Source organism: Python bivittatus, unplaced genomic scaffold (genome assembly GCF_059951505.1).
Source record: "Python bivittatus isolate LINGU-HERP-01145 unplaced genomic scaffold, Pbiv_v1 ctg000060_np1212, whole genome shotgun sequence".
Taxonomy (NCBI): domain Eukaryota; kingdom Metazoa; phylum Chordata; class Lepidosauria; order Squamata; family Pythonidae; genus Python; species Python bivittatus.
In genome coordinates, this window is record NW_028277044.1 from 12,236,667 (window position 1) to 12,308,755 (window position 72,089).

A 72,089-nucleotide genomic window follows, 5' to 3' on the forward strand; every position below is an offset into this window, starting at 1 on the left:
AGAGTTGCAAAAATCCAGAGAGCTGCTAAATAGCAGCAAGAATATACACAAGATTCTCTCTTTGCTACTATGTAGTGGTTGCTTTGATTTTTGCAAGCAAAATTTGGTAGTTCTGCTTACATATAATGCATAGCCATCATGCTCTTTCCTTTCAGAGTAACCAACATTATGTAAAGAGGCAGAAAGGAATAGCAAGCCAAAGAAATGAAAGATGTGGCATAAAGAAAGGAAATATAGATGTATCTAATTTCTACCAACATCATTCACTATACAGTGCCTGTGGATACCCTACTGTCTTTGCAAACTATCCTTATTTCTACCATATCCATACACAACTTCATATATTGCCTTTACATGCCTCTTTACATGCCTCTAATAAACTTCTTACATGATCACCGATTTCTGTTTTCTTCTTCTTGACCCATTCACTCTTTAAATAGTTCTTTTGCAGTTTGATCCTCACTCATCAAGTCACTTCAATATTCACTCAATAAGGGGACTTCTGGGTGAGGAATGGCGAGCTACCATGTTTCTGAAAGAGCGGAGATGATGTCATGGCCACAACCAAAGGACTGGCAAGTAGACCAGTGCCATGGAACCTCTCCAGATAAGGAGAGAATGGGAGAATGCCCACTTGTGCTCCAGACAGCTGCTCCTTTTCAGGAGACTGCAAGATCGTGATTTCCATGGTTTGAGCATTGGGAGACAAAGGGAAGCCATCACGCTGTCAACTGTGGCAGAGCCTTGTATACTGGTCTCACTAACATCTCTTTCTAAGCACTTTTGGAAATTACCTATTTAACTATTTTAAGGCTAATAGAGATCTTCAAAACAATAAGTTTGAAAAGTCACCTGGTGAGTTTACCTTCATTCTAGAATAAAAGAAAAAATAACTGCAGTATAAGCTTAAGAATTTAAAGAATTTGAAATGAACAGCAAAAAGCTAATTAAGTTTTTAAATCAAGAAAGTTATAAATGAATGAAGGGATCAGATGAATATTAGGACTTTTCCTATAAGATTTGCGAAATAAAGTCTTGTAGATCAAAATTTTGGAGATCAAATCATACAACAACATCTGAATGAATTAAAGATCAAGATTCCTAGAAGCAAAAGGAAGGAGTACAAAGTTGGTTTGTTGGCTTGCTGGTTTGGATTGGATAGGAAAGAGAATGGGGGGGGGGGGGGGCTTGACTTTTGTGTTTGGTCAACATTGGGACAAAATGACCGAAAATGGTATGACATTTGAAATACTCCAGGAGATACTTGAAGAATGGGGACAGAAACAAGCAGCTACAATATCAGCAATGATCTCTGCTTCTATGGATAGACTATGTTCAAAAGATATTTTTAAAAAATGATAGATGTGAAAAAAATACCTTGAAAGATCTACAGGATAAAATGCTAAAACAAGCCTCATCTGATGCAGAAAAATTAGAATATAAAGAAATTGTTGAAATACTGGAAAATGAAAAAAATTGTGGATTATAAGACAGAGATGACAGTTAAAGTGGAAATACAAATGATAAGCCAAGAGAATGACCTGGACAATAAGACCTTGCTAGATTTACAGAAGAGGTTTGTTAAAGCCTTGAAGAAGCCTTTGAGATGGGAAAAAGAAAATCTGAAGAGAGATCAAATCATACAACAACATCTGAATGAATTAAAGATCAAGATTCTTAGAAGCAAAAGGAAGGAGTACAAAGCTGGTTTGTTTGACCAAGGTTAAAATAAGACATGTTTCTATTAAAAGTCTAGGAACCCTTTATGGACTTTTGCTGACACCAGAACTGAAATATTAATGATTTATGGATTTGTGTATAGATACGGAACGGGCTATGGGAAGAAGAGATACTTGCATGCAACCTTATAGGAGAGGAAGAATTATAATTTTTTTTTTATTTGTGATGATCGGAAGTCACTTCTTTAAATATTTCTTTTCTTTTTTTCTTATTTTTTCCTCTTTTCTTTTCTTTTCTTTTCTTTTCTTTTCTTTTCTTTTCTTTTTTCTTTTCTTTTCTTTTCTTTTCTTGCACTTTCTATTCTCTTTTTATTTATTTTTCTTTTCCATCTTGAGTTTAGTTTGTATTGTCTTTTATTATTGTTTTTAAAAAAACTTTCAGTAAAAATTATTTAAAAAATACTCATTAGGCACTCAGTACACATTTCCTGTTTCCCAGTCAACAGTTGACCTTGTGTTTTTTTTTATCTACACACACATCTTAAGTATCCCCTCTGGTGTTTCTGTGACTCTCAGTCCTTTGTGCCCCGAACATGTCATTAGCTTGACTTTTGGACTGACTTTTGTGGATTTCTCTAGTTCTTGACCCACAGACTATTCTTGGTTAACCCAACTTTTCTGCCTCCAATTTCTTTGAGCAAGCAACCTTATACTACTGACATAATTTACCTGGCAAGATCTTTGTCTTTTCTATTTTCAAACCTTTGTTGTTCTCTATTGAATAGTCAGCCCCTATCTCTGCCTTGGGTCCTTTTGACCCAGGCTGATTAAAGTTCGTACACTTGTAACTGCCTTGCTTTCTGTTGGTCTGTCTCAAGCTTTATAAGATATATATTTTGTGATCTTCCACTTCGCTCCATGTCAAACACAACTATGATGATTTTTGATATATTTATTTTCATATAGCTACTCTTTGCATCATACAGTCAATCTCACATTTACTGAAAACGATTTGTTTTCTCAGCCAAACAACCAAATAGCCACATAGCATCTTCTACATACAAAAGTACAGCTATAACCACATCACCAGCCCATATCTCTACCATTCACTATAAGGTTTTCCTGGTGTATTTACACATATGTACATTAAAAATAAAGGGGTCATCATACATCCTAGTCTTCATCCCTGTTTAATGCTGAACCATTCACTAAGCTTTCTACAGTATACCCATGTGTGCTTTATTCCCATCATATATGGTGGTCAGCAACCAATTGTGCAACTCCATACTTGCACAATCTTTCCTCAGTACAAGACTATTGCATTTATCATATGCTTTCTCTAAATCAGCTACCATAAAATAACCTTTCTTTCTTAAAAAAAAATCTGATCTGCTCACTCCCTACCTGGCACAAAGCCAAAGTAGGCTTCCTAAATTTTGATAGCTGCTTCTTGTCCCCTATCAGTCAAAATTTTAACAGTTTCCCTGACATGCTTAACAAAGTAAGTTTGTGAACTTTTGCATTCAATCTTTCTGCTCTTCCCTTTGTATTTATTCGAAATCCTTCTAGCATTCCCTCACTTCAGTTTCATCCCAAATAACTTTATCACTTTTATTTTTAATTCCATCTTCTTTAGCTACTTCCAAAATGTTCTGTATTTTCTCTGCCTCTTTTAATCTCCATCATTCCTCACTTTCTTTGACTACATTTTTTGCATTTATCTTCTCTCTATACACTTATCGTTCTTTGATCATTTTTTGCAGGAATCATTTTCTTATATACATTTTTCTCATCTGCATCCTCTTTCATTTCATCTTTTCCCAATTATCTTCTTTCATGCTTCCTATTAGCATAACTCTACTCACTACTGTGACACTGTCTACCATCATTTTGTTCCAAAGTGCTACTGCCTAATCTTTCCTTCCATCCACTTTCCATTCATTCTAAGAGATTAACCAGAAGATTAATCCATCTTCTAATACTATTTCCATATAAAATCCATTCTTTTCCTCCTGCAAAAATACTTTTATTTTTCCTTCTCTTCCATGTCTGTTTTCCCCCAAGACCCACTCTTGTCACTATCCAAAAATGCTCTGTCTCACATTGAGAACCTCTCATCAGACTTGTATTCTTTATTAATTCTGTCAATCTTTTATCATAAACAGAACTTCTGGGGGAAGAAATGGCAGATTGAAGATAGCTCTGTGAAAAGTGGAACTGACAACTGTGGTGGAATGAAGAGCTGGTGAGTAGACTGGCTCTGTGATAATTCCTCTCCAGAGAAGGAGAGGACTTGAGATCACCCACAAGTGCTCCAGACAGTTGCTCCTCACAAGGAGACTTTAAGACAGTCACTGGTCTGGGATGCTGGTGCGTTTATTGCTGTGGGAGATGACAGAATAACCATCTTGCTCAAATCATCTTGTTGATGTCTTTGAAAGGATACTGGGTTTGCATACTTCCTTTTCTAATCACTTTTGGAAATTGCTTAACTACTTTTCAGCTATTGGGAACCTTTGGACTGACCATCGTCAGTACCAGCTGAGTATCCTTTAATCCTTGGTGAAAGAAGTTTTAAATACAAGTTTAAGGACTTAAAAATATTTTTTTTTGTGGGGGGAATAAACAGCAAAAGGGTGATTAAAACTTTGATTTTAGAAAGTTACAAATGTACTAAGGGTCCTGATAAATTTGAAATAAGATTTTGGGATTAATTATAAAGAATCCTTCCCATGGGAAAGTGCTTTTGTTTTGAATTCTTTTTTAAAAAAAAAATAAGAGAAAACTTTAAAAATTGAACACTAGAGTGAACTAGAAGGAACTAAAGATTACAATTAAAGGAGAAGAACACTCAGACTTGACTAACATTTACAGAATGAAGCAAAATATTTTAACATTGGGTATACTGAAGGATATTTTTGAACAATGGGCCTAGAAGTTCATTTTAAGAGTGTCTACCTCTGTAGATAAATTGTATTTACAAGATGTTATAGAAGAGAGCACGTTTCACCTGACAAGATTGAGAGTGATTTGAAAGTGGATTTAAAAATGACAGGCTACAAGAATGACATGGAAAAAGATGTTATGCAAATAGCAAGCCAAGAGAGTGGCCTGGACAATTTTCCTATATTAGATTTACAAAAGAGGCGTGTTAAGGTTTTGAAGAATTTTGTGAGAAGGGACAAAGAAAAAAATGAAAAGAATCAAGTTCTATCATGTTATTTGAAGGAACTAAAGATCAAGATTGTTAGAAGTAAAAGGAAGGAATGTAAAGTTGGTTTATTTGATCAAGGTTAAAATAGATATGTTGTTATCTCCGGTAACCCTTAATGGACTTTTGCTGACATCAAGACTGAAATGACGAGGCTTTAAGGATTTGTTTATAGATAAAAGATGGAACAGGGGGCAAAGAGATCATTTGTTGTATTTTAAGGAAGGTGATAAGTTACTAAAACTGTTTATACTTGTGATGAAGGTGGGAAGTAATTTCTTTATATATTTCTTTTCTTTTTATCATATTCTTATTTTTTCTTTCTTTTCTATTTTTTCTATTTTTCTATTCTTCACCTTCTATTTTTTCTTTTTATTCTTTTCTATTTTAGTTTGTATTAGTTTTTATTGTTGTAATTCTAACTTTTAATAAAATTACTATAAAAATATTTCATCATGAACATTCAGATCAGTCATGCGTTTAGACTGATATTCATTCTTTTGTCATGCACATATTAGCAGATCTATGCTTAAACCACATATCTGACAGACCTTTTTCTAAGCAGCTATTCATCAGTTATCATTCTAAGTTATATCCCAATAGCTCAATCACTTTTAAAAATTATCTCACCCCATTCCTGCCAATCCATTCATATCACCTGTATTTTATCCTGTATTTTATTCATCTTCCAGCTCTACACTGTTAAAATTTGGGAGAAGAAACATCAAGATATATTGCACATTCATTGACAAGATATTACTTTTGACATCACTCAGTCAATTATAATTTTGGTGTCTCAGTACTAATATATATAGTTTTTACTGTAAACCGCCCAGAGTCGCACTGCAGTGAGATGGGCAGTGAGAAATCTGAAAAATAAATAAATAAATAAATAAATAAATAAATAAAACAAAATATTTTAAAAAGGAACTATTAATCAAAGTTGATTCCACAAGATTCTCTCATCCCCATAATCTGTATTAACACTGAACTACAGTATGTATATCATTTTAAAAATCTTGCACTTCTGGTCATATACCTTCTTCCTTATATACAAGGATGGGTACAGAGCACAAAAGTTAATTTGTATGCAGATTTTGGATGGCCCAAATTTGCATTTGATAGAACTACTTGATCTGATCTGCAAAAATCTAGAAGACCACAAAATGATCATAGTTACAGGCATGTGGGAATGACCTTGGGAGACAGATGGAAGAGCTGCAGACTAGACAATGTTCAGACAAATGGCATCCCAGTCTACAGAAGCAGTAGGGGCATGGCAAACATCTCAGAAGGGACTCTCCCTAGTTTCTTGTACTGTAATGGCAAGTGGGGAGGGGAAGATGTACTATCAGACTTACAAGATTCTGTTAATGTAATCTTATAATAAAGTTAGAGCTAGTACTTCTGGGTGTGCTTCTTGTCTGAACTACCTCATAAGAGTGACAATCCCTTTACTGCCATCTACTGGCCATACTGAGTTTTGTAGCCCATATCTAGATATATCTTGTATCTGGTATGCTTTAGAGCAGTGTTTCTCAACCTTGGCAACTTTAAGACGGGTGGACTTCAACTCCCAGAATTCCCCAGCCAGCCTTGCTGGCTGGGGAATTCTGGGAGTTGAAGTCCACCCGTCTTAATGTTGCCAAGGTTGAGAAACACTGCTTTAGAGGTTTGTCTCTTCAATTTGGACATCTCACAAATCTGTTCAAATCAGCAAAATCAGCATTATGCCAAAAGGAAATCAACTATCAGGATGGTATTCGCAACATATTACCAAGGAACTAGAGAAGAACTTTCAAAACAAGAATGCTTTTTCTGTATTGAACCATTGATTTGTGGAATACATAGTCCCACTTCTGTACTCTATTTAGGGCATATCTATTTCTCCTCTAGCTGCTTGTTCCAGGCTAATGGGAAATGAACAAATTTATATTTTCCCTATTTATACCCATTGTTTAAGAGAGCCAGTTTGGTGTAGTGGTTAAGGCATCAGACTAGAAACCAGAAGACTGTGAGTTCTAGTCCTGCCTTAGGCGCAGAGCCAGCTGGTGGCCTTGGGCCAGTCACTCTCTCTCAGCCCTAGGAAGGTGGGAATGGCAAATCACTTCTGAAAAACCTTGCCAAGAAAACTGCAGGGGCTAGTCCAAGCAGTCACCAAGAGTCAAAAACTGACTTGAAGGCACCTTCCCCACAAAAAAACAAAGCCCACATTGTTTACTATCTGAAATAATTTCTGCACATATAAATATTGTCCAATCCATAAGAAATAGATGCAAAGGAATAGTGTCTAGTTCTCCTACTATGGAAAGGGCATCATACTGCAGTGCTATTTCATTTCTCTGGGGAAGCAGCAAAATCAATTTACAACCTCCATAGGAAAATAATTTTGTCTAGACATCTAGGCACACACCACTCAATAAACATAAAGTGATTGCTACTTCTGGTCAGTGTAGCCAAAAATGGCTGGCTGTTATCATTACTATATTTTTTTCTTTTTGCACTGTGTATATTCTTGCATTAAACTTGACAGATGTCAGGACAAGCAAATTGAGTTGCCACCCCCCACCCCCCCAACTCCCAAAAGCCTTATGAGACAGTGACAAGTGTAAGGGGGTGGCTATATTGATAACTGGCAAGTCTCTTTTCATTGGCTCTTAATTTTAGTTGTCAACACTTGAAGTGATATCTCTCTTTCAGGTTTCTGCATAAGGCTATTATTTATTTCCATATCATTGAATATGTCGCCTATTTTCTATTTTAATTGGTAGTTCATTTGCAGTGCGGTTTGAACTGACTGCTGTGTTTAAGCTGGATGAAGTTGGAAATAAAGTGAGCGTCCATGTTTTACACTATTCTCAATCTATTCTAAGAGGAAAAAAGAAATGGCAGTAAAGTGAGCAATCTTCCTGATCGGTGTTCACTTTTGTGCAAAGGGGGAGGTGGATTGTTGGAAGTCAGCCCTGCCCTAGAATTTTTTTAGAATAACTGGCTTAAGTTAGATTTCAAGTTGTTTTACAGGATATAATACATACAGCTAATAGAGATGCTGGCAAAGGTCATACCCTGGGGACAGAAAATAATGCTGTGCAAAGTGTTTGGTCCACTTTGAATATACTCCATTTGTGAAGGTGGGGAGACAGAGTGAATGGAAAAAAGGGTATTAATTCTGTCTCTAATTCATGTGGGAATGACCTTAATTGGTGATGGCAGATGACTCTTCTTGTTCCTTAAAAATAGAGTGCCTCTTCACTTATTCTCAACAAATAAGCATACAGTGTTTTATGGCTGGGAGATCAGTGTAAATCAGGGAAGCAGGAAGAAAATGGAGTGGCCTTGTGGTATTGCACATATGTGCAAGGTTTTTTGTTTTTTGTTTTCCCAAAGTGGAAAAAGAAGAATGAAAATCAAGACTCCTGCAAATGTTGGGCTGTGACTGGCCTGGCATTATTAGCAAGAAATGCCGGTATTTTGCTTGCCTTAAAAGAGCCTATCATTACTATGTTATTCTTTCCCAGTTTATGTTTTTCTCTTTACTGGTCTTTGACCAAAATACATTTTGAACTTGAGCAATTTAAATTTATGGTTTACCAAAATGGCTGTGGCAATTTCTACACTCTTCCCTTTCCTCCCAGTAACTGGGTTTATTTGGCTCTTTAAAATGCAATCAATCAATATTCAAGTGGAGAATGTAAGGTTGCATGGTTGTGCTTTCCCACCCTGTGTCACAACTGCTTTTGTATCAAACATTTTCTAACTGCCTGTCTCCATTTACTTGTTAAAGGATTAGAATTACCTCACTTCCAAGACATCCAGTCGTTGCCATGTATTTTCAACAGTAATGTGAACTATGATAATTCCCTGTATGTTGATATAAATCTCAGCTATGCATATTGCTTACTTCCAATCCAAAATGAATATTATAATACCCAAAATTCATATGTGGTTTACAATGTAAGCTAAGCTAGAGAACTCCCCTTTTCTACCCCTCCCTCATTGACCACCCCATCTCACCTCACTTACACATACATTCCTTCTTTTACCGGGGTTAAGCAAGGAATTAAGTAGGATCTGATCCTAAATGTCCTCCTGTTGGTATCATCAGAACCTTAATAAAACCATAATATGGCTAAAATTATTATTATTATTTTTTAAGGAAAGTGGTCAGTTAATGTAGCCCAGTTATTAATTGTGTTTTGGGGTGTGGCTTGCCTCTCATTGATTCTCAGTGCACAAATGCACTAAATCTAATGCAGGGTTGTTTCCTTGCATTTGTTAGAAGCTCTAGACAGCCTCACCTGTAACTGATTGTATCCAGGTTAAGCCAGTTGTACTGAAACCCTATTGAAACTATTGGGAGAAGGCAGGGCTTATGTCTTGCTGCTTTCAGTGCAAATTTAGTTCATCCAAATGAGCCTGGATTCAATGTTGTATTTTGCTACCTAATCAATTTATAGTTTCTTTAAAAGTATTTAATTGTGATTTCTCTAAAAATGTAGAGGTTTCTTAAAACAAGGGCATCATATAGGCATAATTATCAGGCAGATGATAAACCAAGGAGTGTTTCATTTATACACTTCTTTCATTTATATAAGCCTTGCTTACTTATTCCAACTTAATATAGGAAGGGATCTCATATTCTCTTGTTTTCCCCTTCCATCAAGAGTAACATCCATCTGCGATCCATTCTCTCCTATCTTGTCTAAGTTCTCTCTTAAATTCTTGTTGAAATAGCAGCAGGTTTCTGCCAGATCAAGAGGCTACATTAAAGGCATTCCTTATTGCCCAAAGTTGTTCTGGGTGTGTATACACTGTTTAGTTTTATTCATCAGCCATCAAAGAGCAGATCAGGATTGCTATTAGAGTGCCACACAGGCGAATGAGAAGTGACTTTGGGCAAAGTGAGTTTAAATATTAGTCCTGTCAAAGGTCAACTGCCAGTGGAGACTTAAAGCCAGATGATAGGCTGTGGATCAGGAGATTTTTTTTTTTTTTTTTTTAAAAACAAGCCTAAAGCATTCACTTTAGAACTGGATCCTGTTCAACAGACATAAATCCCTCAAATGTGAACTATTTGTTAGGGGTTTAGGTTGTTACTGAATTAATCCATGTTTTGGGCTTTGCGCAATACATTCAGCCATAAAGTAAGCAAATTGATTGGGTCCACACAATATGCTAAGCTATTTTTTTTTTTTAAAAAAGCCTCTAGCCAAGTTTAACTAAATTTTCATGTTTACAAATACATTTGCTAATTCTTTACAGACATGATTAACACAGCTAGAATGCGTTCATGTGTGAAAATGGGCACAAGCTAGTATACTTCCCGTTGCTGTCCTGCCACAGGAACTTTGACCTTGAACAAGCAATGTAGCATCCATGGGTGCTATAGTACCCATCTCATTCACATATGGTATTTTTATAACTCCCAAATTAGATATAAATTAAAACCAAACCATTTTTTAAATGGCCCCAAACTCCCAAGTTCACCAAATAATTTCATTAACAAATGGTTGGTGACAACACTGAAATCTTACAAAATTATACTGATTTGAATCATAGTCTGAAAATCATTTTTGGGCACTGATACATCATACAAGATGATGTAAATAGCATTTGAAATGGATGCTGACCCTTAGATGCACAAGTTATTTCGAATTTCTAGAATAGGTCGCTGCATAGTACAGAGGCTACTAATGCAGTTTTAAACATGTGGAGTTCAATTTGTTATAAGTTCCTCCATATTGTAGCCATGGTTTAGTCTAAGGAATCTGACGTCAAACAGTTTAGAAGAACCAGTGCTGAGAATATTTATGGCAAAATGGAACTATAGCAGCATTCAAATCACAATAGTAGGAAAGAAATACAGGTCTATACCACATTTTACCCATGAGACTAATTTATATTGAAATATAAGCCTTTTATCATATGCTAAACATTTCACAGATATATGAAAAGAATTATCTTTTCCGAAAGTTTATGTAAAGGCATAACATTCTTTCTGCAGCTGATCTATTTTATTGCTAGAGCTGTTGGTACTGTTACATGTACACTCAGGTTCATTTTATGGTTACTCACTCCACTCACGCAACCTGTCAAGACATGAGAATTCTGCACTTCTCTTACTCTCTACTTTGGTGATCTAGATAGGTGTGTCTAGAGCATATGGAACACACATCCCTTTGTGGCCACACATTAACAAGGGGGAAATATTTAGGAACACCCACAAATCACTTTCACCTGAACACTGAGCCTCTCAAGGGTCTAATTAAATACAGAGATCCACCAAATTTAAAGCCACAGCAAAGCTTTATTGATTGAAGTATGAATTTGTTCTGATACTCACACGCACACCCCCACTTACCCCAATTCTGTTCAGCTATGCTGTCCAGGCACTAGCTAGAGGAGCAGGGACTTAACAAAGAATAAGTGGGCTTCCTGGCCCCTATTTATCCCCGAAAGTCTTTGCTTTGTTGATTCGGTGAGCTTAGAGTGTTTTTTTATTATTATTTTTTATTTGCTCAGGGCCCAGCCTCTTTTGTCTTGTCTTCAATGACGTTCTCCTTTGATCCTTAATGGCTTCGTTCCTTTTTAATCTACTTCATGAAGGGATCATTTTGACAAGATTCCTGGCTTTTGTCCTGTCTGCCTACATGCTTGGTTCTTTTTTAGGCTATGGCCACAATTGTCACTTTTAGCCTAGTCTTATAGTAAATGCTAAAATTTGTTTTTGAGACCACAGCTTCAATGCTATCTCTTTTTGGTGGACATGTCTATCAATGTCAAGCATTGATGCTCATCTGATCTCCCCTATGAAAAGCATGAAGGATGGCAGCAGTGCCATGTAGGACAGTGAGCCCAAGCCTGTCCTTCTCTCCTTGCCTGCCCTCCTTCTTTGTGCTAATTGGAAAACTATAAAAGCTGTTGTAGACATTTTGTCTCAGAAGAACCTCAACAGGATTTCTAATGCCAGTGGCTACTTATTCCAGGAAAATCAGAGCAATATAATTTTCGAGAGTAAAATATGGACAGCATCCTTTCTTTTTTTCCTACTATGTATTTTAAAAAATGGAGTAGAAATTCATCCTGCAATTGCTGTTTATGAAGATATGATGATATTTGTTCCTGCAGGGATAATTTTAGATTCCTTTCCTGGCTTCAGTCAGTGATTAATCATTCTTTTGGACTGAAAATGTATTTTGCTACTTTCAGTAAGAGTATACAAGGAATAAAAGCATCCATCTAATGAAGCCTTATAAATCTCACAGCAAAACAGCAAGACTAGTCAAAATATTGCATAGCTCTGGAGTATGAGATTCTGTTCAGTGTACCTGGAACATGGCAATGGTTTCCTGCAATAGATGCAAAGGTGCCCAAACGGTGCAGTTCCTGCTATTCTGATCATACTTCTGAAATTTGGGGCATGTTTAAGCCTTTGGTACTTTGTTGTAGTTTTATTTTCTCTTAATCAGAATGAGTGCGTTCACACTTTTCTAACATCATAATTTAGAACAGAATTATAAAGATAATATGAAAGGTCAAAGCCCTAAGATTGGCTCCATTCTGAAGGATTCCAGTTCTATGGAACAAAAAGTATAAGATAGGGCCTAAACTATTATATTCAGACATGGATAGCCAGTCAAATAGGCCTGAAAAGTTTATCTTGGGAAATCATCATATCCATATATTTCCTGAATATGTTTTAGAAAATATCTGCTGGGGTGGATTTCTTCTTCTAGAGCAGTGTTTCCCAACCTCAGCAACTTGCAACTTTAAGAGGCAAGGACTTCAACTCCCAGAATTCCCCAGCCAGCATGGGAGGATACTGGGAGTTGAAGTCCACACCTCTTAAAGTTGCCGAGGTTGAGAAACACTGTTCTATTGTATATGTTAGGACTATGGAGTTATTCACATTATGACAAAAATTGAAACAGAACTATCCCTCGAACCTGCTTTGTGAAATAACATGGCCCTCTTGCTTTTAAAAACAATGGGGAGTGGCTGCATTGCTATTCATTCCTCTGAAGCATGCTGTAGCTTCCCCTTAGCCCAGTGTTGTCCAAACTTGGCCACTTTAAGATGAGTGGACTTCAACTCCCAGAATTCCCTAGCCAGCATGGCTGGCTGGGGAATTCTGGGAGTTGAAGTCCACTCATCTTAAAGTGGCCAAGTTTGGACAACACTGCCTTAGCCTCTCCAGAACTTGTAATCGCTGGAGAAGTTTTTGTGTCTCCACAGAAAACTGTTCAAGCTTTTGCAAGTGCTGAAGGAGATGAAGGGGAGACTGTGAGATGATGTGAAAGGCCTCTTCTGATAACTTCTTCACCCTGATGAGCTGAATCAGGTCACCTTCAAAGAATAAAACATTTGTTAAGGAGAATCAAAGCCACTTCACATAGGCCAAGTAGAAATTGATGCACTAAATTATCTTCTTGTACTATAAATTATTGTGGAATACCTACATACACCTACACACACCCAAGACTTAGGATATCCAAAATAACTTTTAAAAAATATGAATATTTCCATCTTTTTATAATCTCAGTAGGAAAACGTTGGATTTGTTTTGTTCTGGTCTATAAACAGATTGACAACAGGCCAATAATGGTTGAGGCAAAGTTGAATGAAATAGCAAAGTTGGACTGAGTAAGCAATTTAGTATTTGATATATACAACCTTTTATCTGCAGGTGGAACCAGGAGTAGTAGAGAGAAAGGAATCCCCCTTCTCTGAGAGCACAGTGGTGAGAAATAGTCTTTGCTAAATAATTTTTTTCTATTCCCAATACAGGCATATACTAGGGTTGGCATAGGCTAGAATGGCAAGTTTAAGGAATATCTTACTTGGCAGAGAAGGAACTAAACAAGAGCTCCACACGAATAATAGTCAGCCTGAACCTAGGGTGATTTACTTCCACCTCTTAGTATAGAGTTACAGCTTATATGTAATGAAAATAAAAATATTAGAAAGCTGAGAATTTTAATCAACAAAAGAACACAGGACTTGCTTCTGAAATGAATTTCCAAAACAAAACCTCTCTCTGTCCTAATAAATCCTTTATTTTTGTCACTTTACAATTTGATTGGGCTCCTGTTTTAACCTTCCGCATCATTGGTTTAAAATGTGGCCTGTTTTAGTTGTTGAGGAAAGAGATCAGCCTGTTGTGGTTATCGTGGTGGTTTTTATTTTTTAAAAAAGAGAAACTTGCTATTCTGTATTCCTCTTATATCACCTCCAGTCTAATTGATTTTTCAAGGAAATACAAGCATAGTGTACAGATAGGAGTGCAAGTCCTTTCCTCAGAACATGTATTATTCTGATTAAATATTTGGAATGAAGATTAAATGATTTTCTGTTTTAGTCTGATTATGCTTACTGAGTTAGCCAAAAAAAAAAAAAAAAAAAAGGAGGGGGAAAACCCTTCAAAACAAAACAAAAATCATCAGCCACTTGTGTTTCAAGAATCTGAAGTGATTCTTCAGATGACTTTGTGATTAAAATAGTTTGATTTGCATTTTCTGAAAGGAGGGAAATGAATATTAAGAAGACATCCAGCTTACAGAAAGATGCCTGAATATTCTTAAGAATGTATTTTGCCAAAGCTGTATATGTTTGGCTTGTTTGTATGCTTTTTAAGGAACTCATTTTTTGAAGGTCGCTACTGGCTCAGTTGTAAAAAAAAAGAGAGTTAATATGAAACATTACTTTCATGAAATATATCGCTTGCATTTACAAAGCGAGGTCTTTATCAGATCATGTACTATCAAGCGCACTGCAAAACTTGTGTGGCGGCAATCCACAATCGCCCTGAGAGTTTGGCTGCAGTAGGGAAATTTATCCCACTGCATTTCCTTTTCATATAAGTGTGATCAATGGTTTGTAATTCCTGGTCTGCCGATTGCTATGTCAATAAAGGGAATGTAAAATTAGGTGAGTTAGCTGCCCATGTATATCAAGGCTCTGAATGTGTTGTGTTAGAAAACATGAAATAACGAAATGCAAAAGACCCTGAGGATGCTACTACGAATGGTATCATCATCATTCATAATTTATGGCAGAGGACACACATCATTTTCTGTTAAGGGCTACATTCCTTTAGGATAATCAATTTGGCACTCATGCCAATTAGGCGTGGCTGAAGCAAGTGGTGGATAGGACCATATTCTTAATTTCTTTTTGACACTCCTTTTATCTTGTTGAGGTCACATCCCCTTTTCTTTCTTTCATTTTCTCTCCTTTTTCCTGTCTCTGTTCTACCAGGGAAGGCACAGAACACTATTGTCTAAGGCAGGGTTAAAGTTTTTGCTCTCAGGACCCCTTCCCACTCTTAAAAATTATGGAGGACCCCAAAAGAACTTTTGTTTGTATGGATTATATTTATCAATATTTACCATATTAAAAATTAAAATGAATTCATTCACTGCCACTACTACTTCTCATGATTGTTTGATGAGATCTTAATATTGTATCATTTTTCAACATAGGCGGGCAAATAATTTTGATTTTGCGGACCCCTGAGAAGGTCTTAAGCACACTTTGAGAAACACTGGTCTAAGGCTTTCAAGTCTAGGTTGCAGAAAACTAATGAATATTTTTTTTTTTTGTCTGCGCTCAGTCATTGCTGACCCTGCAGTGACTGCTTGGACGAGTCCTTGCAGTTTTCAAGGCAATTGTTTTTCGGAAGTGGTTTGCCAGAGCCTCCTTCCTAGAGCAGAGCCCAGCTGGTGAGCGCAGGAGGCGGGGTTTCCGTTGCTTCGCGCCCTTTCCGGGCGTGCGTGGTTTTTTGCGCTCGGCCAGAAATGGTCGACGCTTCAGCAGTTCAAGTCCAGCCTTCATGTTAAATAGGGTGAGCTCCTGTTTCCTCCCCAGTTCCTGCCAACCCAACAGGTTGAAAACTCACGTGAGTAGACAAATGGGTACTCTCACTCCGGTGGGAGGAAAAATGCTGGCGGTGCCTTGCAAAAAATGAATAATACGGGGCAGTAAAGAGGTAGATTTTTGGTCTTGTTTATGCTATCCAGTGACTGTGCAGATTTTTGCAGCCCAGAACCAGTAGCCTTAATCAGAAATGATAGTGGACATTCCAGTTCATACATTCTATGGTGGTGATATTTTTATTAATAACATTTACCATTCTTACGGTACAGTACTGCATACTGGTATGTAACCCCTCTGAAAAATCAAAAGGAGCTGCTCTTCATGGAGTCAGTGTGCAGCTGTTTGCTCAGCCACAAGGGAGAAGGGATTACTTCAAGCACAATAAGGGCAATTTTTGAGGTATGCAATGCATGTAATAAGAGAGTGAAATATTGCTGATAAAGTATATATTAATATTTATTAAAAGATTTTGCGTGGTTTGAGTAAGGCTGCTGAATGTGTCTGTAGAAATTCCTCCTCCTCTTCAAATCACCTTAAACATAAATCGGACCTCAGTCAGATGACAATATAATTTCTGTGATAAAGGAGCTGCACGTACGCTTCTACCTCTGCAAGTAAAGAAAGAGATGCCGTAACCATTCTTTTTATGGACCTTCTTAGGTAACCCTTCATTTTCAAACGCATTTGGAAATGACATTTTAGTAGTTGATTTCCGCAGTCAGCATCAGTTTAACTAGATGGTCTTTAAGATACCTCCAAAACCTTACATGGAATTTGCAGATTCATACAGCAGATCTTTTAGGTACCCTGATCTCATTCCATATGTCAAAATCAGCACCTTTAATTTTGGTGACTGGGGAGTCAGTGACTTTTTTTTTTTTTTTTAAAGAAGAATATTGGAAGGTGTCAAGTTCTGGTTTACAATCCCTCCCCTTCCCCAGTCCACGATGTTATATAGTAATCAAGTCTGGTCTTTATCAGGGGTTGGAAAAACAAGGCTATTTAGTCCAGAATGGGCAACTCTTCTAAATTGCACTGGTCTAAATGGCTTCATACGAATGAGAAAGAGATCAAACTGCATTCCACAGCTGCTCGTATAAGAAGGGCTGCAAAAAGGCTGAACCTTACCTCTGAGGCCCCTTGAATTATTTAATGATTGATTTAGCAAATTTATATGGCCCCTTCATCTGCGAAAGGCACTCTGATAGTGCCTTATTTTGTCTGCAATGGGGCCAAAATTTTTAGTGCCACCCAAGCCTTTATCAATGATAGATATCTGTTGAACTTGTATACCACTCCATGTAACTCATAGGAGGAAGAGTATTGATATTTCATTTGAAAGCTATCAGTCTCCAAATTACCAGTTGATATGGTGAGTGGGGAGTACTAAGAGTAAACAAGTTCACTCTTTTCCCTTTGTTATCTTGTATATTTGTGCAGTTGCTGAAGATTAATTTCATGGCAGCATTAGGCATTATCATGAGCTGGTTGTGATGAAATAGAAGACGGTCTGCTTTTAATTATGGCTATCATATTCCTCTTTGGTTATAATGTGAATTCTTATAAAAGAATGATCATACAACCATTCTAACATCAGTTTCAAATAGATTGTTTGACCCACAGAGTATAAGGTACTGAAGAGGGAGGAATAAAGCAAACAAATCAACAACAACACACTGCCCCCAGGATCTTAAAGGAAATTTCACATTTGTCCACATCTACCAATATTAACTGTTAATTCAGTAATCTTTCTTCACTTAGTCTGAAACCATGACATGGATGTTAATGATGAGGACAAGTAAACAAATTACGGGAATGAACCTGTGGCACTTTGCTCAATGGGATTTGAAAAATGTACATTATTTGTGTCAGAAATTAAAATAAATAGAAACAGAGGAAGGCAGGAAGGCAGGAAGGCAGGAAGGCAGGCAGGCAGGCAGGCAGGCAGGAAGGGAGGAAGGAAGGAAGGAAGGAAAGAGAGGGAGGGAAATAAAGAGAATTGGTTTGGCCGATGTAGAGCTGACTTAAAAGATGTAAGGATAAGAAATATAGAGGTTGTTTTAAACATGATTACATAGAAGAGATATCAAGCATCTGCAATATAATTATGAAATACCTTCTAAGACCAATAGCTGACCCACATTTTGAGACATTGCCAACATGTCTCATTCAATTAGACTTTCCTACAAACTGACAAAAACAAGACACCTTTAGAATAACATTTGAAAAAGAATTGTGCAGAATTTATCAGCATAAGAGATGATCAAGCATATAGCTTTCCAGAATATATGTTTAACTGAAAGTCTATCCCATTCTGCTATTGCTGTTGAGGTTTAATGGCATTTGCAATTCTAAATAGGCTCTATGGCTGCCACCCACTGGTCAAGAGATGAATCACAGCTGTAAGAATTCAGACACACATATTGCACATACATGAGCACACACATGAACCCACATATAGATCCCCCCATTCAGATGCAGAACCCAGTTTTTGTTAATCAAATCATCTTTTCTGCATAAGATTTCTCAACTGCCTATAATTATCCAGTCATTAGCTGTCATGAAATTAGCACTTCCCCAGGATGCATATCATGTATCCAATATACAGTCAAAGGCAATATTGTGGCTAGCAGTTCAGTAAATCATGATGCACGCCTCACTTTTGGAAATGGGAATCTAAGAGTCTGCATCTGCCTCCCTGGCTCACACATCCTTAGAGCCCTCTGCATATGTGCACTAGGAGAGACGCTTATTTCAAGGAAACTGTTTTAAATGCCATCTCTCTCTTGTTTTACATTGTCACCACAGTCAGTCATCTGCCAACGGTCTTAGCTAACCCAAACAGGACTTCTCATAAAATGGAAAATCTGAATTATATAGTCAGTTAGTGAGGTATCATGGAGTTAGGCTCAGTTTCTGTCAGTCCTTTGAAGTAGTCCAGACAAGAAGCATAAACCATGAGTACTAACGTTACCTTTATTGTAAGATTACAGTAACAGAATCTTGCAAGTCTGAAAGCACTTCTCCCCTCTTTTATTTTTGATTGATTATATGCCATCATGTTGTTTTCAATTCCTAGTGAACACAGATAGATTTTATCTATGACAATCTAACCCTAACCTGTTCTTTCAAATCTCCCAAAGGTGCACCCATCGCCACTATAACTGAGTCCGTCTACCTTGCTGCTGGTTGTCCTCCTCTTCTCTTTCCCAGCATCTCTTCACATAATGTGTTTGAAGTAGGATAATTTGAGCCTGGTCATTTGTGCCTTGAGGGAGAACTCTGGATTGATTTGTTTGATGATCCATCGATTTGTTTCCTTGGCTGTCCACGGTATTCTCAGGAGTCTTCTCCAACATCAAAATTCAAAGGCATCAATATTCTTCCTAGCCTGCTTCTTTAAAGTCTGACTTTTGCTTCCATAGAGTGTCACAGCTTTACTTTTACTTTCCAGAAAACTAGGGAGGGTCCCTTCTGAGACACTTCCCACTCCCTCCCTCCTTCTGTAGGCTGTAATACCTTTTGCATGATGGTTGTCTATGCTGCAGCTTTTCCTCCTGTCTCCCAAGGTCATTCCCACATACCATTACAATTTCTGGTGACCTCATGGACAAATACTTATCATCTCAACCTATTCCTAATAGTAACTTGTAACATTTCCAAGCACAGTTGTTAAATTTTTTTCATCCAATTTCTCCATTGAGTTCCTCCTCTTCTACTTCCCTCAACTTCACAAGCATAGTTGTCACTAGTCCAAAATTTGCTTTCACCACGCGTCCCAAGTATATGAATTTCTGCTAGTGCCACGAGCACTTCAAATGATTCAGTAGATATGGTTTGGACCTTACTGAAAGCAGGAGCAGAGCACCCCTTTGCTATTCATTACAGCAGCCAGGTATTTTTGGGGGGCTTCTGCGTTACCCCGAAGAGTTGCATTAACATTAATGAATGAGTTCCTCAAACTAGCTGCACCTTTTTTTCAGGCCCCCATGGGAATTTAAAATAAACAGCAAAAAGGTTAAATTTTAGTCTTTTTTTTTTTTTTGTATTTGGATGCTGGGATTACTTATATTTGTGAATAGTTTAGAGTTGAGATATGGACTGCTTATTTGAATGGGATAGGTTGTTATTTGGGGTGGTAAACTTTGGAATGGTTGGCATTTGGAATGGGTTGTGTATGTTGTTTTTTTAAAGGAGAAATTGTCTCTTTTTGCTATGAAATTTTAGGTTTGGTTTGCTTATACTTTTTTATACCTTTTAAATGGGGTTTTGTTTACAGTTAAAAGTGTGAAAAGTTGAGTTTTATATTTGTTAATTACTGTAGTTTTAATGTTTTAGAGCTCTGTTTGAACTTTTTGCTGCCAATTGAATAAGGAGAAGATATTACTTTTTTGATTTGTTTATTACTAAGAGATGGGTTATGGGAAGAAGAATTTTATGTTTCTTAATTAAGAGGGGTGAAGAAATTATAAAATTGATTATCACTTGTCATGATGAGGGTAGGAAGTCGCTTTCTTAAAATGGGGGATTTTTAAAATTCTTTTTTTTTGGTATTCTTTTTTCTTTTACTTAATATTAACTTTTATTGTTCTTTTTAAAATCTTAAAATTATTGAAAAAAGTCATATTAACTAGATTTATTGAAAGGAAAAAAGGGGTTACGTTGCAGAATCTTGGAAGCTGGATGTATATGATTTAGCACCCGATTTTCAGTAAGTTCACTAGAGCAGGGTTTCTTCAATCCTCTTGCTGACTGTCTCTTGAAGCAATGAAAAGTTTGCTTCTCTCTTGAAGACCATCTTTCACTTTCAGGCTCCAAGAATTTCTTTACATTTTATTTGACTAGAGTAGAGCTTAGTTATACTACCCTGCTCTCATTAATCCTGACAGTTCCTAGGTTAATATTTGTTTTATTTATTTGTTTTATGGATCTTATTGGTTATATCATAGGGCATTTCTTTAAATGGGAGAATTTATTTTATTTTGTAAGATTATTAGTTTTGATTTGTCTTAATTGTTAATATTTGTTTATTGATTTGGTTGTAAAAGTATGAATTAATTTTACTGGATGATACTTTGCAATTACTGTTTCTGATTTGTACTATGCTACATGTACAAGAATGATATGGAAAAAGATGTTTACATTGGATATACAAATGAAACCAGCTGATGTCTTAATACTTAAAAGGGCTATACAAATAACAAACCAGAAGAGTGACTTGGATAACTTTTTTATTTTGGAATTACAAAAGAGATGTGTTAAAGTTTTGAAGGACTATCTGAGAAGAGATAAAGAGAAAATGAAAAGAAATCAAGTTCTGTGACACTATTTAAAGAGATTAAAGATTAAGATTGTTAAAAGCAAAGGGAAGGAATATAAAGTTCGTTTATTTGATCAAGGTTAAAACATATACTGTATGTTGTTACTTCTGGTTAGTCTTAATGGATTTTTGCTAACCAGGTCCGAATGATGAGGCTCTATGGATTTGTTTAGAAATAAGAGATGAGATATGGGAAGAAGAGAACTTTTGTTGTAGTTTTAGAGAAGGTGATAAGTTACTGAAATTGTTTGTACTTGTTGTGATAAAAGGGGAAGTCACTTCTTTATATATTTTTTTTCCTTTACCATATATTATACTAATAATATTTCCCATTGACACCTCACTTTCTAATGAATTGGAGTTGGTTCCTAAACATATTATCTCACTGTGGAGGTTTCTATGAAGAAAAATCTAGGGACAATCACTGTCTTCCTGGACTAGTCTTTGTAGTTTTCTTGGCAAGATTTTCAGAAGTGTTTTGCCACTGCCTTCTTCTCAAGGCTGAGAGAAAGTGACTGGCCCAAAGTCACCCAGCTGGCTTCATGCCTAAGGTGGGAGTAGAACTCACAGTCTCCTGGTTTCTAACCTGGTGCTTTTACCACTACACCAAATTGGCTCTCTACATACCAACTAGTATTAAACAATAATGTACTTATTTGGTTGTATTAATATGTTTTCAGCATTGAGAAGATTATGGGATCAGACTAATCCAAGAGCAGAGTACTCTTCCACCCTTCTGGGTTGTTTTTCAATCATAGAGACTCTGAGATTTTCAATATCCTAAAATTGATGCTTCATCAAAGTAGAATGGAAAAAAAATCTTTTTCTTTCTTTCTTTCTTTCTTTCTTTCTTTCTTTCTTTCTTTCTTTCTTTCTTTCTCTCTCTCTCTCTCTCCCTCCCTCCCTCCCTCCCTCCCTCCCTCCCTCCCTCCCTTTCTTTCTTTCTTTCTTTCTTTCTTTCTTTCTTTCTTTCTTTCTTTCTTTCTTTCTTTTTCTTGCCTGCCTGCCTGCCTGCCTGCCTGCCTGCCTTTCCCTCTTCTCTGTGTTGCAGTTTCCATTGCCAGAAAAATGCCCTTGGAACTTGGCAAGCAGACTAGGAAAAGTTTTCTGACATTGAATCTCTGTACTGGATTCAGATTCTCTCTCGAACCTTAGAAGAACAAATTACTCTATGTGGTTGCTAAGAGTCAATAGCAACTTGATGGCACATAATCAATCCAAAGAAATCATCTAAAGATAATAAAAATTGCATTTAAGTTTACCAAATTTTCCAACATCTTGTTTCCTACCATGACCATCTAGAGGCCTTTGGGAAGCTCTCAAGAAGGACATAAAAACAAGATCACTTTTGGGTTCCTGGTATCCTTACTCCATGTAGTATTCAGATTTTTGCAGACAACTAACCTCTGCATTCAGAAGTTGTGTGTGGCCCATTATTTGTATCAAGAATACTTGTCTTTCAGTAGGATATAAAAGTGAGCCCATTAGAGTGCTAAATCTTGTGATCATGCTGTGGGTTATTGTTAAAAAAAGAAGAAATAAACATGAGAATATGAGAAATGAGAATCAAGAGTACTTTTCTCTTAGATTTATGCCCTTGACCAAAAGCTTTAGCATATGTGAACACATGACCTACTATGGTCAGCAACAAATTGACCTTACAAAATTCAGAGTTCAGATTTCAGGACAAAATATCAATCAAAGCCATATTCAAAGAGCTATGTAACACAAATTGCCAGCCCAGGACTTGAGGCAATTTAGGATTAATTGTCAAGTATAAAGGAAAATGGACTATTTTAATCTTATTCTCAGTATGTCATTTGTCACATTCAAGGCATTAATGCAGTACTATAGCTGTAAGAATATTTAAACAAAGCAAATCAACTGAACTCAGTTACAGATTGATATGTTGAGCATGAAAATAGATATATTTTCCTTCTGGTTTTAATTCTGCTGGTTCACCAGAACAATGGGTTCCTCCAATATAAAGAACTTAACCTCTCAAGGACGGGGAAAAAAAAAATCTAAGAACTTCATTAATGAACAGAAGATATATAGGTGGGTATCATGTGGCTTGCCAGTTGTTGATGGCTGATGGAGTTTCTTCTCCTTGCCAACTTTGGCAGATATAGTGAAATAACATTAAAATAATGAAATTGTAATTCCAGATATGCTTATAAATGAGCACATTCCATTGAATCCAAAAGTTCTTTCTTCTGAATGAGGCATGAGATTGCCCAGTTAAGAATATAAAATAAACATACCCAACTCACATGTAATACTCTGTATCAGTCTGTGACAAATGTTCCTACACCATAATTTACATCATCTCTTACTATTGCCTATGCTGATGGATTGCCTGTCATTGGAAATCCTCCACAGTGGTTAAAAAGGTATCTCTCTACCACCACACCATTGCTGATTGTTTTTGTCTGTTTTTTTTTTCCCAGCAGAATTATTAAAAATATGAACTGTACAGATTTTTAAGCTCCATCCGGATAGACTGCTGAGGTATTGAAAAGAGTCTGGTAGCTCTTAACTGTCCTTGATCAAAATCTGTAGAAGAAAACCATTTATTTAAATGAGTTACATCTGCATAAGGATGTATGCATGGTGATGGTGATTTTTTTTTTTAAAAAAAAAAAGGGTTAAAAGTGCCTGCAGTGAGGAAATTTATAGAATATAGAGTGACACCAGGAACATTTATATTAAAATATTTCTCAGGCAATTTATATCAAAACTGAACTACATATGTAAGGGAAAGTTGCATACGTAGCTGTTAGGAAAGTTGCAAACAAAAACAGATGTGGATTTATTTATGGATCTTAAAAAAATAAACAAATAACATCACCAACATACCAAAATTCATCCTTACTAACGTGAACTCTAAGATGGACCGGATTTATGCTGCTCCTTACATTCCTAGCCTCAGTGTGCACTAAGGATTTCTGGAATTACCAAGGCCTGAAGCAGCATTAAATGCACTCTGAACCTGGTTCCTAGTATTGCTCATGTTTTGAGGACCATTTCTTTTTTCAGATAAGGCACTATTTTCGTCTCAGGTTTCATCGTATATTCCAAATCCCTGCATACTAGGACTGTTTTTTTTCCCTTGTGTTGTGCCGTAGAAGATGAGCCTATTTATATTCCTGTGATTCTGAGGAGGGAAATTAGCCTGCTTCAGTGTACTGCACCAAGTATCTTAGGCAGCCACATATACATAAAATGTATAAATATAACATTATAGATTTTATAGGTATAAAATAAACAATGGCACATTTCCCTTTTTACTAGGAGTTCCAACTTCTAATGCAGTGTCTGGTTGCAATAAGATGAGTGCAGATGACTGCACAGAGGGTGCAACCAATGGGGAAAGAAGGAATGGAGTCATGCTTGCCACCTTCTTCTTGACCTCCAAGGATTGCTCAAGCTTTTCATAAGACATTATATGAATATAAACTGTAGCTAAGCGATCCTTCGCATAGTATAGATACTTGTAGAGGACAGGAAAAAGCCATATCACTATATTTCTCCTTCACTCTCTCTCTTATAGTGAGCCTTGATCATTCAGTCATATACAGTGAATGATACCAACAATGTTACTGACAGGAGAGTAGTGCTTCCTCCCTCCCCCACACACATGTCTTTGAAGGAATGTTTATTCCCACAATCAGTCTAACTTTTCCATTGGTTTTGCTTTCACAGTCTCTGCTTCAGAACTTTGATTGATGTTGGTCCGTAAGTTACTTTTGGCTTGTTTTCTTCTTAATTACCAGTTTGAGGATGAACTATCGGTTAGTGATCATATTTTCAGAGAAAGTGATGTGCCTTTTCCTGGCACTGAGGAAGGGTGGGAGGAAGAGAAAGGAACATAAGGAAAGGAGGTGCAGAGGAGTTCCCTGGGAGAGGGAAAAGAAGTAACTCCACTCTCTTTGGGCAGCGGCTGGGCCTACTTTTGATGGTGATCTCATGGAGAGTGTGTGGCCATAAACAGATACACATTAAGGGAATCAAAAAAGTAAAGCAGGAAAAAAAAGGAAGATGATCTCCCAGCCATGGTAAAGTTGTGTGTCTTCCACCATGAACATTACAGCATAAGGACAAAGATAATAATTCCCTCTGGAGCTCTCTCTCTCTTCTACTGTATCTGTCTGTCTATCTTCTTCCTTCAGTGGTTAAAATCTTCTGAAATTGCAGTTTCAGTAGTTTAGGTGTTCTCACGCAACATTTCACAAAAAGGGATGTGGCAATCCTATATGATTTGGGCCATTAAAAACAAAAACTAAAACAAAAACTGGGGCCCTGTACATGACTGAGGGTGAAGTGGTCCTCACAAGCATCACATGGCTGACATCTGGTAGTCCTGAGGATGGTGGTCCTCAGAAGTTTCAGTGATGATGGCCTGATCCACATAAAAGAAAAGTTTGGGAATCCTCTTCTAGGAGCATAACTACTGCCTCTCTTTTGGCATGTTTTATCAAAATAAGAATAAAAGAAGATACAATTTCTATAAAATCACAGTAGCCGTTTTTCTAAATATGCCTGTTACAAAAAAAAAAAGAAGAAATAGAAGAATTTATTGAGTTAGTAGCCTCATTTAGCTTTACAGCACCTTAAAATTTTTCTATTAAAAATGTGTCAACCAATTCACATGTATCATTATATGATATTTCTCACCCTTCCCCATCCCCAATTACCAGTTTGAGGATTCTCCCCTTTTATTTTTAAATTTCTGAACAATAGATTCAAGTTAGAGGAACATGAGCAGAGTCAGTAAAAGCCCTGAGTGTTCTTACTTTGCAGCCATATATTTCTTGAGGAAAACATATTTTCAAAGTAAATGATCTGTTGTTAAGTAATGGCTGAAATTAAGTCATATTCATATAACATTTGATGAAAAACGCAACTCTGAGAAAATAAAGCTCCCCCCCCTTCCTTTCTTTTACCTGTGCCTCCAATTCCAACTGTAAATTAGAGCAAACTGGGATTCAGGGAAACACACTGTGATTATTTTAGTGGTACTGGTATGAATGCATCAATTAAGCTACAGGAGTGGAATTCTTAATAAGATGCTAATAAGGGGGAAAAATCCCTCTGTACCTATTTGGCCCATTGCCTTCTTGTTTTACCTCCTATTTTCACAGCCCTGACATGTAGCAGTGCATATTTTAACATAAAATAGCACATCTGAAATCCTAACTTGTATATTTATTCGGGTGAAGAAAAAGGGCTTTTTTTTTTTGCAAGAAAAAGACTGTATAGATTTCTCTCTGCCTCTGCCTCTCTCTCTCTCCTTCTACACACACACACACACTTCTTTTTAAGTGTAAAGTTTATTTTCACATTTCTGATTGCCCCAGAAAGAAAATGTAGGGCCACTCATACGTCCAATACTCAAGCCTAAACATTGTATAATCACAATAACAAACATTAATACAAACTGACGGAGATTCCATTTTAAAAGCCTCAGCAATTCAGCAGTAAAATTACCATATCTTCTTTGTGAACAATGAATTTTAAGCTGTGTTTGAAATGTGCCTCTTTGGGATGTTGCAAGAAAAGATACTCCAGCTCCAAAGTTTCTTTGAGTTCAATGTGAGTAAATTTGAGATATGTTCAATCACTGTATAATAAAACTGTGAACTCAAGATGAGTTTGGCATTATGCACTGTTATTTAAGTTTGTTGTTGTGAAATACTTTTCATTCTAGGAACTTTTCGTAGAGGCCTTTCTTTACAGCTGTAACTTCTCTATACAAAGAGAATCTCACAGCGCACACTGTTACTTATATCTTCTGCATGGATTTTTCTACATGTTCATGATGGTCCCCACATATGAGGATGTTTCCTACAAATCCTGAAATCAACAAAAATTGAGAGGGCAAAATCTTTAATTCCACGCACACAAATATTCACAAAAGTGAAATGTGCTGGAATTATTCATTTTATCTGAAGCATCTGGAGGATCTGACGCTTTCATCAAACTGATGAAATGAGATTTGTGCCATTGCAATGCAAGTCCACCCCTTTCACACAGACATAGAAAAGGTGTGGAAGTTGACTCATGACAGCACTATGCTCATTTTATTATTGGCCCCTTCTTGGCACCTCTGAATTCCATGAGTATTCTTAGTGAACCCTTTTTAAAACCTCTCATAGATGAAGAACATGGGGTTTTTTGGAAGGAATCTTTCATTCTTTTACCCAACAGCCACAGGCATCCCCTACAAATTTTTAGCATTTGTCCTAATGTGTTTAATTAATCTCCTGAAAGAAAAAAAATTAAAAAAATAAAATCCTGATTATCATGCAGATATCCCTTTCAGTTACTCACAGCATGACCTACACTCAGAAGTAAGCCCGTTAAATTCAGCAAGTTTTCTCCCAGGTAAAGAGATATATAATAGTAGCCTTTTAAAAAAGTATAAAAATTGCATGGGGTGTAAATAGAAGAATGCACATTCATTTTCCATTCTCATGTAGGCAAAGTGTATGAGCTTGTGAGCTAAATTATTCCCAGATCACTGACCTCATCCTTTCTCCCACATCGAAATGTTAAGCAGCAGTATGATATCATATCTGAACCAATTCTTTGCTGAGTGTTTGTGCAAGCACTGGAGCTTAAGAAGCTTACGTCAGTGGGGGTGAAGAGACACCATGGATAAAGCCAAACTAAGGCTGTTTTACATTAGGCTTAATGATGATCTTTAAAGGAACCTTTGGAAAAAAAATAGCTTAGCATACATACATTCAAAAAGAAGCATCTTATTCTTTCATATATTTTGCAGAGTGCAACAGTACAGGTGCACCTGAATTATCTCAATTCAAGTGCAGGTGTGCACTTGAAATTATTCCTTTTCTCTTGCATAGTCTTCCCATACTAAGGAATTCATGCATATTTCTCCGCTAGCCACTTCTTATTCAATAGTGGATTGATCCCTGGATTCTGAACTGTATTAAACATGTGGGTAGGGCTGATTTTTATGTAAATCCACATCTATAATAGAATAGCCTGTACAAAAACAGGTGCCTAGCCTCTCCAATGTGTTTTCTTCCTTGTCCACTCTGGCATGCCATGGCTGATTTTTGGTGCATTTGATCTGCAAAGTATTTGCTCAGGTGTTTCCCATTTTTGAGGCAGCAGCAATTAAATCTCTTTAAATTCCTCCTTGTTGCTCTCAGATTGTCTCAGTAGTTGCTTTGAAGCAATTTTGACCATTATGTCCTAGTTTCCGCACCTGGAGTTGACCTTAGAATGAATGAGTAACAGCCCTCCTGTTTGTGGATGACTTTTCAGTTGAATAAGATAGATAGATAGATAGATAGATAGATAGATAGATAGATAGATAGATAGATAGATAGATAGATAGACAGACAGACAGACAGACAGACAGACAGACAGACAGATTTAATTGCTCTCATATGTACTTGCTATCATAATAAATTACATTTGAGAATTTCAACTGGAGTAAACTAGTCTGTCTCCATGAAATTAATATCTTTAGTTTAATTCAAATATGTAGGAACCATGGAGGTGACCTAGGAGAAGACATCCCGAAGCCATTAGGACAACAAAAGGTGCTGAAACATGTGCTAAGCCCAGGAAGGCAGGAAAGTGTTAGAAAAAGACTCAGACTGACTTCCTCCTGACTCCCTATGGTATAAGAAGGAGGAAAGGGTAAACACAGGCAGACTTGCAAGATTTGGTTACTATGGTCTTTCTCAATAAAGTATAGTTCTAGTCTTCCTGTGAAGTCCATTCTGGTCTACCTTTTACGGCCAACAATATGCTAATTTTTACGTGCAAATTATTCATTAGAAATATATGGTCAGGACTGGAATGTGGTCCTATATGATTGCTATACTGCATGTTAGGATGCAAAAAGTGTAGCTTTGGGGGGGGGGGCACTTGTGACCCACCAACTTTCTTCCAGAGCCCTCTGTAGTGGCTGGAACAAAGTTTGGACTTTTTCTTTTGCAAGCTTGAGGGATTTTTAATTTTAAGTCTAGCAGATACTTAGGGAACCCATCTCATCCCTAATAACTCAATGTATGCCTGGACTACACTCAACATGCCATTTAAAGCTCAATATGATCCCCAAGCCAACAGAAGTCTTTAGATCATGCATCAACTACAAGATCTATGACCAGCATGTAACCAGAGTCCATACATCTGGTGCCAGACCAGGCACATACTGGCTGGCAGGCAAAAATGGTGCTGCATGAGCTATCACCATGGACAATGAGGTCACTCCTATATGCCAACTAGAACATTTGGACAAACTCTTCCTCATGTCATGTATCAGGATAGATGCTGGTAGCAGAGATTGCTTTCGGTTCTGACCTATATTTGCAAGGCACTATATGAATGTTCTGTCTCTGCAAATAGCCAGCCTTGGTTGATCTTTTTAAAAAAGTGCTTAATTTTTGGTAGGAGACCATGAGAAATTCCCAGGGTTACAGGATAGACTGGGAAGATAAAAGATCTCAGAAGATGGCAAACCACTACAATATTGTTGCCAGCAAAACTTCATGGACGCATTGATAAAGTCACCAAGCATTAAATGCTTTCTATTAATGGATTACATGCCTCTCCTGCCACTCCTATGAACTTCTATATATCATCTGAGTGACATTTCAATCTTTGGGCCAAAACCAGAAAAAACAATCTTCTATATTTTCTAGGGAGAGCTACACTAGATGTTGGTAGTGATAGGGAAGAGAGCATCACCCTGTTGTTGGTCGTGGCATTTCTGGGTAACTTTGAGCTAATCATTATCCCTTTACCTCAAGGGTGGTGGTAAACATAATGCCAGTTTGATCTAGTGGTGAAGGCACCAGGCTAGAAACCAGGAGGCTGAGAGTTCTAGTCCTACTTTAGGCATGAAGGCTGGCTGGGTGACTTTGGGCCAGTCACTCTCTCTCAGCCCAACTTACCTCACAGGACTGTTGTGGGGAAAATAGGAGGAAGGAGGAGTATTAGGCCTGGAGTTATTTATAAAAATAACAAAGGTGGGTAAAACAATTTTTTTTTTAAAAAAGGGCTAGGTTGAACCATTTGCTCTGTTTTAAACATTTCCAAATACAAACCAAATTTGATGTTTGATATAATTTGCTGGTTGGCCATGGTGGGAAGAGGATTACATACACCACAAATAGGATGAGACCTTTTAATTTGGAGAATGTGTTGAGAACTTGCTTCTTGTTTTAGTTTATTTAATGTTATAAATACATTTTTTACCTGCCACTCAAAGCTATGCTCTTCCTGTGGCACCTCACAGTAAAAAGCATAAAATTCACCATCAAATGCTAAAACCTTCTAAACAATTTTAAACATAAGGCAGCTACATTTATTTTTTAAAAAAAGCCTTTTCAGTTAGTCAACAAATAGTTTTTTTTCAAGCTTTTTATCTTCTAAAGAACATGTTATCTTATACATTATTATCAAAGAAAACTAAATGTGAGAGGGAAAAAATAGTTTTATATAGGAACGTTTTAAAATTGTAATGGGAAACATTGACTTTTCCCCCCCCGATAAACACAGCGTGTTTTCATTCTTTTTTGGTCCTTAAATCCAGATGCAGAACTTCAGAATCTAAAAGTGTCTAGGGAAAGAAGCAGCAATTCCAAACCTAAAGGTTATTTTGGAGTATAATCTGTTGGTGCTGGAGTGGTTGGCAGCAATTGCTAAGCTGGTCTTCAATTGTTGAACAGGATCCAGATGTTTCTACTCAATATAATTCTTGTGTTAGATATCACATTTTCCCAACACAATTTGGAAAGCATTTTCTACAGAAGCAGGTAGTCATTAATTCTGATAATAAACATGCTGTAGATGTGATCATTTAAGTGTGCTCCAACACACATACAATCCACCCCAGGACAGCTTGAGTGCAAAAGGCCTTTGTGGGCCTTGTCTATGTGGAACTGTGGAGAGGAAAACACAATTTGGGGTGGGGTGGGGTGGGGATCGTGAAACTGTATTACCAGTGGAGAACGGTGACTTTGACACTCAGAACTGAACACCAACCCAAGATTGATGTTCTGTCAACATAGACTCAACGGTTTCCATTTGTGAACCTTGGCAGAGTTACTGTTCTTGTCCCACTTTTACTGGTGTGGTATTTTGCATGCAAGCGGATGGACACTTCTTAAGGAAATGACATTAATGCAAAGCTACATTACAAGCCACTGAGGCCCAAATCTCTAGCCATAAACAAAGTAAGACAAAGGCATGAATTAAAAAAAAAAATGTTGGCCATGGATACCCAATTGTGATTTCACAGGGAGAGGTCTGTCCTTTTCAAGTTCATTTTTTCATCTGGCATATCAATATTTAGTTTGGGAGGTGGTATAACATACTTTCCAGGCCTCTGCGTAATGACCATCTCAGCCTTTTTTTGAAACATTGGAGCAATTTTGAGAGGTTTGGGGACGGGTTTCTTTGGTTTCCTCATTATCTTCATCATGTAAATTATAAGAAATGTTGCTATACTCCCTCAGGAATGGGAAGATCTCAAGGAGAAACTGGCACAAGTCTTTGCAAATTCCAAACCACCAATGATTGCCCCCTTTCTGTCCCAACATCATTGTCATTAAAGTGATCAGTGAAAGCTAAAGTGGAACAAATATGGGTATGTAGGAGAATGTGTTATGTCCATCCAGTTTGTGCACAAGTAGGATTTCAAAGGTGAGTAAAGGAACCATGATTATCATCCAACTTACTGCCATAGTAATGTGTGTTCTTCTTTGTTTGGCAATCACATCCATTGAGAGTAAGAATAAGACAGACCAGATGGTGTAATACAGACCTTTCTCCAACAGAGAAAGGACATTAGGACACAAACAACAAGCCACAGCCACTTGATAATTTCATCCAATCAGAGTGCAAGAAATATGAACTGGAGAATATTGACAGAACACAGGATTTCCAGCTCCAGAGATCTGTCATGACAGAAGCCCCACACGCAAGCAGCCACTGATACTGGAGATATAAAGAAGAGGGGCATGAAGACCAGAAGCCAGAACCAGGTTCCTCTCTCAATTCCATCACAGACCAGAACTTCAGACATCAGCAGAAGAAGGTGGATACTGACAGCAATTAATATGGCTTTGAACTCCACACGTTTCCCCTTCGATATTGTGAGTTTTGTACCCCTACTCCAGTTCCTACTGAGGCACCCACAATAACCATTAATTTCCACAGCCATAGTGGAGCAAATATTGCCCAGTAGCTCCACTCAGTCTTGTCATCCAACTGGAGGGAAAGCAAAATTGAGAACAGCAGCAGGTAGGCAAAAATAAGAAAAAATAATTTCCTGGTGAAATCCATATTGTCTTCTCAGAAAAGAATAGGATAGGAACTGAGGAATTTCTGACTTGTTAGTTTTTTCAATTTTTGTAATTTTGCTCAGCAGCTGCTCCTATATATACTGTTCCTTGTGGTCTAGTTCCTCTTTCTAGTTCCTCCATATACTGTATCCTTTTTGATTTTCAGATTTTCAGTATTTTTTCGGGAAGGGGGAGGACATTGTCTTACATCCCTGATTTTCTTTTCTATCTTCCATTTTCCTCCTTGAAACTCTGTACTTAGTATCTTCTTTTTAGGAAGTTTGGAATTTTCCAAAGCTGTGGTGGGATGAACCGCTTGGTGATGACTTGGTGAGTCACTTTCCATGAGGTGGGCGGCTATATAAAAATGATAAATAAATAAAGTTGGTAACATTCCCAAAAACAAAAAAAAGTTTGAAAAACAAAAGGGAAAATATGAAACATTGTATGAATACGTTACTTACATGTACAAAGTTCGAAAGGTATGAGAAGTAAAATAAATAGTGTGGTATGACCCTAGTTTTAGCTGTGTTTCCTTTCCTCATGACTTTAAGTTTTTTGGCTTACTATTCATATTTTTTTCTATACTTTGTACAATGTTGCTTATTCCAAAAGAGAATAGCATGTTGAGTATTGTGTGTGTGTGTGTATATGTATGTGTGTGTGTGTGTGTGTGTGTATATATATATATATTACACACACACATGTATATATATATATGTATATATGTGTGTGTGTGTATACACAGTATGTATGTGTGTGTGTGTGTGTGTGTGTGTATGTGTGTGTGTATATGTGTGTGTGTGTGTATTCCATTCTGGTTAGAATCAAATCAAGGAGAACTGGTCTCCTAATTCACAATTTCAGCTATGCACAAATGATATTTTGAAATTTTCCCCAAATTTATATAAAGGTCTGTGAGAATGTCCTTGAGAGAGGAGGAGGAGGAGGAGGAGGAGGAGGAGCTACAGACTAGGAATGGTCAGATAAGAGGCAGCTTAGTCCACAGAAGCAGTGGGGGCATGGCAAACATCTTAGAAGGGAGCCTCCCTAGTTTCTTGGACTGTAAAGGCAAGGGAGGAGAGGTGTACTTTCAGACTTGCAAGATTCTGTTACTGTAACCTTACAATAAAGTTAGTGTTAGTACCCATGGTTGGTGCATCTTCTCTGGACTACCTCAAAGGGCTGACAATTTGTGAGCAGAGTAATTGGATGGATGTTTTCTCCAAATTTCACCAGGAGAAGGAGAAAGTCTCCAGCCATTTCTCAAGCCAAGACACCCCTTAGTGGTGAGGGTAGATCAGTGGGAGGAATACTGTCATGATATTCTCCTTTGATGAGCCTGTTGTGTAGTGGTTAAGGCTCAGACTAGAAACCAGAAGACCATGAGTTCTAGTCTTGCCTGAGGCACAAAGCCAGCTGGGTGCCCTTGGGCCAGTCACTCTCTCTTAGCCCTAGGAAGACAGCAATGGCAAACCACTTGCCAAATCTTGTGAAGAAAACTGCAGAGACTAGTCCAGGTGGTCGCCAGGATTCATCACTGATCTGAAGGCACCATAAAAACGAAACTCCTTTGGGATTAAATTGGATCATGGGAAACTGAAACATTGTTATCCTCTCAAAGAATTTCTAAATAATTTCCCATTGATAAAACTGAATGAGAACTCCTACAGAAAAAAGCAAGAGCAGTTACCTGCACTGTGCTAGTTTCAAATGCTCCAGAACTACATTGCATCCTATTAGGTGGTCTCATCCTGAGCCCAAAGGCCCTAGGAACTCTTTCAAATGTCCTTTTTCCCCTGATATATATCACATAAATGGACTCTATCTTAAAGGTAGAAGATAGAATCCTTCCTCTGAAATGAACATTACACAAGGTATATGTAAATACAGAAGTGAATTTTATCTTTCTTTTGAAAATGATATCATATATGCAAAGGCTTATCTAATTCCAGTTCTTTTCTACTGAGAAATCTATGACTTCCAAAACAGCAGCCAACACATAGTAAATATGGGAAGATTGATTTAAGGGATATTGCACACATATCCAAATCATGACATTGTAACTCATTGCCTTTATTTAATTTTTAATTAAAAGAAAGACTATCTCGCCTGACACATTTGTCATGTTCAGGTGGAGACAGTCCTCTATAGGATTATGGATTCCTTTTTTATTGCTTTTGAAGTGTAGAACTTGCTTTTTTCTGAAATAATAGCTGCCTTGTATCTATCCTAGGAGGAGGAGCAATAGTGGAAACCAACACTCCATCCACTTGCTAAAGGAAAAAAAATGGAATAATTGATGATGAAAATGAAACTATGGGAGTTAGGCAGTTTATAAATTCAAATAAATAATAATCTGCAATCTAAAATCAAAACTGTCTTTCCTTTTTTAACCTTTCTCCCCCTCCCCCAATCATAATTTTTCTACAACTCATTCCTGGATTTCAGACTCCTAAGATTTAGCAGAGAGGAGAATAGTTATATTTCACTCTACCAAATATTCTAATTAATTGCAGAAGCCAAAATAGCCCCTGGGATTGATTCCACATTTGGAAATAGAAAGAAAAATAGCCAACTGAATCAGAAATCTTCTCCTGCAATGAAAGGTCAAAGTGAAACTCTTCAAAATTTGGGCTCAAGGTCTCTGCCTAAAATTAAAAGCAATTCCTTCCCAAGCTTGATTTTCTCAAGGTCTCTTTAGCAAGGTTTGCTGTGAAGAAAGAGACGAGGTTGCAAGAATTACAGCAATTGAACTGATTCCTATTTAAAGCCAGTTTAGGATTTAGTAGTATATTTAGTAGTATAATACTAAAGAATGTTATGGTAACACCTTGTTCATTTTTGTTTTCAGTGTCCTTCTGTGAACTGGAGAACTAGCAGGCCTTTTCACTGATAATGAAGGAACTTCTAGATGGTTGTTTACCACATTCAAGATCTTTACTTTTGTAGGAACTGACCGTTACAGAAGATACGGGATCAGGGCTGCATTGGTACCTGACATGCTGAGATAGATGCTAAGTCCAGGCATCCTTGGAAGGGATATTTCTCTACCTCTTTTTAACTAATTGGGCTTAGCTGAGTATAGGTAGTCCTCGGGTAGAGACCACAATTGGGACATTTGGTAATTAAGCAAAGCAGTCAATAAGCGAAACCATGACTGCGCTTATGAATTTATTTTAGCTTTCCTTTGCTTTACAGACCTCTGAAGGTTGTAAATGCTTGGATTGGTCACAAAGTTACTTTTTCATTACTGTCATAACTGCAAATGGTCGCTAAATAAGGACTACCTGTAGTACCTGGCAGTGACATTTAGCCACACATGTGATTCTTCCCATTCTTCTTCCTCTCTCTCTCTTTTAAATCAAAGTTTGTGTAGATGACTGCTTATATTTTTGCTTGGTCTTTCCCATTCTTCCATATCCCTAACTTCTTATTTCTACCTTCTCTTTCACTTTTTGAGTCAAACTTGTTTACATTTTTGTTGTGGTTGTAACAGTAATAACAGTTAAAATAGTTATCTCAATAGCACAAATTGCTACCATCAATATATCCTACCAAAAATATAACTATAGATATCATTCAAGCCATGACTGATTCTGAAAAGAAATGGAAATTCATAGGAAGGTTGATAGCATCATGGGGTGTATCTGGTCCCCTAACCATGATTATTAGAGTAGGCAATAGTACAGTTGCAGTACTACAGTTATTGGAATATACTACTGAGTATCATTTTGATGCTAAAATGTTCAGAGTATTTTTAGGTTTTTTTCCCCCCTCCCCTCTGGAATCAGCAGTATTGACTTTAATAGCTTTTCACACTGTTCTTTCTTCCCCATTTTCGTTTCCTCAAACTTTTTCTCAGGTAAACACTTGACATTTAGTGAAATTATGTTTTCTGTCCCAGCAACTGTGAAGGAAGAATTATAGCAAATGCATTCATTTTGATGTACAGCTCAAAAAGCACATCACTTGCTGACGGGAATGAAGTCTCTTGTCACAAAAAATGTATTTGCTGCTGTCGAAAAATTGATACGTAAGTAGTGAAAGTCACAAGATGGTTTGAAACTAAAGATGTGTGATAGGACTGTTGACCTTTCTTCAACTGAAGTAATAGAGATATTGGTGTGTGTTGCCAGCAGTTCAGGAAAGTCCCATATAATGCTTGGCAGTCTGCATTAGCAACCTCTGCATGGATTAAAATAAATCTATTGTTGTTGACTTTCTCATCTCTTTGTATTTAGATCTAGATTGGATCCACACATGACCGCTGTGATGCTGTGTTCTTTCAGCTTTCATGGGTGTTTATGGGAATTTATTATCCCAACCAGATGAGGCTTATAAATACTCTGATATGAAGATGGATTGAAAGTAATGTATCCATTTAGTTCATAAAGACAGAGAGAAAGCAACTTAATGAGACTGATTTTTTTTCTTTTCAAAAAGTATGATAACAAAAAGGTTTCAGCGTAAATATACTTTTTGGAATATCGCAAGGACAAAGAGGCATTACTGGATTAAACCACAAATGCACAAATGATAGACTTTTGATAAAATGTCATTGAAGCCAAGGACTTAGCTTGTTCCCTTCCTTTTATCGATGTATTAGACCATTCTATGAATAACCCAAATATTTATGAGCAACATTATTTATATCAGATATTGTTGAACTGTAGCTTCCATCAGCCTTAGCCAGTATAGCCAGTGGAAGGATGATGATGTTAGAGATGAAACTGTTAGAGTTAAAGGGGAAAGGCTACATGTCATACATCCCTGATTTATATAAAGGCCAGGTTTATATAAATTCTCCATCTTAATCAAGCATTGCACAGTAGTGTAACCAAGAAATAATTCCTAATCTGGGATTGCAGAGATGAAAGGACAGGATTTCTGAAACCTATAAAGTTTCCTGGGATTATATGAAGCCCGTATGCAGCAACCCTATGAGAGAAAAAGCAAATTCTCAATTAGTATAACAGGAAACGCTATGCAAACTTAATAGTACTTAGTAGTATACGGCTACTGTATAATGGGGAGAGTAAAGTAATATGTATTTTATGGGGAGGCTATTGAAATAGAGGCAAAATATTTATGGTCTTCCATAAATATGCCATGCCCATAGAGGAAGGAATGAGATTGTGCCTACTAATGCAATCATCCAAAGTCTGTGTGTGACTGTTCAAAATAAGACCCAAGTGGAAATACCACTTGAATAGTTAAGAATTCCAGGCTGCACATGGTTCCCATGAGATGTATAATTGTACTGCAAACCTGATGGAATATGTGGTACTGGAAGCTGGGTGGACCTGGAGTCCAGACTAGTTAACATACTCCTTTCTTCTTCATATATCATTCTCTGATGGATATCTCAAATATACTGTAGATTGGCATACTCCTGGTGGTGTGTGCATAGAATAAGCATGAATAAAAATGAATGTTTTTAGAAGATTCTGAATGAAATGCCCATGAGGAAAACAATGAGAAAAATATTAATGTGGCTTAGTCTATTCAGCTAGCTTTCTAAATGATTAAATCTTCAGAGTTTGCCATGTCTATCAACAAGTTTTCCCAATTTTTTGGAATGGTAAGTGTTTGGAAGATGATCCAGAGAACTGTCGAAAACCTTCTCTTTGAACATTTATGTTATGAAGTTCTTTGTCTGAAAAGCACCACTGTTGGGAACCAGAAAAAAAAAAATCAAGATATTAATATTATTCAACGGACATTAACACAGGCAAGTGCTTCTTGACCAAACAGGCAAAATGCTACTGATAGTCTTTCTTTCTCATTATCTTCCTCAGAATCTTTTGAGAGATGTGTTTAGGTGGCATCAATAGAGCACTTTGATTATGCTACAAAAGATATGAGGAATGAACCAAGCTCCTTACACTTGTTTTGATGGAGATGGTTGCGGCAAGGTAGAATGTACAGAATTAAAACATATTTTCCTGCTTGGCCACCCATGCACACAACTGAGAACAGATTAATTTGAAATGACATTAATTTACTGGCATCCCAGTAAATCTCCCACTTTGCCAAATACTATTGAGAAGAAAAAAAAGAAAAAAAAAACAGACAAGAAAACAGGCTATTATTATCTAAGAAACCAACATGAAACCAACATTATAAAGTATATTTATTTAAGAAAATCAGAATTTACATGGCATTTAAAAATAAAAGGCTGAAAATATTCTAAATGGCAAAGGATTAAGTCTGCAGAATGTAAGCGCACTAGTGCAAAACACCTGATTATGTGTTCTCTTTTTTTTCTGGCTTTTTGCTGTTTTGAATTAATTTTTAGGACAAAAAAGCAAGTTTAATTATTTCTGTAGCCTTAAGACTTGATAAAAACTTAACTGGAGTTCTAACAGGTTTGTATTCAAAGGGAAATTTTATTGAATCCTTGTAACTTCATGGACACTTCTATTGCCTTCTTTCAGATGTTTTACAATTATGGTTGGTCACACAGTCAGCCAGTTGTTTAGACTGGATTTGGCATTTTTATCCACCTTATCGAGTCCTTCCCAAGGACCTGGGATAGGCAGATGTTGTTGTTTGATGGTGTTAAAGGTATCATTGCAAGATGGAAGCTGTTCCAAGTAAAGCTGCTTTTTGCAATTGACTGATGGTGATTCTGTCAATGCTGATGGTCTTCAAGTGGTGCTCCAGATGTTTTGGAATTGTACCCAAGGTGCCTATTACTATTGGTATTATCTTTGATTTCTTTTGCTACAGTCATTCTATTTCTGTTTCCAGATTTTTGTATTTTGTGATTTTCCTCTGGGTCTCTCTCTTCTATTCTGCTGTCTTCAGGTGTTGCAATGTCCACTATCCAGACTTTTTGTCTTTCTTATCAACAATTGTTAAGTCTGGGGTGTTGTGTGGCAGATGCTTGTCTGTTTGAATTCTGAAGTCCCAGAGCACTTTAGCTTCTTCATTTTCTATTCCTTTGTCTGTTTTGTGGTCCCACCAGTTCTTGCTCGCAGGCAAAAGGTATTTCTTGCAGATATTCCAATGCACCATTGTTGCTACTTTATCATGCCATTGCTTGTAGTCAGTATGTGCAATCATCTTGCAGCAGCTAACTAGGAGTTCCATTGTTTCTTTGCAGAGGTGGCATTTGCTGTCTGTTTCTGTCTTCTCAATTCTGTCTTTGTATGTTTGTTCTTAAGGCTTGGCCTTGTGAAGCCAGAATTAGCCTCTCTGTCTCTTTCTTCAACTTTCCTGCTCTTAGCCATTGCCAAGTCTTGTTGTTGTCTGCTTTGTCTGCTAGTTTGTTTTGTGTGTGTGTGTGTGCGTGTGTGTATTGGCCATGTAATACTTTGCCTTGCCATGTCTCTTTTCTCTTCTTCATTTGGTCTTTCTTGTAGGCCAGTTGGTCTCTTCAATATTCAGTAAGCCTTCAAGGTGTGCTAGCTTCAGCGCATCTTCTTCACTGCCCTTCAGATATTCTTCCAATGCCCTTTCTTCTTCAACTGTCTGGTGTACTTGCAACGTTCCATGCCCACTTATGCTCCTTGGTCAGTAGAATCTGTCAATGACACTGCGTGGATAAAGGACATGATTCATTGTCATTATTTTTCTGGTCTTCCTATCTAGGGCTTCTATTCTGCTTGAGTCCAGTCCACTATTTCAGCTGTGTATCTAATGACTGGAATTGCTCAGGTGTTAATTGCCTTGATGCTATTTCCTCCATTGAGTTTGGACTTTAAGATCTTCTTCACTCTCATGATATATTCACTACTAATTTTCTTGACTTCAATGTGCTTGATGTTGCCAACTTGAAGGATGCCCAGGTGTTTGTAGTAATCTTCTTCATCCAAACCCTTGATGTTATTTCCATAGGGCATCTTGATTCCTTCAGTTTTCACTATTTTTCCCCTGTTGATGGTCAGGGCGGCACATTTGTCCAGTCCAAACTCCATTGCAATATCTTGGCTGTATATTCAGACAGTGTTGAGCAGCAATTCTATTTCAGATGGTGTACTTCCATACGGCTTCAGATCGTCCATGTAAAGGAGGTGGGATAGCCTGGCAGATGTTTTTGATGTTCGACAGCCATGGGCTGGCTTGTTCAGTATTGTTGACAGAAGAATTAGTGCAATGACAAACAGTAGTGGAAGATTGAAACATTCTTCTCTTGATAGTAACCTCTCCCAGTCTATCACCACTGACCAGCAATTGTGTCTTCCATTGTGCCTTTGATCTTTGCACAAAGCATCTGATGTTTCTACTGACTCCTGTTATTTCTAGGCACTTGATTATCCAAACATGTGGCAGGGAGTCCAATGCCTTCTTGTCATCAATCCAAGCTACATTCAAGTTGGTCTTCCCTCTTTTTCAGTTTTCCAAAATCATCTTGTCAGTTAGGAGTTGATCTTTTGTTCCTTTGCTGTTTGGGTGGTTTCCTTTCTGCTCAGATGGAAAGAGATGTTTTCAACTAGATGCTGTTGGACTGCATCAGCCAGCACACCAGTTAGCAATTTGAAAGTTCTTGGTAAGCAAGTAATTGGCTTGTAGTTGCTGGTGCTGCCCCTTTTGTTGGATCTTTCCTTATCAGTAGGTTTTGCCAGATGTTAACCAATCTTCAATTTAATTTCCTTGGAGTATGTTGTTAAACTGCTTGAAAATGAGACCAGTCAGATGTTTCTACCAAAAACCATGCAGTTCATCTTCACCTGGTGCTGACCTATTCTTGATCTTCCTTGCCCTTTTCTCCACCATTTCTGCTGTTATTAAAAGTTCTTTCATTTCAGCTTTTTAAAAATTCTTATCTGCCTCCTTTATCCAAGCTGCATTCTTGTTGCATTTCTTTGGGTTGTCCCATAGCTGCACCCAGAACAGCACTGTATATTCTTTGTCAGGTGTTGACTGGTTCATTGCAGTCTTTCCATTGATGGATTTGTAGAAATGTTTCTGATTCAACTGAAATTGGAGATTCTGCCTGTAGTGTGCAATTTGAGCTTTGTATCTGCTGATATTTTTGGTTATGGCTGTTACTTGCTGCTTTATTATTTCCAATGCTTCTTTGATCTTCCTTGTTTCTAGGTGATATTTTTTGATCAGATATTCTTTGGTCTTCTTGTTCTTCAGCTTATTTTCTTTCATCTATTCTAGCTTGCTTGCATCTGATATTAGCATGCTGATGAAAGAAAAGAAGCTGAATTATTAGTATTATTAGTATTATTTCCAGCCTAGCCTACAGTCACAGTTCCCATTCAAATGCTAAGCGAGACTGACCCCACTTGACTTCATCAACCACTTGCTGCCACCTGTTGAGCCAATTTTGAGCTACCTTAATATAAATTGGGAGATAGCCATACACTTCTTCAGTAGAAAAGCCAGTAGAAACTCATCCCGCCAGCTTCAGTTCTAACGGTTCTGACTAAATGAAGTTATAAGTGCAAGAGTAGAGTTCTTTTTATAGATGTCTTCAAATAAATTGTTTTGAGTTTCCTGCAGGAATAAATGTAGTTACATTTCATCACCACAAGATAATAGATCCAGCCTTCATGCTACTGGAAAAACAATAATCTTATCTGCTTTTTTTCCCAAACTTTGACAACAAAGGAATTATAGGCATAGTTTTGGATAGAGGTCTTTAATTCTCTCTATAAATACTTTGTTCCTGAGCAAGAACAGACCACAAAGGTCAAATATTGAAGCCATTAAAACTGGAAATGGGAATACTCTCCATTCCACTGAATTTTACTTTGTTTTTCTACCTGGTGATCTCCTAGTATAGTTAGTGTTATCTGGACCCACTTTATTGTGTCTTGTATTCTTGTAACTTATTTCACTGCATTCTTCTTAAGTGCTTGGCCTGGCAACTGCAGCACCCACAACTTCTACATACATGGCACCTTGGTTTTCCTTCAACAAGAACTCTGGAATAGCTCTTACTTTATCACTATCATAGCTGCCATCACTAGCCAGCAAAATTAAGGAAACCAATGATAAACAGCCAGGTATTTTCTCCAATAGTTTATGGATTACTGCCAATAGTTTGCTAATGCCCACATAATATTGAAAGGAAGCATATAATAAGTCTCTAAAGTTTATATACCAGACAGAATGAATTAAAACTTAAGCAATATCTTTATTGTTGGCAAAGAGTAGCAAATTAAAAAAAGAATCTCCATCTTGGCAAAGTTTTAAATAACTTGCTTATGTAGTATTTTCCCTCTTAATTCTATTGTGCTAAATTTCACAATGTCCTAACTAAATTCAAAATGATGGCATGTTTCAGTAATAACTTAGGTCTGTTGTCTGGATTCAGTTTTGAATACTCTAGCATGTTGCCTTCATTGAGAATAAGCATCTATGGATGCAGTCAAGCATTTATGAACAGATGTTATATTACAGGATTTTTAAAGTGTTCAGTCAACCCTAAATTAGTCTTAATCACTAAAGCAGTTTAACTATTTCATTTACATTGCATGAAACAACATCTTTGTATGTATCTTCGAAAATTACTATTGCAGTTTATGAAGGATCTGTAATAAATTTCTTTAGGGTTCATTATTACAAAGTCACATTTTACAGTTACTCAGAGCTAACTCACTCTGATATCTACACCACTGTATTCAGTGGGACTTATTTCCCAAGAACTGGGTTAAGGATTATATCTTAGGCTATAATCCTATGTATGCTGACATGAGAGTAAAACTTATTGGGCAAAGGGCTATTACTTACAGTCATGCATTAGACTGTACATGTTTAAATACCGTAATGGAGTTTCCCGTTAGCTTCATCTGTTATTTAGATCCATCTACATTGTGAGGGCTGTGCAAAGAGCCACTTTTATATCCAGGTTTAGATATTTTATATATTTGTTTGCTTATTAGATTTAGAGGCTAGCCAACTGCAAAATGACTCTGGGCAGCTTAAGTTTTTTTTTTTTTTAAATAGATAAACAATACAGAGAGAATTTGAAGTATCCGGTAGTCTAAACCTTTGGCTGTTCTGGAGCATAGCCCATCCCAGTTCATTCCCAATTATGGAGTACAAATCAATAAAAACTGAACTCTGTTCCCCTCTTATCTCTGTTCCCCTCTTATCCCCAAGGGGGTTGGACTTATATTGTTTTCTTTTTTTAACTTAATGAAATGAAACTTTCAGGAATGCCAGAACATTGTAAGAAGAGGCAGCATGCCAGATTTCAGAGCAAGGGCGTTTTAGCCACACACCTTTCTCTCTCTGTTTGAAATGTGTGTAGCTAAAACATCTTTTCCTATATTTAACTGCCTTATAATTTAGCATTTGAGCAGAATAGGACCACCTGATCCCACTTAACTGAGCTAAGACCACCATGAATTGTCTTATTCAGATCAGTGTTGTGAGGTTCACACCAAGTCAGTCTGGAGATTTAATCATTACAGTACTCATTTTTGTCTCATGAAATGTGTTTTCCTGCAAATTGCTGTCTTCCCAAACATAATGCTCAGAATTGCTTTTGAAAGAAAATGTACATATCAGAAAATGTTCCTTACAATTCTAATTCTGTTGTCTATTTTGCATGTATCCTATTGCTCAAGATTTGAAAATGCTAGAATTAATTCAAAATAAACAGGAATTCTGCAATTCTGCTGAGAAAGACCAAAGCATTAAACAAGCGGGGTAAGGATTTAATTATTGTAGTAGGTAGAGGTGTTATGCTGCCTGTGCTTCTTCTGTTGGACAGCTTGGACTAACTTTGATCAAAGGAAGGATCACCCAAATCAAAGGCATGGAATGATCAGTAGAACACAAAGAACGTGGCTGTTGATCACCCTCAACAAATTACTGTCTGAAGATACCTTCAACCTTCAACAGCACTGAGTTAACTGATGGCATGATTGCAATTACAGGATACTGAAGCATAGTCTGGATAGCATTCTTTTAATTAAATAAGGAATATGATCCATTGCAGTAAATTGTCAGCAAGCTGCCTTTTACACGAAGCCCTAAAATGTACATTAGGAAAAACCCACAGACCTAAATTGTTTCCAGTTTCCCCACCCCCTCCAAATTCTTTTATCAACAATACCCTGACAAATCCCCTTCGCGTAAACCTTAGGCATAACTGTTTACCATCATAGCGTATTTACCATGTAATTCTGACTGAAATACAAGGCAAACAGAAGGATTTATTTTCAGAACATGATGGCCATATGTTTGGAATTGACATTAATGGAATTCATATTCTGGACTCTCCAGATACTGTAAGTGGAAAATTCTGGACTATAATTACAGATCCATTGATTGCAACAAAGCAACTACTCTTTTGCAAGATATGGGAACTGAGCACCACTGTCCAATAGATGGGGAATGCAAAGGTTATGGCAAAGGAGCTCCAAATAAATTGTGTTGATATCTCAGTAATGCAGAGATGCAGTCCTTCACTGGCAACACTTGCCCTTCATGGAGCATACTGAGATCTACAATATCAAAAATGGGTGGGGAACATTATCAAAGCCAAATTTGATTTGATTTAATTTAAGTGAATCATATTAAATTAAATAAATGAAATACTGTTGGTTACTTCCAATAATTTTATCACTCTGTCCTGTCAAAGTTACACTTAGTAACTTTTGGAGGATTTCTGGCAGCTACAGCTAAGATTTTGGGGAGCATGTGTTACTCTAGGACTTCCTCTTGGGCATTGCTGCTAAAAGGAAAGTCACAGCATTGCTTTCTGAGAGCAGAAAAGGAGGACACAAATTGAAATTATTAGCTATCACTTCTCATACAACAAGAATATCACATTCTCATCCTCATTGTGAGGATGGCAGAGAGGAAAAGCAAGTTCTTATCCCTAAGCATCGATATTGAATAAAGGGGTATTTACCATCCTTTAACAGAGGCTTACATCATTGCAAATCTATTGATATTTTCTATGAAGTCAAACCTATAATAAATCATGCATCTGCCATGTTCCTGTTATTATTTAATGACCATATTAAGCTGGATTCCTGTTCTTGCCAGCAAGATGGAAGTGATTTGCAATCACCCTTCCAGACTTTTTTTTCAACTTCCCAGCCTAATCGACAGCCCTGGAATTTCCTAGAGGTCTCCAATCCAAGCCAGATTTGACCCTGCTTTGATACTAGAGTTTTTTTCATCCTGCAATATGAATATTGATTTGGTTCTTATAGAAGGGAAAGATGCCTTCATATATCTGTTAGTGCACGAAGCCCTGAATTGTTGTTTTGATGTTTAATGTCCAAATATTTCTGAAACTTCTGCTTCTAGAAGGGAGGGAGGGAGGGGGAGAGATAGGGAGGGAGGGAGGGAGGAATAAATTATTGAGGCACTAGGACCATAGTGCCTTTTTAAAAGTTAGCATTTAACCAAACCTGTTCCCTCTGCAGATATTGGATTATAAATTTCATTATCATTAGCCAAAGGTCATAGATAAGGGGAATTGTGGTCCAAGAGATCTAGAGGGCAGCAAATTGGGGAAGTTTGCCTTAGTTTTTCCAAATAGTGTATTGGCTAGCAAATACAAAGCCTCAGATGGCTAGAACAGTTGCAGGGTAAATCCATATATTTAAGAAATTCTATCCTTCTGTTTGCATGTATTGTAATTAAAAGAGAAAGAAAAAGAGTAAGAGTGTGTGTGTGTGTGTGTGTGAGAGAGAGAGAGAGAGAGAGAGAGAGTAAATGACATCTGCAAATTTTTATTTGCTAATTCTCAAAGACCATGAAGCCTCCTGGGTATCTTTTTCATTTCCTCAATAGATAGTTTAGTTTTTAACATACATATTTCCATTGGCCAAGGGAAAGAGATGAAAAGCTTTGTGTAAAATTGATTTGGCATACACATAAAAGGGGACTTTGTATAAAGCAGGTGGCCCTAACCAGAAACTCCTCTTCACCAAATATGACCTATGTAAGTAGTAAAGTAAATAAAAAGAAAGTATATTTCCAAATGCAGTTCAAGAGACCTTCCTTAAAATGAAAAATGATAAGTTGTTTTTTGAAGAAGTAACTGAATGTAAAATCCATTAAAATAATGCAAGGGCAGAAGAGCTGGAAAAGAAAATATATTATTCTGAACCTCCAAGAGTTATCCTTGTAACCTTATGCATCACCGTATCTCTTTTCAATTTTACCGGTATTTTATTGTACTATATTAAAGGAACGTATATTAAATAACACTCCCTTTGGCAGTGGTTCATGTTGGGTGAGATGCTGGCTTAATCATGCTTTAAGTAGGTTCACTGAGATCAATGGAGCCTAAGTTAGGTATTTAAAACCTACTGACTTTCAGTTCACTTCAACTTACGGCCAACCGTTCTATTTGCACGGTGTACTCAATGTTCTCTCAGTACGACTATGCTGGATCCTGCCCAGATAAGGCCTGTGAGAAAAGTGCTACATGGGAGAATGCTTAAGATCTCAGTCAATCCACAGTAAAGTATATTAGGATATAAAATGAGGGAACCATACTTTTATTTTCTTATTTCCACACCCATTTGACAAGCAGCCCCAAAATCTCTCCTACAAAAGGTTTCTGACACTGTGCCATTTAGAACCAAGGAAAGAATGTGTTACTATCGAAGAGATACTCTCAGAAAAGAAATAAAACTTATTGAAATAATGCACATATCTATCAAATGAATCCAAAAAGATCTAAGCAGAACAAATTTCCTGTCTCTCCTGATTTCTACTGAGAAGGTATGGAGTTTCTTGTGTTACCTTAACTCACCTCTACTGGAGTCACCCCACTAGGTAGACCAGACCAGAAAATCAACTCCACAGGAAGACAAGAACTGTTAAGTTCTTGAGTATTGAGCTTGGCTAAAATCACAGAACCTTGCAAATCTGATTGTGTTGTACCTCCTTCCCCTTCTTACAGCCCAGTAAATCAGGGAGGTCTGCCTGAGTCGCTTCCAAATATTATCTTGTTTCCTAGGACTTAAAGAATGTTTCAGGCCTCTTTGCCTAGGTAACAGTTCTGTCAAGGTCACCTCCCTTACTCTCTACAATGATGTACTGTTAACAAATGTCCAAATAATAAATAGGTTTTTCATTTGTACTACCTAACATGACAGCAGCACCATTTAAAAAACAACAACAGCTGGAAAGCAACTTCCAGCCTCAAGAGTCTTTCCCACCCACCCCAACATTCTCATTTAGTGGACACAATCTTGTCCTGAATTTTCTGGCTTGTAATCTTCCTATTAGGTACTATCTGATGAAATATAAGGAAAAAAGTTTGTCAGATATGCTGTTTTGAAATGATATACTATGCAATGTTATGATGTTATAATATATATAATATTTGACACAAATTATATTATAATGTTATATATATTATTGTAATTATTATATATTTATACATACACACATTTTTAATATTATATATAAATTATTATAAATGTTGCTATTCTAATGAATAAAACCATTCCACCAAATTACTGCAAAGTCAGTCCTGCCCTAAATAAGCAAAGATAAGTCCTTTCGGGGGGGGGGGGGGGGAGGAAGAAGCATCATCAAAAGAACTTAGAACAACTAGAGTCTTCTGAGTTTCCATTAAGTGCTACATCAGTGAGGAAATAAAATTGTGTTACAAGGATTTTAGAATCAAATGGCGTATACTGAGATGTTGTATCATATTTCTTTAAGTATTCTCTCTCTTTCATTGTATGTTGCTTTCAGTCAGTGTCTAGCTGGTTAGCTCATTCCTCTCTATCTTTAGTCAAGAGGAGCAAAGACACACAAATATTCCTTTATCCTCATAGAAATGTGTATGGAGGTTAGCATGACCAGCCCAAGGTTACTCAGTAAAACTGTGGCTGCACTCAACCCTCAACACCAATCTAAGGGTTCTTTTGCATAGCCTGCTAACTATGGTACGAAGACACCCCACTTACTGTTCGCTGAGGACATATTCTCACAATGGAGACTCCATCTCATAGGCAACCAACTGCTGTGCTAGACAAAAGTAGGTCAAAGGTATTCTGATATGAATGATCCTCAACAATATTTATCCAACAGCTACTTGACTGCACAAATCTGGACAGCCACTGGGTGGTATTTAAGAAAGGCGAAGAAATCCAGAACTTTGCTGTCACGTAGTGGTTGATAGTTTAATAGATCAACCAGTTGACAGGTCAGTAATAATTCTGCAGAAAACATGGGGACATACTGAAAACATCACACTGAAACACTGGAGGAAGGAAGGAAGGAAGGAAGGAAGGAAGGAAGGAAGGAAGGAAGGAAGGAAGGAAGGAAGGAAGGAAGGAAGGAAGGAAGGACATACTTGGACCTTACAAGCATGATCTCAGCACATATTCTGTATGGTGACTGGTGATGGCTTTCCCCATAATACTTGAATCTGAGCCAGGAAAAACTACCAATCATTCTCCTTACAGTGTTGTATCGAGAGACTGTACAGAGAACAGCACAGCACAGCCCCAATCTGGATGCATGTTACAGGCATGTTATGGGTCACTGCAATTTCAGCACTGGATTAACATGACAAAGTAATCCCAAAAATGTCTATAAGAGTATCTGATTTGTTCTTATAACATTTTTAAAATATATATATTATAAGCTATTTTGCAGATAGAATTTATGCTGGATTATCTTTTTGTTCTGTCTTACAATGAGGCCCACCTGAAAAGAAATGGAGGTAATACCTCACTCTGGTTTAAATGTTGTCATAGTCAGAAACTACTGAGTTGCAAAGGAACAACTTTGCAGATACAGTATTATTGTGCTGATCACTAGGGATAATGGGAGTATAGCTAGAAACCCAGTAATTCAGTTTTTCTTCCTCTCTGCTCTGGTTTCTCCTGAACTGGAGGATTCTCAGAGCCTTTTTCTTTCTTCTCTTTCCCCATTTTTGAAGACAAAAATATCATTTAGGCACAGTATGTCACAGCATATACATTGTTTAGTATACCTTACTTTTGGACCTTAAACATAGTTTTAATAGCCTTACATTAAAAATACACACACATACATTCTTTGCTGAATATAGATTCCAGTGAATGCAGCCAAAGTTATCTCAACATTTTTTCCCTACAGAAATATCACATGCAACATTATTTCAGATCATATTCCTTCTCAAGTGGCTTATGCTCTCCAGTGTTTCTTCAACAAAATGATGATTAATTAAATCATGAATATCCATTTAGCCAGTGTGAGCTATAAATTCAATGAAAGCTTGAGGCCCTACCTCATTTTGCAAGGCAAGTTATCATTAACATAAGATGTGTCTTGTTCTGGTGCTCTAGCCTCATAGAATGAAAATGGTCATGATCGTGGGCCACATTTCTTCTTTGGAGTCCCATTTACCTTGATCTTCTACTTAAAGGACAGAAGATTCTACGTGGGATTCAGCTCTGTAGAGCAGGGGTGGGCTACCTATGGCCTCTGAACCACATGTAGCCAGTCCCCTTTGGGCAATCTCAAAGATCACACTGACATGATTTTAACAAGAAGTTACAAGCACAATAGATATATTAAGCCTTTTGTATCATTAGTATCATTTTGTATGTGTAGCTATCTGGTTTATTCAAATTTGATTTATTCATTGATCAGGGTTACCAGAACATCTTTATTCTCTGACTATATTGGTTATTTCTGGAACAGCTTAATGCAATGCAAGCATTTCAGAGGATGACTACGGGATGAATGGGAAAAGTTACAGGAGACAGAAGCATGGGCAAAAAATGAGGTCATAGAACTGCAGACATAGGAACTGTGTGGAAAAAAAATGAGGCTAGTTGGAAAGCTGAGAGTAAAAACTGATAGGGGAACTCTTGGCTGCCAAGAAAGAGATAACCAAAATATCTCATGGAGAATGGCTTGTCTGTAACCTAAAGAATTTCCTAAAGTTTGCAAAAGGCCTATGACATAAACAGCAGCTGGAAGAGTCCCAAGGAGAAATTGGTTGAGTCCTAAGGAGAAGCTGGACAAATCCCAAAGAGAATTAAGCTGATCAACACTAGCTGAGACACTGAGGCCAAAAAAAAAAAAAAAAAAAAAGCTCTGACCTCTGATGAAATCCCATATACCAGCGTTTCTCGACCGTAGCAACTTTAGGATGTGTGGACTTCAACTCCCAGAATTCCTGGGCCAGCCATGACAAAAAAGTCTGGATAGTGGACATTGCAATACCTGGAGACAGCAGAATAGAAGAGAAAAACTGGAGAAAATCACAAAATATACAGACCTACAAAGTAGAACAAAAGTAGAAAGTAGAACAACTATGGCAAAAGAAAGTAAAGATAGTACCAATAGTAATAGGTGCTTTCAATGCAACTCCAAAACACCTGGAGCACCACTTGAAGACCATCAGCATTGACAAAATCACCATCAGTCAATTGCAAAAGGCAGCTTTACTTGGAACAGCTTACATCCTGCAACAATACCCTTACTATTATTAAACAACAACATCTGCCTATCCTAGGTCCTTGGGGAGGCCTTGATAGGTGGACAATAATGCCAAATCCAGTCTAAAGAACTGGTTGACTGTGCAAGCAACCATAACAATAATCATATCATCTTGCCTTTATTTTGTACAGCTCAAGGCAACATATGTAATGCTCCCACCTACTCTTTTACCCACAACACCAACCCTGTGAGGTGGGTTGGTCTGAGAGACAGTGACTGGCCCAAGGTCACCTAGCCAGCTTTCATGCCTAACAGAGGACTAGAACTCAATGTTTTCCAGGTTCTTAGTCTAGCATCTAAAACTCTTAGACAAAACTGGCTCAGATCACAAAGATGGAGGGATAACTGGGTTGTAAAGGAACTGTCAGATTTGAGAGTGGTGGGGGAAAGACAACCCTGATTGCTCTGCTAGCTCCATTGCTAATTTCTTCCAATGGTAGAATCTAATTCCTATAAGCCTGCAGAATCTTCAGATTATCACTGAAGGAAATACTGTAATTCAAACAAGCGAACTGCCACAGTCTTACAGTTGGCCATCACAGCTAGTCTGGAAGCTATTTAGATCATGGGAATGCCCTACATCCAGGCCCAATGGTTTCTGTCTTTATATTGGTTCAGAAATGACAGATCAGGTACACCTCTTTTAAAAGGTAATCCAAACTAAATTCTCTTCCATTCCTAAATGATACAAAATGATATTTCGATACACAAAGAGAGCCTTCCCCTTCCCTTCCCTTCCCTTCCCTTCCCTTCCCTTCCCTTCCCTTCCCTTCCCTTCCCTTCCCTTCCCTTCCCTTCCCTTCCCTTCCCTTCCCTTCCCTTCCCTTCCCTTCCCTTCCCCTTCCCCTTCCCCTTCCCCTTCCCCTTCCCCTTCATCTGAATTTTAGTTTTGGCATCTCCCCTTCCTTTAAAAAAATCATTACTAAAGTTATAGGCAATAGGAGATTTGAATCAAGACTATATACTTTGTTAGGATATTAAATAAATCTATTATCACCATGGTAAGACCAGATAAACCTCCAAACCATAGTCAAATAGATACAGAGCATCCTCTGTAAAAGGAGAAACAAAAACCCACAACAACAACTCTAAAGCAAGCCATATCTATGAAGTTGCCTGCTTTGTAGATAGCTATATAATCACAATCCTTGTTTGGGACAGTGTTTCATTCTCTCCCATCTTGGCAAGAATGAATGATTCAGGGATACAGTGAGCTGCCTCAATAAATTGTGCAGTCTGGAATTTGCAACGTTGTTCCCTCAGTGGCCTTAGAGATCCAGTGAACAGGAGAAAGCCCCAAACCTCCCTGCCAAACCACATGTTGCAGTGCTCAAAGGCGGCAAGGAGTTCAACATACAGTTCCATCCGTTGGGAATGTTGTGGTCAGAGTAGTATAGCAGAGTCCCTGAACATATGGCATGATCATCTAAAGCCTGAAGTCTTATGAGAAACGGCACAGGAAAATTGGGCAGAAATATTGTTTATTCTGCTAGATGTCACCTGTCTAATTTCTTAGGGAAAACAACAAAGATACCACCCCCATTCCTGGAACTCTTTCTGGCACCAGCATCTATTTGTTTCCCAACATACGAATTTTCAAAAAGAAGAATGGAAAGGCTGTTTTCAAATGAGAAATTAAGGTATAGCACAAAAAACACCATCTGTTTTAATCATTTATATAAATTACTCTGAGAAACAAGGAAAAAACAGCCTTCTTCTCAATGTATTTAAGTCTCCAACAAATAAGGGAAGAACAAATGTCAGACCAACGGATTATACAATCCATCCTTAATTATAGCAAGCATTGCAGTGGCCAGAGCTAAATAGGAGCAACATATTGTTGTTCTTTCATTTGTCTGACATGGCAAGAGATTGTAATCTCTGACTAGCTAATTTGTTACCTGACTGGAGGGCTGGAATAGAATATGATCCAATAAAAGTGAACTTGGGCCAGTGCAAAGAGAGTCTTATTCGACAGATCTCAACCGGACAGCACTTGAAGAGTTATCTTGGTCTGTGATTGCATGCAATCGTTGTCATGTGATAAGCTGCACAGCAGACAAAAATGCTAGGAAATATCTGTGGCATTAGATGGAGACTAAACGAAATGTTGCTACAGAAAGAAGCAATAATGGAGGATTGTATAAAGAAATTAAAAGCATTTTTTGAAAATAATTTAAGTAAAGGCATGGATCTAACAATGGTTTGGGATGCAAGTAAAGCTTTTATTAGAGATTATTTTATACAACATAATAGTGAACTCAAAAAAAAAAGAGTCAAGAGAAAACACAAGATATGTTGGATGAGATAAAGAGAAAAGAAGAATTAAAGACATCTTCAGAGAAGGTAAGTATTTCTCAACAGATTAAGCTTTTATAATGATAGTTAACAGTAAGAGAAATGGAAATAAACATGAATTATGTAAAGCAAAAAAAAATGTTTGCAAACAAACCAAGGAAGTGGCTGGCATATAAATTATGAACAGAAAAAAAGAAAAAAAAAAGAAAATGATATTGAAATTACAAGAGGGAGATACTGTATTAATGGATAATGTGGCCATACAAAAAGCATTTCATCAATATTATTCCAACTTATATAAAGGAAATGACAAATGACAGAGAAAATAGATGAATACCTAAAGAAACAAAATTTACTAAGGATTACAGAGGAACAGAGACAGATTATGAACCTATAAGAATAAGGGAAGTTTCTCAAGCTATAAAAAAGATTAAACCAGGAAAGGTGCCTGGACCTGATGGATTATCAGGTTTTTATTATAAATGTTTTGAGGATGAACTTTTACAACCTTTACAAAACACAATGAACTCTATATTACAGAGAGGAAAGAGGCCAGAGAGCGCGAAAGAGGCCTATATAGCACTGATACCTAGAGGGACAAGATTTGACTTTAACAAGAAACTATAGGCTGATATTATTATTGAATAATGACTACCACAACAATTCTAGCTGACAGACTGAAAATAATTTTATAAGAACTTATTCATGAGGATCAGTGTGGGATTTTACCTAAAAGACAGTTCAAAGACAAGGTTAGAAATATGCTGGACATTTTGAAATATTTGGAGCAACATAATGAAGAACAAGCTGCATTGATTTTCTTAGAAGGAGAGAAAGCCTTTGACAATTTGAACTGGGCTTTCTTGTTCAAGGTTCTGGAAGAGATGAATTTTGGAGAGAGCTTTATAAAATGGATGAGACTGACTTACACTTCAGAGAAAACAGAAGTAATTGTTAATGGAGATCTAACAAACCCCTGTGAGATACAAAAAGGAACATGACAGGGATGCCCACTGTCTCCTCTCTCGTTTATTTTGGTTCTTGAAATACTGAATAGAGATATAAGACAAGAGGAAAGGATTGTGGGAGTAAGGATTAAAAAAGGAAACTTATAAGTTAAGGGCTTTTGCAGATGACTTGGTGTTGGTTTTGGAAGATCCTTTAAAGGGAATTGAATTATTAATGGGAAAATTAAAAGAATTGGTGCATTAGCAGGTTTCAAGATTAATAAACAGAAGACAAACAAAACTATGAAAATAGAAGATCAAATAGAATTTATGAATAAAATGAGGTTTAAGTTTGAGAAAAAAGTAAAATATATTGGTATCACTATGACAAGTATGAACTGTATGTTATTTCAAAATAACTATGTTAAGTCACAGAATGAAGTTAAAAAAGACATGTTAAGATGGGAGAAACTACAACTGTCATTGCTTGGAAGAATTTCTGTGATAAAAATCAATGTTTTGCCTAGAATGATGTTTTTGATTCAGACAATACCTGTCTTGACAACTGATGTACCATTTAAATAGTGGCAGAAGGATATATCTAAATTTGTGTGACAGGGGAAAAAATCATGAGTTAAATATAAGGTGTTACAAGATGCCTAGGAAAGAGGAGGACTGAGTCTACCTGATTTGAAACTGTATTTTGCAGCTTGCTGTTTGGTTTGGATGAAAGAGTGGGTGCTGCTGAGAAATAGAAGGTTCTTGGCGTTAGAAGGATATGACCTGAGATTTGGGTGGCATGGATATTTGTGGTACAACAAAGTCAAGGTTAATGTGGATTTAAAAAATCATTATGTTAGACATGCCATACTGAGAATATGGAATTGATACAAACCCAGATTGTGCTCCAAAACACCTTTGTGGTTCTCAACACAAGAAGCATTTTATAGATGAGAAATCATAGACAAACACAAATGCCTAACTTAGAATTTTGTCAAGGAGAATGTAAGGTAAAATCAAGAGAAGAACTGGTGGCAGAGGGATATAGTTGTCAATGGTTTTCTTACTTACAGTTGCTAGAAAGATTTAAAGTAGACAAAAGAGTTTATGGTTTTGAACATTGTAGGATTGAGTTTGAAACAGAATTGTGTACAAATAATGAACATGTAATTGCTAAAATGTATAAACTTTTATTGAAACTTGAAACAGAAGAACAAGTGAAAGAATGTATGATAAAGTAGACTAAACATTTTGGTTATAATATAGAGATGGAACAATGGGAAAATATGTGGTTGAAAGGATTGAAATTTACACTATGTTATAATCTTAAAGATAATTTTTATAAAATGATGTACCGTTGGTATATGTCACCAGAGAAATTGTCTAGAATGTATAAAGACACTTTAAATGTATGTTGGAAATGTGAACAATAAGAAGGGACATTTTATCATGTTTGGTGGATGTGTAAAAAAGCTAGAAAATTTTGGATTCAAATACACACACTGATTCAGAGGATTTTAAAGATTAATATACAGTTGAGACCAGGGGGGTTTCTTTTCGGTTTGATGGACAAGCAGTTGGAAAAAAGTCACGGAACTTTGTTTTTGCATATGATAACTGCAGCCAGACTATTGCATATACAAAGATGGAAAGATTTGGCACTACCCACAATGGAGGAAAGGTTGATGAAGGTGATGGAACTTGCTGAGATGGCTAAGTCACCCGTTGGGGGGAGATGGGTGGCATACAAATTTAAACATACATAAATAAATAAATAAACTAACTAACTAACTAACTAACTAACTAACTAACTGACCTGTCTGATCAGAGAAAAGACAATGTCTACTTTTATTGCTGACTGGAAACCCCTTATGGACTTTTTGTGTAAAACAGAAAAAAATGAACTTATGATTTATGGCTTTGATGATTAGATTAGACAGGATAGATTATAGAAAGAAGAGAGTCATAATGTAACTTTACAGAAAGAAGCAAATCTGCAATTGTACTTATAACTGCTGTAAAGAAGACCAGAAGCTACTTCTTTGAATCCTTCTCTCTCTCTTTTTTTTTTTTTTTTACTTTTCCCCCCTTGCTTGCACTTTTAGTTTTTTCTTTCTTTCTTTCTTTCTTTCTTTCTTTCTTTCTTTCTTTCTTTCTTTCTTTCTTTCTTTCTTTCTTTCTTTCTTTCTTTCTTTCTTTCTTTCTTTCTTTCTCTTTCTTTCTTTCTTTCTTTCTTTCTTTCTCTCTCTCTCTCTCTCTCTCTCTCTCTTTCTTTTTCTTTTTCTTTTTCTTTTTCTTTTTCTTTCTTTCTTTCTATCTTTCTTTCTTTCTTTCTTTCTTTTTCTTTCTTTCTTTCTTTCTTTCTTTCTTTCTTTCTTTCTTTCTCTCTCTCTCTCTCTCTCTCTCTTTCTTTTTCTTTTTCTTTTTCTTTTTCTTTCTTTCTTTCTTTCTTTCTTTCTTTCTTTCTTTCTTTCTTTCTTTCTTTCTTTCTTTCTTTCTTTCTTTCTTTCTTTCTTTCTTTCTTTTTCTTTCTTTCTTTCTTTCTTTCTTTCTTTCTTTCTTTCTTTCTTTCTTTCTTTCTTTCTTTCTTTCTTTTTCTTACTTCATATTAGTTTGTATTAGCTTTTATCTTCCCTTTAAAAATATATTGCATGTATGCTTGTGTATGTGTGTATATATGTATATGGAAATATCTGAGGCATGGGGACAGGCAAAGAAGGATTAGTGATGAAATTTGTTTAGTTTGTATTTTACAGAAATTAATAAGCTTACACTTATCAAACTCAATTGGGAGCATTTTTCTTCCTATTTCTTTGAAATTTCTGCTTCACTTTCCTTGGTAAAATGTTTAAAATAGATATATTGATTACGTTAAAAAAATGTGTGCACGTTAAAGAGGGGTGTGTGTTTGTGTAGTAGGAAATAAATGTGTTAGGCTTTTTTTAAAGTGACGGATGATGAAGAAATGTATGTAATTACTGAAAACATTAGCCAAATCATATCTGTATACAAAAAGCATGGATGCTAACTTAAAAGAAAATAAAAAGTGAATGTGTAACATCAAAGAAAGTGTACCTACTAATAGTTTTCTGCCAGTGGAATATACTTCTTATTACACTGAAAGCCATTTAAATTCTCCCTCCTTACTATAATCTATGGAATATATGTTGGAAGCTAGAGATTCCCAGATCTAGAATGCTGGACAGGCTGTAACCAACTTTCTCCTAATACCAAATATGAGATGCACCAAGCAGGATTTCTGTTATGCCATAGAATACGAAGGAGAGAGAAGCATCAGGTTTGAATTAAGCAATCATCTGCACTATTCAGCTGCCCCAACACCAGAAAGGACCAGCAACCATTTTTTGAGGGGACGAATAGATACCATTGCCTTAGCCCATTTCCATCACAATAAAAACTTCCAGGTACGTTTTCCTGCTGCATTCCTTAAAGTATCCTTATGTTTCCTTGAGTCTCCTGTCCATTTTGAGTGGTGCATTTTACTTTACCAATGCCAGCAATTAATTGGCTATCTCATAGAGATAGGAATGTCCCCTCACCTGAATAAATGGTTACCATGGTCTCTAATGTTTGATAGTGACACTTAATACAATGGTCATAACATTTGACTTGTAAATAGAAGGTTGTTGGTTTGAAACCCAGCAGGTTTATTTTTAATTACTACTTGTATTTTCCTGAGCCACCTACTTTTCCCAAATGTTTTTTTTTAATAAGTGCAGTGGCATACCATTTTATCTCAAGTGACCCAAGATCCAAGTGACTAAATAAATGATGAAATGTGCACTTCTAAATTTATGAAAAGGTCAGAATCTTCAGAGGGAGACAAAGGCAAGCAAATATTGCTGCAGAAACGTGGATGGTGTGGCTCCCAAGAGCAGCCGGTGGGCCCAATGCCTTGATTTTAAGGATCCTTTCAAAAAGTCTGCAGGATGACCCACTTCTTGTTGTAGGCAAGACAGCTACGGAGACTGGTTTTGCACATAATCATAAACTGAGGATTCCCTAAAATGATATATTTGTGGAGAAATTGTCTTAGTAATACTTGTAGGAATAGTAGTAGTAGTAGTAATAATAGTAACAACAGAGAACAACTACTACAATAACAATTGGTGAGTGAACAAGAAGAAATTTGTTCTTCCTCTCTCGGCCAATGCATCTTGCCCTCCATGAGTATTATATCCCAACATTTTTATCAGTGACACTTTCAGTGGGTAAGTATAATTAGGAAAAATGTGTGATGCTCCTTGTACTGGTAGAAGTGATTTTCACTAGTTATATCCATTATCAGATACAATACATATTCTGTTGCTACATATACATATCTCAGATTCAAACCATTGTTATATCCTGATGAAGACATCACAGCTGAAATCCAAAAATTCAGTTAGGTTCAACTGAGTTCATAGAAGAGACCAAATTCAAACTGGGCATTTCCTGACTTATAGCAAACGTAGTTGTGAACCCATGGATCAAACTTCAAATTCTTTCTTGTTTCTTACACTGAAACAAATCAGTCAAGTCTCGTTGTTTTCCCAAACAAATCTACAATATTGTTAAAAATGATTCACATAAAACTGTGCAGTTGCCTGTCAAAACAGCAAGGAACCAGATGTCAAAATCTGATACAACCTTCTCTTCTGCTTACTTGATACACATTCCTATAGTAGAATTACCTTTTAGCTATCTCTAATTATGTATTTGTTTATGAGTTGAACTACCTCAAACAATTCAAGATGAATGTACACACACACACACACACACACACAGAAGCAGAATGTGGTTTGTATCGTCTTACGATCCAGAGTAATTATAACAGTTGAGTAAACAGCATTTTTCATAACCAAGACTGAAACTGTTAAACATACTAGTCTTTTGTGTCCAGAATTCTCAAGTGGTTCCACAAGGAATTAATTAAAAGAATAAATTAAGAGCTAAAGCAAACTGTGTTCCACCTACGAAGGACTCTGTATGCTGGATCTTAAAATCAGGAGGCAAGATCAGCTACACTCTGGGCAGATCATTCTTAATCTTGGGTATTCTAAAAGTATCATGGGAACCTCTTGTTTAATTTTTGCTCAGAAGGATGACATGATTATCAGAAGGATTGCTGGGTTTAATATTTGGCCAACCTCAGGAGTTAATGCTGGGCAGAAGCAATGACCATCACCTTGCTGTTCCTCTTGAACTCCTTGACTGTTCCACTGTAAGTGTGCCACCAGCTACATCTAGATCCATTATTGCCTTCAACTACAACAGAGAACCTTACCTCATTCTTGTGATGGATATCTTTGAATTGCAAGTCCAATTGACTTTTGGGCATAGAATGGAGAAACTTGCTCCAACCCACCCCATTTAATGCCAAGCAATCTATTTTCATTGGCATATTCTCCCTGTTCCCAGAAAAAACACAAAAGGTCACGCTGCCAAAAAATGCTTGATTTCAGTGGCAAGATCTTGGACAACTGTAGGAGCCAAAAAAAGTAAAACTGGGACCTTCAGGCCACAGTTTACTGTCCTTAAACTGGTCCCTGATTAGCTTGTGTTGAATGTTTGTGAAAAGAGTCTCCGAAATTACAGAAACCACATGTCTTATTCAACCCTGTGGGAATTGGCCCAATGTTCTTATAAGAGGCAATCTATGCATGCCATTGTTATTAATGACATGCATGGGGACAAATAATCCCTTGGGAAAATGGGAGACAATTTGGTAGGCATAATTTTCAGTATTAAAAATTGCAGAGTGACTACAGAAACCAGCATGAAAACCTGTGGATAGCTGTGACCAGGAGTCATACCCTGGAGGCCCTGGCTCGATAAGCCAGAAGAAATCAGATATTAATGAAGGAAATGCATTTTTCTTTGTCAAAATGGATGATGCTTATAATATGTCAAATCAAATATAAAATCAAAATAAAGCAGTTCTGAAAACAATTAGAGAAGGTAATATAACTCACTGAGTCTCTGGCTAAGAGATATATACCGGCTCATAGAGTAATTTATTTTCTCCCATGATTTTCCCAGTAGGAGAGCTGAGAGTTCAGCTGAAACACTGCCCAGCAATTAAACTGAACATTTCAGCTATAAATCTGGATTGAATATCCCATTCCTATTAAGTGAGATTTAGTTGAAGTAGCAGAGAAAAACCACTGTGTTTTAGCCTGCAGAATATTAATTTCACATCAGCAATATAATTAACTGCAGGAATAATGAGCAACAACTCTGGGTTTGATTCAGACTGAGATTTGCAATTGCAAAACGCTTTTGGACAGTATCATTTAAAAAATAATAAGCTCCTGATAGGAGTTATAAATATTAATTCACGTGAAGCCTAACTCTTCCCCCGGGACTCTCCTCCTTCTGAATTCCTAAACTCCCTGATTTGGCAGTTTTGATTGCTTACCAGGTTGTGATGGCAGTGGGGTGAAAGAAGACCTTCCTCTCACAGTCTGAAATGGGAGAATGTCATGGGGGCAGCTAAGCCACCCTCCTTTCCACCCCGTACCCAGGGGATGTGAAATTGGATTAACTGAATAATACAGTTTTATTCCATCACTAGCATTTCTAACACAAGTTCATGGGATTGATTTAAGAGTGCAGAAAACTGAGGGGAAAGCTGAGGCACATCAGATGGGCACTTGGCCCCATCTCTCCAAGCACGTTTCTTCCTCTGATCAATTATGCTTTCTGCACAATTCTTCCTTCTCCTTCTTTTACCTCTGCAGGTAGAAATTCCCTGTCTCCTGTTTTCCTTTTATCTCCGCTTTCAGTTATTCAGCTTTTTCTTGTATCCGGGTGATCTCCTCCTCCTCCTCCTCCTCTTCCTCCTCCTGCTGTTCTTATCCAAAAGAGTGTCTGTCTCCTCTCATTTCTCCCTTGTCTGCTATCCCCTCAGTCTCCCCCTTCTTCTGCATGAAATTCCAATGTAATCCAGCTGCAGGGTGCCTGCATTCTCTCATCCTGTTCTTTGTCCAGCTGCCTGCCTGTATACAAGCCTTTAGGCAGGCTTGCATATAATTTATGGTCAGAAAAAGGCACCCATTCCCACCTGGATCCCTTTGTCAATACACACACACATACACACACACATTCTTCCTCTTTTATACTTTGAAATGCTGCTATGGCGGTGCTCCAAGAGCGAGTGACCCTGTAAAATGTTATACTTTTGAGTAGGCCTCTCTTCTTTGTTTTTCTCAGCTAGGCATTTAGCCAACACTCACCACATTTCCCAGGAGCAGGTACAATGAGGGAAAGAGACATGTCTGGGAAAATTAATTTTCCAGATTTCTAGAGCCAGGGTTGGCCCTCCTCTGGGATGTGTATGAAATCTGATGAAGGTGGTGTTTTCCTGGCTAGTAGTGACTGACACTGCTTACTACCCAGAAAATGCCCACCCTGTAGGTGGGGTGCAAATGCTTTGTTTTCAGGATACATTAAATAGGCCAGCGAGCTTTGCTGAAGTGGAAAAGCAGCCAGCAGATTGATAGGACTGGCTGGCAGGCCCAACACCTCACTCAAAACATTTGGTACTCCAAGGCCCATTTCCTTGCCCAATGCCTTATTCTTAGGGATCCTCCATACAGTGAGGGAGTATGGATCAGCAGGGCTTCTGGACATGGGGCAATGCTCAGTACTCAGGGTGGTTGCATATGGCTCTTGAATCTATGGGCTCTCTGAACTCATCCTGACAGCAACCTTATTACCCATTAATTTGCATAAACCCTTTTAAAAGCTAGCTTACCTGGTGGAGACCATCACATCTTGTTGCAGGGAATTTCTTACATTATCTGTTTCTTAAGAAGTAGCCTGTCTTGAAGCACTTATCCATCATTTCACTGGATTCTGCAAGATAAGAATGAACTGGAGATCTGATCCATTAGAAGTTCTTGGACTTGTCTGGCAATTTATTGCCATTTATTGCCAAGCAACAGTTCAGGCTACTTGGATAGTTCATTCTTTAAGCAATCAAAAACAGATATGATTTGGTACAGATATGAACAGGTACTGAGCACAGGAGCTTGCTATCTCGCTTTTTAAAAACTTTACTGAAGTGTTGAACTTCGAACTCTACATGCTGTAGCATGCTGTGCTCAAGGATCTCTCTCTCTTTTTCTCTCTCCTCCTGGACAGTTACTTGTTATCTAGCCTTGCGAGTGCCGATTGTCGGTGGGGAAGAAACTGGAGTAATCTCTTCCAAAAAGCCAGTTGCCAAAACCTCCTGGCTGTATGGTTAGTGCTGAAGAAGTGCAGAGACACACAACTATTTCTTTCCTGGGCTTTCCACTCACAGGCTTTTGTTACCTGAACACGTCTCCACAAATTGCCATCTTTAATGAAACTATCATTGCACATACAACCTAAGTTTTCAGTGTAAGGATCCAACGAAGGGAGCTGTGTGTACAGCTCCTGGTCTTGCTAAGAGTCTCTGGCTGAAAGCCTGCTTTCCTTTCAGATCACCTTCAGTGGAGCCAGGTGTCAGATCCAGTTCCCAGTATCAAAGCTACTGAGGCATATGTGATTTGTTCTGCAATCCCAGCTTAAGAAAGAATATACTGCCTTTTAAAGTTAGTGGAAGACATTAGAAAGCAAGACACATGTTTGTAGACATGTTCTAACATGTTCTAAAAAACATGGCATATTAGGATTAGGTGCTCTGGAAAATGTTAAAACTAATTTAGGAATTCTCTTGTGAGGAACAGGAAATCCACTCCTACTGATGTTAGATGATATAATAGAGAATTCTTTGAAACACACTGAAGGAAAGGATAATTTAATTAGATATGCTTCTTCTAGGTTATATACTTGGAAGCAGTAAAACATTTGCTGTGGAAATAGATGTGTGTTAATTACAATAAATAAAAGCTATCATAATGAAGGTTTCCATGGATCATTACTTCCATGGCTGAAATGTGTTTGTATGTGCAGGATTTAAACATTGTAGATAGTCAGAATAAACTCTGGGGAACTGAATTAAATGAAACTAATTGGATACACAGCAGCTTGCAGATATGCTAGTGTAATACCCAACCCCACCCAATTTAAATTAATAGAGGAAAATTAAAAGAAAAAAAGATATAAAACATATATAACTTAGCAAATCATGTGAATCTTGATCCTTTTTATACTAAATTATTTTAGAACTTGTAGTGTGATCTAATTAATATTTTGAATTCATTAGTGCCCTTCGTGTTCAATTTTTAATTGATTCCATTTTTAATCGTCGAAAGAATGTAACTATATTTGCATTTATATTTAGAGGGAAAGAAAGAAGTGATTATTTGGAATGTAACATTTAAAACTGAAGAGGGAACTAAAGGAATGATAGTGCGGGCCATAAATTGGTCAGTTAATAGTAGTTATAAAAAGAGAAAGACCACAGTGGGGAATAAAGTGAATTGGCTACACAAAGTTGTATTCTCAATTTGCTCCTTAAAAGAAGTACCACAAACTGGTTCTTTAAAAAAAAAAAAAAAAAATCTTGAGCTTCATATGATACACTTGGAAAAGCCTTCATTCAGTCACCTGAAAGCATATCCAAATTTATGAGGATATTCTTCCTGATATATGGACAAGCAGTACAGATCTAACATTCAGCCAATGCCAATTCCAGTGTTTTTTTTCATCACTTATTTGCATTTCCATGTCTTCTAATATCTTAACTCATGTAGGCTTCTGTAGGTTTTCCTTACAAAAGCAGCACCAGAATTTCACTTCGCTTCCTTCCTTAACTGCAGAAGACAACCCAAATTCGTCAAGCCGGCTGGAGCATGCATTCCCTTTTTCCTGCCTTAGGAGCTGGTTTGAAATAGAGTGGAGAGAGAGATTTCCATTGGATTAATGATCCTTCTTTTCCTTACTGCCTCTATTTCTTTCATCATTTTCTTGGATTCTCATCTAAATAATTCATTTTCTACTGGTACCATCAAAAAATTACTATGGTGCTTAAGACCTTTGTAGGTCTAGCATTTTGGTGGTGGTGGTGGGCTTCAGGGTGGAATGTTTAAGGGTGGAATTCACTTACAATTATCCATGGTTAGGATAATTGTTTAGCTGTTGAACTGTTATGACATATAATAATAAAAGTATCATACATGCTATTTATGCAACAAATATATATAACCTAAACTGAGATTTGGGAGGAATATCATTAGAATACCTAATCAAGAAACCTGTTCTCACCGGTCTAATTTCTTCCACTATTAGCCCTTCTAACTTGTCTATCCACCCAACCCCAACCAGCATTCCTGATGCATTACTCACACTTATCTGAATATTATATATTCTAAGCCATAGTTCTTCTCTTCTCCAAATGCGGGTTCCAGCACAGTTCATTAGGATGATGGACTGATATAGATCTATTGATCTATCTAGATAGATCAATAGATAGATAGATTATAGGTAGATATGCATGCATAGTACCAAAACACTATAGCCTTGCTGAACATTTCATTTCCATAGTTTTGCTACAGATAATCTGACTTCACTGATTCTGGCAGGCTCTATATAATCTGATCTACAGCAGTGTGTGATGCCACAGGCAAGAAAAAGCCTATCATTAAACGTGCCTTTAGAGCCTGAAAGGGGGTTAGTCAGAGTTCCAAAGCAAACCTTTTTTGTTGTTTTACTTAGCTCAGAATGATTCCTTGGCCTTTCTATGTAAAATGAACAGATCATGATGTACAACTTGACTATTAGCTAGCCAATATCACACAGTAAGTGTAATAGAGTAAGTATAGCATAACCGATAATGGTGAGAACATCAGCTATCAATTATGAAACTGCCATGTGTCAAAAGTAATATATAACTGCAATGATTTATCCATTCATACTTTTTATCCCAACTTTGATCAAATTTCCCTGAAGTAATGTACAAAGAAAAACTATCAGTTAGACAGTTTAAATAGTCCATCCAAGTCATAAAATAAGCAGATTCCAAAAAGGTAACTGGTACAAGAGCAGTCCTGTGGACATCAGTATGATGTCCAAATTATGTATGTACCAGTGCAGCTATGGCCATAGGCAGCTGGTGCCCTCGAAATGTTTTTGACCTAACTTCCATCAATCTCAGGTAAGCGCTAATGGCAAAAATATTATGAGTTGCAATCTAAAGCCCCTGGAGTCATCAGCTTGTACACTTCTGTATCAGTGAATCAAAGCACTTCAAGGAATAAAAATGGAATGAAATATTCATACCTTCCCAGTAGATATTTGGAGGAGATACAAATATTGGCCAGAATATATGTTCCCAAACAGCATTTTTTCCTTATATAACTCACAACAATTTCAGATCAGGAAAGACCAACCCATTCTCTTAATTCTTCCTCCAATGTGATTATTTTATGGAGATTGAAGAGAACTCCCAGGACTTAAGAGTCTGTTTGTTGACATATTTAGATGTGCCATTACGGGTCAGATCCACATTCAGTTTCAAATAGGTCTACTGAAATTAACTAATTTCAGATTGTCAGAACAAGCTTTAATCTCATTTACTTCAATGAATTGAAGTTACGGTTATATCCAGATTCAGTTCATAACGTCTAACTGTGCTAGTGAATTCTAAATTTGAAAGTAGCAAAAATATGACAATTCATCATGCTTGCTAAGGCAGTGGCACATATATCATTGCTGTCTTGTTTAGGCTGCCATTATAACATTATTTCTTAGCAATGTCACTCCTTTAACTGTGACATTTGAAAAGCATTGATCTCCAATGCCCTTCCCAACATCACAGGCAGACGCATCATCATATTATATTACTCCCATTATGGTAATGATAAATCCTGTATAAAAGGAAAATGCTGAATATTTTCAACATTAGCATAACAGAAAAAAAATAGTTTGGATCTCACAACACTCATCAATATGTATTTTGCAGCTAAATATTCTCTTTTTTTAAAAAAAATTTGGAGCAAAGTATTATTGGAGGCTGAGGGAGATTATGTATTTATGCACATTATACGAACCATCACTAGGAATTTGTATGAAACTGCAGTTTGTTCTTGTTATGCAAAACTGAAGTTCCCTGGATTAACATATAAAAGAACAGTTGTTTCTGGAAACCTCGAGGAAAATTAGCACCACTGCTGCCCTGTTACTTCTAGAAGTAGGACGTTCTGGGCTCTCAGACCATTTTCTTATGAGCTGATAGTGCTCTTATTGAAAAGTATTTTGAAAAATCACTTATCAAAAAGTATTTCAAATTTCAGAAAATGGAAAATTGAACCCAACATCCAAACCATTACTTGAAATATAAACATCCTGCTTTGATAATCACATACTTAGATGAAAGTATTCATTACCCATTTTTTGAACTAAACAAACAAACAAAAAAAAAGTCACCCAAAAACCAAGAACTCTTATTTATGATGAAGGCAATCTTTCCATCTTCTCCAGACTGCAGGCTTCCCCATCAACATCTGTTTATGTACAATGAGAAGTGATAACTGGATAAATTAAATAGCCCTTTGGCCTACAGAGCTCCTCGTACATTCTTACTCAATCTAATTGTTTCCATTGCTGCATACTCTTTGCTAAGGCTACAGTCATTCATCCCCTTCAAAGATGGGGAAATGAAATATGGAGAAAAAAATGAAGTACATATTCAGACACCTCAAGAGAAAGTCAAGCAACCAAATCTGGGGAATAAAGTATAGATACCCACTGCCTTGAGAAATTTGTTGGGCTTACTTAGCCTGTGTCTAGATATTGATGGACATACTAGGCTAAACAAAATATAGGTAGTAAGGATTGACATTGGTGGACAGACATTATGTCTTTATAAATTGTGTCAGTCCTTGAAGTTATGAGATTTCAAATCCTTCTCTTAAGCTACTGATGGACAATATTCCTCCTTATGTTTGCATTTTTTTTTAAAGAGGCAGAGGATTCTCTTCTTTTTCCTACTTTTATCCTATGTAAACCCTTCCTTTGACTAAAAATAAGCTGTACAATATGAAAGCAGGAGCTGTTTATATGCATACTGTATGTGAAAGAGTCAAGCTAATATACTTCATTATAAGTTAAAAACAGCTAGTTTTCCAATGTATGGAAAGAAGTTTTTCTAAAGCGTTCTGTATTTATATGTGATTTCCCCACAGAAGCTAGTATTGTGTATTTTTCATCTACTCAGTTTAGCATTAAATAAATATCTACCTGACTGATACAGCTACATCAGCAGAATTTTGGAAATAACTGTGTAGTTAGTTATACACAACTGTATAATTGTGTAGTTTGTATGTAAACATACACAGAGAGAGAAAAAGAGAGAAGGAATTCAGGTGCCCATCTTTGGTGCCTATAGCACTTTCAGAACTGTTACAGGCCCTTTGTCAAAATGCTACACATTCAGAAATGGATATACAGGTAGTCCTTATTTAGCAACTTCCTCATTTAGCGACTATTTGCAGTTATGACGGTGATGAAAAAGTAATGGTGGGACCAGTCCTCACATTTACAACCTTCACAGGTCTGTAAAGCAAAGGAAAGCTGAAGTAAGATCATAAGCAGAGTCATGGTTTCACTTAGTGACCACTTCGCTTAATGACTGAGTTGCCGGTCCTAATTGTAGTCGCTAAACAAGGACTACCTGTATTGATAGCATCATCTCTAATGTATTGAGAAATAAATTGCATTGGATAAATGTAGCATGGTACTGTACCTTGAGACGCTAAACATCATATTTCCTCCAAACTTGTAATTTTAACTAAAACCTGCAGGCATTTCAACCTTGCATAGCAGAGCATCAGAGTTGAATGCCACTACTCTGTTTCTGCAAGTCCAGATCTGACAAGATAATGGTACTGCTGTGACTTCAGGCAAAACTTCTTTCATTAGTGAAATCTTTACACTTAACTGAAAAAAAAAACTCTTATGTAAGTCAGGCTGTGAAATGTCGATCAACACTTTGCAATTATAAATGGATCAAATTCCTTCCTCTGCCTGATTCTCAAGGCACAATGAACTCTGGAACAGAGCTCCATTGCTCACAGGGCTGATAGTAGAGATATTTGCTATGCAGGAAGGGAAAAGGGTAATGACACATAACTCAAGTGAGTTTTTAACTTTTTCACCAGACCATTTGAATGGAAAATGTTGGTATTTGAACTAAAACTCTGAGATCACAGTTATACCGGGTGGAACATTGAAAGATGAACAGCCTATCAATTTTTTTTTTTTTTTTTTACTAGTCAGCTTTAGCATAAGTGGTTTCAGAGACTTTTATTCTAATATCAAAAAGTAATCTGCTCCCATTTCTTCATTTGGATTTCATCTGGATTTTCAGTCATAAACATTTGCATTGTGCTATTTATGTTCACAGTTCAGCTCGGTGGGATATTCCAAGACAATATTGCTTATCATCTATTTTGTACTGCATTATTGTCTTAAAATAGGTATTTCAAGTTACTCAAGATTCTGTTCTGCAATGCCCTTAAAGTAAGCTTCTTACAGCTCATGAGAAACTAAAGGTTTGTTATCAGATCCTTGTAAACCAAAAGTGGGGGAATAACCAGATTTTCCCAAAGTAAAAAAAAAAAATCTCAAATTAGACCCCTATCTCCTCCTCTGTATTCTTCAGATATCAAAACTTATGTCTACAAATGTGTGACTTCCAGTTCATATATAGAAGTATACCCATCTCTAAACAAGGAAGAAGAAGGAATACTAGCAATGGCAGGAACTGAATCTTCTCTATGCACTTCTCTGCCGAATTTTTACTGTTTGCTGTTGAAGAAACTTTTAGTAACTAAGAATGATGTTGTTGAAGACTCAACTTGGGAATCTTCCTAGGTAGCATGAAAAGCCTATCTAATATATCAGTGTAACAGATGCTCTATCTACCTTCCACAGACAAAGAAAGTAACAGAATTATAACAGAATTACTGCCACAGCACGTACATACATATATGGATACACACATAGTTATAAACTGAAACAATGTTGAACAACCTACACCAGCATCCTTCAGATTGCAACTAGATGACAACTAATTCTGGGAGCTGGAGTCCCAATACATTTAAAAAGTAATGCTTCTTCACCTTCTGACCTATGCTGTATTTACTCCTCAGTTGTCTGTTCTCGCATCAATATCGAAAGCAGGAAAGTATGTTATTTCAGTTATATATACCTTAGGGGGGGGAAATCATTTTTCTATTACAATAGGTTCTCAGGATTTATGGTGCTATTGTGAACTTCTGCATGAATTGATGAGGGAGGATGTATCTACTTCCTCACTATGAAATTTAACTGATAGAGGCCCTGAGAAGGAAATTCAAAGAATGGCAACGCTAAGAATTCATACTAACATTAAATAGGACACTCTCAAGGGCAAACTAGAAGCAGTGAATTAGGGATATTTGCGGTGGAAAATTGGGCCGGCTAGAATGTATTAAAAAATATTCTAATAGTAGGTGAACATTTGGAGAGCTTGTACAGCATTCAGAATCAGTGTGCTTGTCATTCCTACCTTCTTGCTCTCCCTAGCTTCCACATATTCAGCTGGTAGACATGCTGAAGGAGAGTTTATATGGAGGCAAGTGAATTCATGTGAACTGGAAACTTTTTTTTAAGGGTCTGTCTGGCACAGAGAGCTGTACTTGAGTTTAAGCAAATGAGAACATGCTGGTCCTTCAGATCTCCAGCTGAAAGCATGGAGGTCGAGAAAAGAAAGGAATGGGCCTTTGTGTGTGGTCCCATTCTTTATCTAGTTTGAAGTTCTCTATGCATTTAGCTGAATACATGAACAGGTCTAGTGTACATTTTCATTTCAGAAATACCATATAATTCAGTGATGCCATTCTGGTAGGGACTGAGGGGCTGAGAGATGAAAACCTGTATAATTGATTACTTATGCACTGCTACTTGGGTTGTTTTAATGTTTGTTTTGAAATACATTGCATTTTATTGTTTGCTGGATGCAAAAGGACGGGTCCATTGTTTGGGCCAAAAGACAGGAAGCAAACTGATTAATAATTTTTTACAAAAATATTTTTAAATTTTACTCCACTTCAATTCTAAAGAAAAAGAAAAGAAAAGAAGTAGACAGATTATTGTGGGATGAACTGGGCTAGGCCACTTGTTTATTTCACATCCTCTTACAGATAATGGAGAAAGAATGATCGGAAAACAGGCTACTAATGGATTTGCTGTGACCGAAGGACAAGGTCCCAGGAAAAGAAAGCCAAAATAATAATAAAAAAGAGTTACTAGATACACAGAGCATAGAAAGCAAACAAATTCTTAACTTCCAGCTAGTTAATCAAGCTGCACACACTGCAAGTTCACACACACACACACACACACTGCAAGTTCACACACACACACACACAAATTCTTGGGAAGACTACGTACCTGTCATGTCTCCAGTGCTGCACGATGAAAAAGGAGGAGCTTCCTGTTTTTCTCAGGTGTATCTTAAATCAGCAAAACACAAAGCTAATTCTGATGAAGGCCTTTCTCTTTGAATGCTCCTGGCTTGAATTCTTCCTTAACTTTGTTGGAAGCAGGGGTATGTGCAGGGTGTAGTAAGAAAAAAGTCAAGATGGCAGTAGCTGTTTTATGTATATGGCACGTGCAACATACATAAGAAACAGGAGGTACTTTGATTGCAATGCTAGGGTTCCCATCTTATGGTTTTTGACCACACTCCCATTTGGGAGGCATATATCATCCCATGGGAAATGGGGAAAGGCATTCAATTATATATCTTTACATTTCTGTTTCAATTCCTCAAGTGCATAGACATGTGAGACTACTATCATTTTGCATGACAGAAGATTTCTGTTTTTCCCATTGAATAAATCTGGACATTACTTGTTGCACATTATATAAGACAATTTAACTGCTTCAGTTCCATTGGAACTTATATATAATGCTTGATAGTTTATTTATATGATAAGTAATTGAAAGGCTACAGAGACCTGTGCCTAAATCCAGAAATCTGATTTGTCTAGATATTGAAGCATGTATTTATAATAATATAATTATAATAATTTATTTATAAAGTATGTAGCATTAGGGTTAGATGCTGTCTTCATAAATACTCATTCCTTCTGGTTTTCCTCTATACAACAATTATTTTATTACACAATCCTTAAGTTTTAAAGAGCCCAGAGTCATAAAGGGGAATGGAAACAGGACATAACTACATGTTCTGTAAATAGTAAAAATAATACTCACTAAAGCAGAGGACTGCATATGTTCACCTTTAGAAGAAAAATGGCTGTTCGGGGAGACATGATTTCAGAAGAAAAAAATATTGACAATGAAAGGGTTAAATGGTATTTTTCCTCCAGTAAATCATAGGCCTAGGTTTAATTGCTAACTTCTCTGCTTTAATTCTGGACAGTTACTATTTGAAATGGGCCTAGATCCACATAGAGGCAATTTTTTCTCTTTTTTAATATGCCCCCGATTCAATGAAACTAAGGTGAAGAAAAATACAAAACAGACTTGCTATTACATGTAAAACAATGACTGAACAAATTTTTATTTCATCCCATTCATGGAGACAGACAGAGACTTCTGGCTTGATTTCTTCTTTGCTTTGAAACCCAAGAAGGCCCACCTACCATAATTTCTTCACTCTTTTTTCTCACCTGTCTTAACTTGCCTAGTTTTCTAAACTGGTCCTTTTAACTCTCTCACCTTGTTCCCTCAAGCCAAAATCTGCTGGGTTTACTACCCAGCTGTTTCATATCATCTTCCTCCATTCACATCCAGAGTAACCCCATTAAATGGAATTCCTTCACTACAAGTCTAAAGAAAGGGATTGATGGCATAAATTTTATATTACACACCAGCCACAGACTACCCTACTCTCTATTGAGGCTATACACGGCCATCAGAAGAAATAAGCCTCTGCATCAGCCGGAGTAGTAGTTTCTCATAGTTAAAAACTTACCAGTTTTTCTATTGCAGGATATTTGTATTCCCTTGAAGGATGATTACAATAAGGTGTGAAATTCTCACCTTAGAAAACATTTTCTTCTTTGGACTATATTCTTTTAAAGAAAATTCTACCAG

General features: G+C 37.0%; 1 pseudogene; it reads right to left on the reverse strand.

The window, feature by feature from the left end:
* Window positions 1–31,364: 31,364 nt before the first annotated feature.
* LOC103054996 (transmembrane protein 185A pseudogene) lies at window positions 31,365–32,386 on the reverse strand (annotated as a pseudogene).
* Window positions 32,387–72,089: the final 39,703 nt, after the last annotated feature.